Genomic DNA, 60,948 nt, shown 5'->3' with positions numbered 1-60,948 from the left:
CACCAAGCTTAAAATACTATGCATAAGCTCCAACATGATGTTAACCATAGTGGTCCCAATGACATCGAGCTTGAAATATTATGCTCCAACTCTGACATGGTATCAACCACTGACATAATGGTCCTAACGACATCAAGCTTAAAATATTTTACATTTGATATACATGTATAAAGGTGTATCATAATGAAATACCATCAAATCAAATGCAAAAGATTATCAATATATTATTTTCTCAAAATCCAAAATAAGGATCAAACAATATAATAAGAGAAACAATATAAAACTATTACTTCTAATAACCAAGAACATCAAAAGAACTCACAGTGCTCGTATTCTCTACCCGTCTTTTGAAAACAATGGACCTTAGTCCCTTGGTTAAGGGATCGGTTAACATGGAATTGTATCAACATGTTCTACCACTATAAAACCATCTTTCACAAGATATCTAATAGTTAGGTACTTCAATCCCAGGTGCTTAGATCCACTATAAGTTTATTGTTCTTTGTATACAAAATTGCAATATTGTTATCACAAAAAAAAAAAAAACAAACACAGTGGCCTATCAAAGGAGTCTACAATACAACCAACCCCTTTGAGAAGGCAATAACATGCAAAGATCAAAATCATTCCTTAACATAACAAAAAATCTCATGAATCAATACAAGTAATTCCACTTTGGTGGTAACGACTTGTACGTAACTCAAGAAAATTCTTGCCAAGAAACAATTTTTTTTCTCAAAACCATGACCCAGTCAAAAGGCATATACATCATTAAAGAACTTCTTTACTGGTCATACATCAAATTACATTCCCAAAACATATTTGACACTTAAAAAATATCTAATAACTAGACGGAACAAATATTTACTATAAACTCATAGTAATGCATAAAAAATAAATAAATAAACAAATTACAATAACTTACAAGGTATACATTCTAAACACCAAACCATATACATCATACTCATATATCAAAATAACAAGAGTTTTTCAAGTGATTACACATACCACCACTGACTTGAGATCTTGAATTCCGGTCTAAGCACCGAAAGTTTTATCACCTTACTATAATTTGATTGTCCATAACCAATCCAACTAATAATTGCAACAATGTAAATTGCAAAACTAACATATCCAATTATTGAATAAATAACAAAAAAAAACAATGACAATTGAATGAATCACAAAAGATATCAACAAGTGTAAATTAAACCCACCACAATTGAATTAAAAAAAAAATGCAATACATTGCACCCACCAAAACTAACGGCCAACAATAGCAATCGTTCAATTGAAATTAATATAAATATAATAATTAAAAATAATAGCAAATAGCGTGATTCATTGATTCCATTCACAGAGAAAGTAATAAAAATACTTTTAAAATTCATTGTGGCACAATGTAAGAATTGATATTACATGGAAAAAAAACATTTCCCTTGAGTTGAAAAATACCCAAGACATTTCCCTTCAATTGAAAAATACCCAACACGATGCCGCAAATTGATAAAAAAAACAATTTACCTGATTTAAGCACATTCAATTGAAATTATACCAAAAGTTATAATAAACCAACAAAAAAAAAAAAAGAGCACAAGAGTGGTGATTATATACCATGAAATTCAACTTTTAACATATTATCATGTTCTATCAAGAAGAAAAAATAACAAGAAATATGATAATACCTAATTAGATCCCACAACATATAAGTTGGTAATGATACCAATATAAGAAAAACTAATAGTAATTATTCTTTATATAATTTTAAAACACTAAAATATTTAGTTACTTATTGAAGACATAAATAGATGTACCTTTAAAAATTTACTATACATTGAAGACATAATTAGATGTACTTTTGAGAATTTATTATATACACGAACCTTGAAATTAAGAAATCTTCCTTTACTTGATCATATGTTATAATATTATAAGTTTTGAATAAAGTAAATTTAAAAGAGCAATTATATGTGTGATGATAAAGGGATCTAGTCCTGCTATTTAATTAACCCTAAATACCCCCTATCACGGTCCTTGAAGTTAAGCCAAAATTATTTTTTTATATAGATGAAAATTAGGTATCAAAAGTCATTATATTTAATTACATTATTAGTGAACTTAAATAATAAATCATAATATTAACTCATTTTTGATAAAAATAAAATTCATAATTAATTATAATTCATAAAAATTTATAAGAAATTTCAACATATCAAATCCTCTCAAGAGCTTTATCTCTGTGTTCCATGAAAATATTTTATAATAATAAAACACTTAATTAAGAATCCTTCTTTTTTGTGAGAGTCACAATTCTAATATTGATTCTTTATATGATTCGTTATGACATTTTATAATATGTATTTATACAATTATTATATCATTTTAATAAAATTTCTCCAATTGGTATCGGGCCTAGTATGATCCATGCTATAGTTGCTTTTTGCATTTAATCTATAAAAAATAAATTTTTTGTATTCTATGAATCGTAGAGAGAGTATGGCTTCAAATTAGGGCTTTCTTTATTCCCTCTAATAAATACTAAAAGAAAAATCATGTGATTTCATTGATAAATTTAAAAAATCAAGTTGTGTTGCTCTTTAAACTTCTTTTCATGTCTATTTGAATCTTTTGAGCACAATCTTCCTTCAGAAAGATCTTTAGAATAAGTATAATGGTAGAAATTGAAATAATATATATATATATATATATATATATATATATATATATATGAAATTATAAGTTTTAATTTCAATACAATAATTATATATATACTAAAAGAAAGACATCTTTTAGAAGTTTAATCTAACACGATTATGATACAAATATATTTTTAAGATCTAAAATGAGATTTATAATAATAACTTGTTTAAAGTAATATTTTGCATTAAAATCTCTAAATATAACAAAAATTTATATATATATATATATATATATATATATATATATATATATATATATTTCAATGAACTTGTAAGTTCCATTTTTTTTATACAAGTTAGAAAGTTTAATATTTAAAAAATATATATTTAATATATTATAATAAATTTGATATTTTACCAAAAAAAAAATTGATATGAGAGATATTTTTTTTTCTATTTAAATAGGCCAGACCATTAACTTAATGAGTTTTATAAATGACTTTAACTAAATAAATTTTAATAAAATCTTAATCTAAAGTTTTTTAATCATGGTAATGATATAATGTATTATTTTTCAAAAATAGTAATTAATTTCTATAAAAAATCGTGAATATGTAAAAGATAAATATATATTTTTTAATATAATTTATTTTATATTTAAAATAAAAAAATATTTTGATTAAGAGACGCAAACACTTACGTCAACGATGTTGATATCTTAATTGAAGTCATAGACCTCTCCAACATGGTAACTTATTTCAATCCCTGCCTTTGCGGCTTTGCCCATCTTAATATATGGAGAAGATTCATTCCAAAATGAACGAGGCATGCCTTCTATCTATCACCACTCAAGCGTATCGTGTACTAATAAAAATAAGTTTTATTATTTTTATGATATTTTTATTCGCTTAGTTGTTCTTTTAATATTTTTATAATGATGAAAGAAATCACACTATTTGTCATGGGAAACCATGAACGGTTTAAATCACTCCCTTAGTCCCTTGGATTAAATTTTTTTAATATTTAAATCAAATTTATTTTAATTAAAATTTGATATTGTACAAGTTTTGTATTTTTTACTTTTAATCTAATCCGATCTAGTCACATAAAAATAATAATTAAAATTTGATATTATACAAGTTTTGTATTTTTTACTTTTAATCTAATCCAATCTAGTCACATAAAAATAATAATAAGTTAGTACTTGAATGATTACTTATTTAAAATAATATTTTTTATCACTTGATCTTATTTAATAACGAATTTTATGTAAATTTATAATAATATAATATATTTATTTAAAATTTTATTTTATATTAATATCAATTGTTTGAGTTGATAAGAATATAGTAAATTAATAGGCTCGCTCCCAAACTCGAAGTGACAATGGTTATCGATCTCAACTCAAGGCTAGAGGTAAGAGCAAGAAGAACAAAAGTAAATTAATAAATTTGTTTTAAAATTTAGTTTATATAATTACTTGTTTATGAGTTTATGAGATATTCGTAACATGTAACTAATTGATTGAAAATTATCTATAATGGATTTTTTTTATAAAAAAATGTTTGTAATATTGTTATAATCAATTTTTTTATTATACTATTTATGGTTATTTATATGTCATTATTATGATTTAGATAATTATTAAAATTTTAATTTTTAGTTATCAAAATTAAAAGTAAATTTATATGTCATATAAAAAAAAAAGTAAAAATTAAGAAATGTTAAACCAATCTGTAAAAAATCATTTCTATACCAAAAAAAATATACAAAAAAACTATAAAAAGTCATTTTAATTTAGTTTAAATTTACTATTTATTCCACTTCAAAATTACTGCAGTACAATTTTAACATTTGAAAAATGTACAAAAATGAATGATGTTATCACTTTTCAATATTATATTAATTATTTTTTTCTTAATTTATCTTTCCATAAATTATTTGATCATCATAATTAGAAATAATTCATTTATTAAAGAAATGTGTTGTTTTAGTAAAATAGTATAACAAAAATAATAAATTTATTATTCTCCTTAATCTATATATAAAAATTGTAAACTACGAAAAAAATAATATATTTAAATTAAAAAAAATTAAGCTAGGATATAATCTTTTTATATTTAATTTGATTTTCTTTTTATCTAAAAACAAAACCAAATCTAACCACAACTAGTAACTGTATGCTTGATTTTTCATTTCAAGACTTTAAAGTGAGAGTTTCTACTTTCAAGACATAAAATGTATAAACAATAAGATAATTACTATAAAATTAAGGTTAAACCCTAAATTGTAAACGCTAAAGATAACTTTTTCTAAACACACACTAAATACCGGCATTAGATGCTTGTTTTTCCTAAAAGTCTTGTAGGAGTTTTCCATATGATATCATCGATCCATCAAAGTTCAATGGATGATAATTTTTTACTTTAAAATATATCAAAAAGACACGATGCATATAGAGAAAGTCGGATAGATGATATAGATAAGATTGGGAATAGCAACTGCAAGATACTGGAATTTTCGGACTCTTCAAGATTAATCATTTGCTTGGTTAGGAATACATCTACATCTAATCCTTGGGATTTTTGCTTGTCGCCTATTTTACAATGTATTTCAAATCTAACTAAAATAAAAAAAGGCGTAATTATAATCACCCAACTTTAAAATAGAGGAAATTATTTTATTTTTTTTAAGAGATATAAATATTATATTTCTTTTATTATTAAAAATGATAATTTTTTATCCACAAATTTTAATATATGATATTTTATTTATTTTTTCTAATTTTTATTAAAATTTTGCTAACTTCTATTAAAAGAATTATCATCATAACACGCTTTACTCTAACATCATCTCATAAATATAAACATTACACCATCCTCCATTCGGATGTTAAAATAAATATTTTTTTATTAACAAATTCAAACATATTATACTTTAATAATTTATATTTTAATTTACACATTTAACTATTATTCTAAAAGTTACTATAAATTTTGTTAAAATTAATTATATATCTTTAGTAAAATATTTTCATGATTTTTTTACAAGATATTTTTAAAGTTATATATCAAAATAAAAACAATATTTATATCTATACATCCATCCATCTATTTACCTATCTATCTATCTCTCATCTCTATATATAAGTATAATAAAATTAAACACAAATATTAAGATATTATTTAATTATTATAATTAATGTAATATTTTATCAAGATTCATATAAAATAGCATTTTCATTATATAGTATTAATTATATATATTAAAGATAATATATAAATATTAAGATAGTATTTAATTAATATTACTAATATAATATTTTAATAATATCTGAATAAGCTTATGTTATATGATAAAGTATTATTTATTGTATTTAATTAATATAATATTAAAATATGTATATTAAATATAGAATTTTTTAAATAAATATATTTATATTAAAAATAAAATATAATTATTAAAAATTAATGTTTATATATATATATATGTGTGTATGTGTGTGTGTTAATATATATTAGGTTTAAACATAATTTTTGTCCTTATAATTTATCATTTTTTTTCACTTTTAGTCCCTATAATCTTTTTTATTATTTCATTTTTAACATTTTATAACATTTTAAAAATAGTATTTATCATCAATTTTTGATAAATAAAAAAATTTGTGATAAAAAAATATATATATTATATTTATTATATTCCATTTTACTATACATTGGTAGTGACACTAGTAAAGTAATGGACACTCTTGTAGGATATGTGTTCCTGCATAATGAGGGAGTAACAAAGTGTGATGTCGAGCTCCTCCATGGTAGGATGGCGATTGGTAATGACTTGACTAAGGTGGTAATCGTTGAGGATGAAATTGATGTCATTGTTAAGATTGCAAATTATGAGAAGCTACTCCTCGTTAGGGAGATTAGAGTTTCGATTGGATCAGAGAAGGAAAGTATGAACATGAGGGTGAGAGTGGAGTTTGAGTGTGGCAAAGTGAAATGTATTTTAAAATTTTATTTAAAAAAATTAAAATTAATTTACCTACATTTAAAAATAGAAGAATTATAATATATATTTTGTTTAAAACCTTATAATGATTATTTTTTAGTAATCTTAAGTTAACATAATAGGAGAGTAATAATATAGTATATGTACCTTTAAGAGATAAAAATGTAATTTTTATTTGATATTTTACCATATGAAGGATGGGTAGTATAATATATACATCTCTCATTAAAAAAATATAATTTGTATTAACAACTATAACTTAAGTGATTTAAATTATATATTTTAATTAAAAAATTTAACAATATAATATTCTTATCGAATGATATTACAATTTACTCTTTAAAATGATTTGGATTTTAAGACGAGCAATTCAATTCATATACGTATTAATTTCAAGGAAGGATAGGCAAAGATAAGGTTTCATGGTGTTAAAAAAAAGGATTTTAGGTTTCGTTAAAAAATATTCTTTACTATATGGAGGCAAATTATTATCCAAATTCGTGATATTAACAATAAATAAAAACAAGAAGAAGGATTAAAAGAGGATATGAAAGTAAGTGCAAAGGGATCCGATGCGCTTGTTATAGCTAAAGTTTTAAATACACTATTAGTTTACTTAAAATGGTGGATTGAAATTCATTTCCTTAATCATATGAAAGCGTAGATTTAAGATATTATTTTTTAAAAGAAAAGTAATTGACACAAAAATAGCAAAGGATTATCCCTATCCTTTACTGTCCAACAATATTAAGAATTCAAGTCAACTCATTCCAAGGGGGCAAATTTTACCGTATATAAATTAATTATTAGATTCACTTAATTAATTAAATTAATAAAAATGTTTCTGAATTCTCCCGATTTTGGTTTCAAAGTGTACTTATCGTCACAGATTCACATTTCACAGTAAAGTACATAGGTTATAACTTGTAATTGAAAAACATTGTACTATAAAGAAGGGGAAGAAAAGAGAATCGTGAGATTTTGCAATCAAACTCATACCCCTCCTAACTCTCCGCTCATGTATGTATATTTTGTTCAACTTCAACCCCACAATCCACATGATCATGATGACGATGCCCATGTCTTTCTCTCTCTTCTTCTCTTACACTCTTCTCATAGTTTCCTCTTTCTTCCTTCCAATCAAATTCATCCACTTCTAATCAGACAAAAACCTCAGTGGTTATAAGTCCATTCGTTTCTTCCACTTCTACACAATTTTCGACACAACAAATTAACACCTTTTTTCTGCTCATTCTCACTGCCACAATCACTTTTCCCAACTAATCCTCAAATTCAAGAACCTGGGTCATGGTTCACGGGTATGTTTTCTTTTTTTAATGCTATTTTTTGTATTAAATTGAGCGTTTTGACTTATGGGGTTCATGTCCATGTTCATGTTCAATCAGGTGCTGTATAGTTTAATAGCCTCAGCTGTGCCCCATTCTATACGCAACTTTTTACGCTCAAACCTCAACATATATATTGTTACATACCTTCTTTTCCTCCTTCATTTTTTTTTTTTCTCTTGGAAAGTGATGGAAATGAAAGAAATTCCGGAGTTGGTAAGAATTTCTTTTCCGGTTTTTCTCTCTTACAACTGTTTCATTGAAAATCTGGGTGCTTAATCCTTGTGGGTTGTTGGGTTTGGTTTTTGTAGAATTTGGGTGGTTCTTCTTCTTCCGAGGCTTTGGAATCAGAACAGAAGAAGAACATGAGTAATCAGAGAATCTCGGTTTCGGATCATATGAACACTTATAAGTATTCGGCTGAGGAAGCTGATAGCTTTGTGATTGATATGGATTCCTTCTGTTCCGGCATCAACAGAGACAGCACCAGCGCTAATTCCAGAATTAAAGTAAGATCCTTTTTTTTTTTTTAATATTCTATTTTACCACGCGATAATTATTTTATTTTGATTTTGTTTGCCACATCTTACAAGCAAAGCAGGGGGTGCGTGGCGCTCTGTTCTTGTAATTTATAATGGATACTTAAATTAAATATTATAAATTTTTATTTAAATTTATTATAATTATTACTTGGGTGACGAGACACTGATAGAATAACCAGAATGTTAGACCTTAGCCAAAAACAGAGAATGGGAACATTAATGAAAATAAGAGGGAAAATACACGTTATCAACTGTTGTTAAACCTTTGCGGCCATTGAAATCGAATGTCTTTCTCAAGCATTATTGTTATTTTGATATTATTCCCCTCTCCACTACCTTCATCCTCAACTATAATTATAATTTAATGAAACGTTGAAAATTAGAGGAAGCTATTTAATTTAATCATTTAACTTTGTCTTTGTGTATCCCTTACACAACTCCTATCAAGTTGACTTCTTCAGTTGTTCCTTTAGCTATTAATTATCATTAATCATTTTTTTTGCCACATTATTGATTGATTGATTGATTTTAACGATGTAGTTGCAGCGGAACCTTTCCAGGAAAGGATCCCAGCGTGGGGGCGACAGGAAGGTGAATGGCAATGTCACACTTCATGATAGGGATACTACCCCAACTACATGCTCGCCAAAAGGTACTATTGCCTTTGTAACTCATTCATTGTATTATTCTAATCTAAAATATAATTTAGCCTGTTTTGTTTTGTTTAGAATTTCGATCATTTAAATCTTTTCATGTGACATAGTAATTTGCTGATAAATATATACAAAAAAAAAAAAAAAAAACCTAGTAGTTTTTGTACTTTTCTTATGATCCTAGACTGAATGACTCGCCTAATGGAATTTATTTTCATGTACCTCTTGTGTTGAAGAGAAGTTTAATATAATTACCAGCATGTATGTGTGGACACAGGTGACAAAATTAAAATGGTTTCATAAAATATTTCAACACCAACCTGTACCTATGTGAGGCCAAGGTGGGTGACTGTGTCCCATGATTCTTAGGTCTCTTTTGTATAACGATGTATGTATGTTATTAGTATAGTATAGTTGTCAGTACCATCATCTCATATCCAATGTATTTAGGTTTTGGAATGAATTGAACATGTTTGTGGTCACACTGGGATTACGTTAACTAAAAATAATGAGGGTGGTGAAATTTGTTTGGCCTAGTCCTCGGTGGTTGGAAATTAGTTGGGGTAGAAAAAGGAAACCTACTATATGAACATGTCAATTAATTATAGCTCTCTTAAATATAATTTTGGGTCAACCATGTATAATTCTACAGACATTACAGATCATGAGATAGATATTAATATTGATATTTTGTTGGTAACCCATTCTTCGGGGCCACACCCACAGGTATTGTCATTATCAGAAATTGAGACTATTGTGATATGGGTTTTATGGAACTGCAGCTGCTCTAACAGGGTCCTGCACGGCTGAAAAGTCAGCGGTGGTGGCAGTAGGGTCCACACATCATTCCACAAACACACAGGTTCATCATCAGATTACTATCACTGCCAGTAACATGTGTAGCACCACCACCACCGAAAGCAAATGTTTAACTCGAAGAAATAGTTTTAAACGACCTTCTTCATGGATCCTTGACCCTAAAAGAGTTCTTCTCTTCTTTGCCACCTTGTAAGTTTCACCTCCAAGACTTGGTTTCTGTTCTGTCCTCCACCCAATGTTATGTGCCTTAATTTCCCTGTTCTGAAACAGGTCAAGCATGGGAACAATGTTGCTCATATACTTCACTCTTGCGATCAGCAAGCAAAATGCAGATGAATATGTGGGTGACTGGCAGCAGTGACTGATAAAACGGTTTATATGGGACAAATGAGATGATCCTAGAATTGGAACAAAACTCAAACAAAAAGTTTCAAGACAAATTTGCAGAACGTGCAATAGCTAACTAAAATTTCAACCACCTTGACGTCAAAATCAGTTGCCTATTGGGGAGCTACAAAAGGCAAATACAATGACATAATGCAATATGATAGAGGGGTAAGAAATATTTATTTTATATGAATGGAAGATAACAGCAGATAAATATCACATGTAAGACAGTGCTCTATAGTTTATTTGGAGTGTCATCTAAGGGCATAGTGGAGGTGGAGGATGAGAAATTCTCTTTTTGCTCTTTCTACTCGGTCCTTATTTTTATCCCCCGTATCTTTTGTTTTGCTCTTACATGTAATGGCAAGTGAACCTTTTTTCTAGTGTATGTAACTTTATTTTTAACAGTAGGAAAAGGGGAGGGGAAAGTAAACCAATACCATGAGAGCTACTTACCTACAAGCTACAAAAGTAGGCACAAACGGCATGCGTGCTCGAACACATTTTTCTTTATGAAAGAAACTGTAATCCACGAGTGCCTTTTCCGGGGACAAAGAATGTTTATATATTGGGAAACCTTTCGGAATAAACTACGTGTATGAAAGATTAAAATTAATGCGGTAAATTTTGTATTTTATGTAATTTGGTCTAAATATCAAATAACATGTAAAAGTTAGATCCTTTTCTTAATATTAATATAGACGTTTGCCACTCGCAAAATATACAACAGACATGCGAGTTTTCAATTACGCAATTCAGGACAACCCAACTTATTTAAGAGTTATTGTTGTCCTCAATCATATTAAGAGATCAGGTCCAAATCTTTAGGTAATGAGCCAACAAATATTCTAAGGTTGCAGCAGAACTGTCAATCCACGTCCCAGTTAGGTGAACGACATATCAACAACTCAACCTACAAAATTTCTGAGCAATTGAACTTCTCAATGGGTAAGAAAAACAAAGGAACCCCGCACTATCAACCAGCCCATGCTTTTGTGCCTGTAAGCTAGTTTGGTATACCAGCAAGTTTACATAAATAAGTTAAATGACATAGAGGTTTCTTGGAATCTAAGATTTCAACATGTTTAATATGTCATGTATTTTTTCAACAAGTGTTCCCAACTAAACTAGCATAAAATATAAGATCCCACCAGATATTTTGGTAAGAAAATCGATCACGTACTTACCAATAAATATTGCCAGCAAATGATAAGTATAACTAAGATCCAACTAGATAATGAAGCCAATAGTCATGGAGGAATACTTCTCTATTTTGGCAAAAACAGAACTTCCTTTTCCTTGAAGTTAAAGTACAATATTTCTACATATTCATTATGGTCATTGAGAATTTTTACAAAAAGAGAAGTCACCAGCACTCAATTTTTTTTGAAAGCAGTTTTGCAATTGATTAGTAGGTTCACCAGAGCAAAATACCTTTTGGGCAGCTGGGCCAAGATTACTGTTCTACTTTTGTTGTTGCAGATTAAATAGCAATCCTCTTTCTTAGAATCGAATTACTTACGATACAAGTTTGGAAGTTGATAGTAGCATTTCACCATATACATATAATGATATATAACACCTAAAAAAGACATAACTGTTGGCTAAAGTATAGCCCCCACAGGTAAATGGTACGTGAAATTTATTAGTCCTCAGCAAACTACGCGTTTTAATACTATACAATTTTGATTTTGACACTTTATAATATCTGAAGTTCAACAAGAGAAAAACTTGTCATCTCTAATAGCGTTTTGAGATCCTTGGCATGGTGCACTTTTGCTTGCGGTCATGGTACAGCCTCAATACAACTGCTGCAGTCTCTTCTATGGCTTTTCCGGTCACATCTGTAATCAGATAAAAAATCAAGACATCATAAGCATTAGTTTGACGCTTAATATTTTCCAACCCCCTTTCATGAGTTAATGTAACATCAAAGATGACAGAAATAATAACTTAGGTAGAATAAATCTTTTACCAATGACAGGCCAAAGAGGGTTTTGAGCAAAGAGCCTTCTTGCAAATTCAAGTTCCTCCCTAACATAATCCATCTCGGAGTAATTACTCCTACCATCTGAACTTAATCCCATGGTTTTAGTCCTTGCTCTTCTAATATTCTGTAAGACAAGAGGATTTATAGTCAAGCCAAAAACCTTCATTGGATCCACCTCAAACAGAGTCTTTGGCATTGGCACACCCATGACGATGGGCACATTGGCCACCCTGTACCCCTTCTGAGCCAGATAAATGGACAAGGGGGTTTTGCCGGTGCGCGAAACACCGGTGAGAACAATGTCAGCCTTGGCCAGATTCTGGGGAGATGCCCCATCATCTTGCTTGATGGTAAACTCAACAGCTTCAATCCTACGAAAGTAATCATCAGAGAGGGGAAGGCCAGAAGCCCCACGAGGAAGCCCAGAGGGAGAAACGCCCAAATGAGAAGCAATGGCCTCTGTAATGGGTCCCAACACATCAGTGGAAGGCACACCCCATAATTTGCATGCCCTCTTTGCAGCTGAAGCCAATGATGGATCAGCCAAAGTATACACAAGCAAAGCACCTTCTTTAGCTGCTTGCTTTGTAATCTCCAACAACTTCTCCGCATCATCAATCTCATCATCAAGAGCAACAATTTAAACATTTAATAAGTAACTAAACAAAAATTGAAACTATATAGCATATACGTTGAGGAATATAATGTAAAGATATTCAGTGCAAAGACATCATTCAATCGTAATTATTATGCATGATATTTTTATTTTACTACAAGGTCATAGGTATCCTTTGTGAATCAAAAAAAGATCATAGGTATCCTTTGTCAGAACCAGAAGAAGCATTCCTACCGGAACTTTTCTTCTTACTTTGTCATGTACTTGATCGCTTGGTTGTAATGGTCATTTATGGTATGATTCTTCACGTGTAATAAGTTTTTTAAAAATTATATCTAACATAATTTCTAATCAGTTGGGTAATGTAAATGCAAAAACTAAACTCAAACTGAGATGATTAAAATTAGTTTATTTAATTTAATCAAATACAATAGCCCCATTTTATACCGGATAACAATATAATTCATTTATCCATTATCCCGTCCAATATACTTTCTTAACTTTTTTATCAAATAAATATAAAATCTCATTTTCAACAACGAAATAGTAACAAAAAAAGGAACAACCACCAAGTAAATTTTGTAAACGTTATAATTATAAAGTATAATTAAATTTAAGACATGTTAATTATACGGATAACCGAATAATAAAGACAAAAAGTCAGTGAAACGATAAAGAAAAAAAAAAGAGGAAAAGAGAATATTTTAAAAATAAAAATTAATTAATTTGTAAAATATACTTTAATGGATGAATCATATATCTATCTAACGAATTTGGTGAATTGGATTTTGAAATAAATTTTTAGGAATTAAAAAAAAAATGAATAGATTGTTGCAGAATGTAGATACATCTTTGTGGTGGGTCTAATATTATATGATGTTTGTATATGCTTACCCCAGAAAACAAATGGGTACTGACGGGGCAGCCACGGTCGACCAAGCAGTAATCGAACTGACCCAAAGCGGCGTTAATGCAGTGTTCGGCGGTCCAGCCAGTTCCGTCGGAGACCATATAGATCGACTTAGCCAACCTCACATCCGCCCCGTCAACACTCACGCCCTCGTCTGCCTCCACCGGGAGAGGAACTGGACGTGGAGGAGAGTTCGGTGCTGCCGGTTGACTTCGGAGATTCGACCGCTCCAATTTCTGACCCGACCGTACGGCTCGAGCTCTCGACCACCGGTTCAGTTGAGGGCTCACCTTCGGTCTTCCTGAACCGGAATTCGATCCGTTCCGGCTGCACGCTCCGATTTGACCAACGGAACTTATGTTTGGACATAACCGCGAAATTGCCATGGCTACCGGTGCTTTCGTTTTCTTCTTTTTGATAGATTTTTATGTTATACTTGTACTTATATTTGTCATTTATTATTTTACTTTCATTAATTTATCACTTTTTTTTTCTTTTATATATAATTCATGGCCACAATCTTATGTGTCTAATTTTTGACATTAACCGTCCAACTTTGATATTCGGTGCATTTTCCAGTTAGATTTGATTTGTTGTTAGAAGTTGGATGTCAAGAATACTTGGAGCTTCACGTCAGATTCGTGAGCCAGAGACGAGCACACTTGCACAGCCACAGATAGTTTTGTTTCGGGTTGATGATATATACACCTCCTTTCTTGTACAAGTACATTTCCTTTTAAAAAAAATAATTAAAATTTTAAAATATTTTTAATTTTTTATTTTAAATTTTTTAATTTTATATCCACAACATTTAATTTAGTACTCTTTTTTTACATATCTTTTCTTCTTTTTTCAATTTTTACATACATTCCCTTATTTTTTCTTCACCCCACCTATTTTGGTAGCATGTGAAAATTGAAAGAAAAAAAAAATGTGTGAATAAGAAGAAGAAAGTAACAAATTGAAAGTTGAAAGTGTAAAATTATATTTTTTTAAAAAAAATTATAATATTTTATAATTTAAAAAAAAAAAAAAAGGTGTACTTATAAAAAGAAGGAGGTGTATATATCATGAGTCTTTGTTTCGACTGCAACAAGATCTTCTTATGGGCTTGATTTGGCCCAAATGAAACTACCAGTTCTGCCCACCACTGGGTGGTTGCTTCTGTACAGCCATCTAGACTACTAGCCTATTTCAAACCCTTGTATTTTTGGGCCGAAAGCCCAAGACTCTTTGTCTTTCTTATTCTGGATCTGTACTAGGTTCATGATATATACACCTCCCTTTTTCTATAAGTACACCTCCTCCTAAAAAAAATTAAAATTTTAAAATATTTTTAATTTTTTGTTTTAAATTTTTTAATTTTACATTCATAACATTTAATTTAGTACTTTTTTTCACACTTCTTTCCTCCTTTTTTCAATTTTTACATGCATCTCCTTATTTTTCCTCCACTCCACCTATTTTAGTAACATGTGAAAATTAAAAGAGAAAAAAAAAGTGTGTAAATAAGAAGAAAAAAAGTAACAAATTGAAAGTTAAAAGTGTAAAATTAAATTTTAAAAAAAAATTATAATATTTTTTAAAAAAAAAAAAGAGGTGTACTTATAAAAAAAAAAAAAAAAAAAAAGAGGTGTATATATCATCAACCTCTGTACTATATAGTCTATATACAATATGATTGGGGAAAAGGAACACCAAAATGTGGTCCTAAATAAAAAACAAAATAAAGCTTTCTTTTTATTGTTAAATTTACTAAAAATTATTTTGATGATGATTTTAATAGTTAAATATATTTTTAGTCTAATTAAATAAGAGAGTTTTGATTTTTTTCTATAAATTTTTTTTTCTCATTCTTTTAAAATTTGTAAAGTTATTATTTTTGTTCCTAACAATCATTTTAAGGGGATCTAATATTTTTTTAAAGGGGTGACATAATGTATAACACTTGAGATGATCACTTTAATTTTTTAATAAATAAATACTTAATTAAAAATAATCACATTATAATAGATACTAAAAAATCAATTTCACATTTTAGATGAATAAAAAACAAAAAAAAAAAGATATAGAGAAACCAAAATAAAAACTCGTTTAATTTGTAACACTAAAAAAAATATTCAAGTTACTTTAAATTATTATATTTAAAACATCAGAATTAGGAAACATAACAAAAGCAAAGAGGCAGATGTTGTTTTTTCTTTTTGAATTTCACATAAATGCATAAACTAGACGTTGGAATGTTGAAGTGGTGCATCGAATGTTGTCCCTGTACGTGTGAGAAAGTTTGGTAGGCCAATTTTGTAGCCAAAGTTGTGAACATCATCTCGAACTTGTTGTCTATATTCCCCGAAACTAAATTTGTTGTACAGCGACGGCTCTGTGCAACTCTCTATGAGTGTATCATCAGAGGGGCAAAAGAAATACGCCATAGAGAACCTCTCTAATTTTGGATTGGTCACAACTCGGTGCTCAACACTCTTGTAAACTCCATTGCTCCATGCCTCCATAAAATAAACAACACATATAGCAGATTAGCAATTGTCTAAATACTGAACAACGTAAAAGAAACATCCCTTGATAATAAGAAGAATAAGGTACCTGGAACAAGTCACCGATGATGATGAAAAGAGCATCAGGGTTTGGTTTGACTGAAATCCATTTTCCATCTTTGACCATTTGCAAACCTCTAACCTGATCTTGATGTAAGATGGTGAGGAAAGCAGTATCTGTATGTGGCATCAATCCGTGAACCTGAGAAGGGAAGGGGCAGGGAGGGTATCGATTCAATCGAATATAACAGGTGCTGGCCAAACAATTCTCCTCAAAGAAACTGCACTTGTGTCCCATTTTGTGAGCCAAGATATCAGCTAGTGTTTGCGCCAGGATGGAAACTTGGCTACCAAACTCTTGGATTCTCCAGCTGCAAATTAATACATTACATTTGGCTTCATTCGCAAACAATTAGTAGAGTCCAAAAATAATTGCTAATAAATCATGAAGTAAATTATTTCTCATAAATCTTTATAATAGAAGTGAACTAACTAAACTTTCACTTTCAGCCTTACTTCTAAATGACACAGAGAGTTCAAAAACATGCTAATAATAGGTGGGAGAAAGAAAGTGCGGAAGGAACGTAGTCGGCCCACGACGTGGCAGCTTCTTGACAGTGGGTTTGCGAGTGTGAACGGACGACATTAATGGAGACAGTAAATTCGTGGCAAAAACTCTGGACGGTGGATGACACCGCAAACCTTTTTGACATTGCTACACGTTCAAGTTCAAGGTAATTAACCAAGCTAAGCTCTTAATATTAATTGTGTGTTTGGTGGGAGGAAAGAAATATGTGAAAAATAAAACAGATAAAAAAAAAAAGATAGAGTAAAAATAATATTATAAAATAAGTGAGAAATATTAATGGTATTTTGATTATTTGGTTAAAAAAATACATAATAAATAATAATATTATATATATTTGGTAAGATAAAAAAGAAGCAGATAAAAAATAATACATATATATATTTATAAGAAAAGGAGAGATAAATAAATAAATAAAATAAAAATTAGATAAATTTTTATTAATTATTTTTAATTTAATCATTTCGGCCGAATAATCCTCCAAAACATTTTTGTCCATGAATTTTTGAATGAATCGACTAAATTTTTTATTTAATTAACTTCTTGAAATGACTTGCATTTCTCAAAAGTATGTTTGAAAGAGGAATTTTCGAAATTCTTGAAAATTTGAATTACTTTAATTTTAATTTTTAATATTTTTTTAAAATATTTTATTTAAATAAATAAATTTAAAAATTTTAATTTTAAATTCTTAATTTGAATATGATAACTTAATTTTTGCTATAATAAAATTAATTTTATATGTAAAGAGATATTTTAAGATTAAATTTTATAAAAAAAGTATTAATTAATTTTTAAATATTTAATAGTTTTAAAAATTAATATTAGATGATATTTAATAATTAAAAAATATTTTCAATACTTAATAATTAGAAATCATTGATATTTTATATATAAGTGATCGAAAAGAAAGAAAAAATATATTAAAAAATATTTTTACCTTTTTTTAATTTAAAATTATATTATTTAAAATATTACATATATTTAAATTTCAAATTTTCTCTAAATTTTTCATTCAAATAAAATATTTTATCTTAACATTTGAAATTCTTATAAAAAAAATAAAAAATAAATTACTTCATTCAAATTTTTCTTCTAACCACACTATAAGAGTAATGATATTCTACACTATTATTTTGTAACTTTAATATGTCACATATATATCTAGTAACACTTTTCACTATTTTTTTCGCTTTCTCCTTAATTAGATGTCATCCACATGTTAGGTATCTATGATTTTGTCTTCCCACGGAACCACATTCATTCTCACCTAAACACTTATCCGTTTAGAGAGGGCTGTAACAGCACATAAAATTTGCAAGGATATGAAATTAATATTTAAATCACTATTTGTGAATATTTTAAATGGACTCATATCCGTAGATAAATAATGACGGATTGAGATTAAGTGTATCCCTAAATGTTTGTTATAATAAAATTATTTATATTTTTAAGGAAGAAATTTAATGACATTAATATAATTTTTATTAACTGTTGTAATATTTGATGATGCTATATTAAATGTGATTTTTTAATTTAATGATTGATTTATAAGTTTAAATATTTTTTATTAATATAAAATTTTGTATATAATATTGGAGTTAAAAAAGTTTCATCTAATATTGGTTTTAAAAAATAATTAATTATTATAAAGTTATTAAGTAGTGTAATAGTTGATAAAAGTTGCAATAAATTCATTTGATCTCTCTTCATATTTTTTTTTGCTTAAAGAGATATGTGATTATTGAAATTTTATTGATTTTCATAGTTTTATTATAATTTATATGAAATTGAAATATATATTTTAGTTAATTTACTTTTATTTGATGAACTTGATAGATTGAAATAATATAATTTTTTAAGTTTTTATTGTAAATTTATGAAAGTGAGTTATTTTAATTTATTTATTATTGTTTAAATTTATGAGTTTGAAGTTATTTAATAATCATTAAATTTAATCTCTAAATCAAATAATTTTGATTAATAAAATTGTGTTTAATATTCTTCTAACCATTGCATTTGTGTTTAGTAAAATAGAGATGATTTCAGAAGTAGTAGAGAATAAAATTCATTTGGGAATAAATCGAGAGTTATTTTACCTTTTTTATATAAAAATGTTTTTCTTAAATTACTTTAAACGTATTATTCCAAAACATATAAATTACTTTTTAACCTGAATTGTTTTAAATAAAATATTTTTTATCAAAATTTAAAATAAACACACTTTCATGGCAGGGATCGACTTTAAAAAAAGTGTGCATCTTGAATCCATGTACGTTTCCAAAGTTAAAACATTTCTTGTTTGCCAAAATTAAGTGAAACAAAATAGATGGAGAGCAATTTTTGTTTTAATTATTATAATCACTTTTTAAGTAAAATTGCCCTAAACTCTTTGTTCAATGAAAAAAGTATATATGTTCGTATTTGAATTATTATATGGAGAAGAATAACTTGTTAATAGATGTATCAAATTTTTGAAAAATTTAAAGCAAATCAAGCCAATCCATTTCATAAAAATTGATTGGTTGATCAATTAATTTTTTAAAAATATATATATCAAATTTTTTAAAATTAAATCGATGTGTTGCACATTATATAATTATATATATAAGATTTTTTAAAAAATTAAATCGGATGGAATCAATTTACTATATAAAAATGAATAAAATAATCAAAATAATTTTACAAAATAGATGGATTACAATTTTTTCTTAATATAAATCAAACCAGTTATAGATTCATTCAGATCCATTTGAATTGTTTTCAAACTGGTATATATTAACCACGATTCATCAAAACCTAATTTACAAAGCAAAAAAACATTCCAAATTTAAAAATTAAAGAGGGGAATTGTGTTACCTAAAAGTGTTGGATCCGGCGGAAGGCATTAGTATATCAGTTAAAGGAATATGAAAAGCTTCTGACCAAGATAACTGCCTTATGCATGTTGCATTGGGTGATCCCCAACGGTAGCTACCAGAGGAAAAGTTGAAGAACGTGTTCTCTTTGCTCTTCTTTTCAAAGGGTTGCTTAAATATCTTCTCCTGCTCAACCCTCAACCCTCTTAAAATACCATTTGAAATCCCATGCTTCACCACCTGAAACAAACCCCATTCTTGACAAGCCTTAAATATCTCACACTTGCACTCTTCCCTCCGCACTTCATCACTCTCTTCCAAACGGCTCACATCGATCACTGGCACCTCGCACTCCTCCACCGCCAAGAGCTCATCAAAACCATTCTCTTCGTTACTGTTTTGAGTCTTGCTCAAGAGGATCTTGTAAGCCTCGTGAAGGGGTGGGTTCCAAATCAAATCCATGTTAAAGAAATCAAAACGTGTGGAGAGAGTGTTAAAGAAAAGTGAATCAATTCTTTGTTGTACTTACTTCCAGAGACGGAGACTATACGAGATAATTAAAGACAGCCAGTACGTGTGTAGCTTTCTTTTTTCTGTTCATTTTTCGTCTCGTCTCGTGTAGAAAGGATCCAGAGAGTAAGGTAGTTGCATGTCGTTTAGTTCAAACTATTCTCTTCCTTATCTTATTATTATTTTTTCTTGGGAATTATTGTTGTATCCTAAAATTATATGAACGTGTTTGATACGAATTAAGGTATAAAACACAAAGAATAATATAAGATAAATAAATAGTAAAGTTATTGGACAACTTCTTATTCTATACATTGTTTGATAGATATTCAACAACACAAATAAAAATAATATTAAATATATTATTATATCCTCTTTAATATTAATATTTAAAATGAATTTTTATTATCTTAATTAAAATGATAGTAAGAAGAATTATACGAGGTTGATATAACATTGGTAGTGATGTTGATAATAATAATAGTTATAACGACAACAATAATAATAAGGACATAATAATAACGAGTAAAAATTAGGGTAAGAATTACAACAACAATAATAATTAACGATAATGATAATAGATAATGACGGTTATAGTAATATTACTATTGGACGATGATGATAGAGGTTAAAGGTGTTATTAGTTCATCACTATGATAATGAATGTTTTTATATTTGGATAAAAAAAGTTATCCCATAATTTATTAAATAAAAAACCCTTTTATAAATAAAGTACACAACAACTATATTTGTATCTTAGAACCATGACTTTTAGCTAATAAAACAGACCTTATGTCTTACTCTTCAAAAAGAAAAAAGGACTACATATATTTATGTGTTCAGACCAAACTTGATCATAATCCAAACTTAGTATGACTACCTTGCTAATATTGCTTACACGCACAATCTTATATGTTGGACAAGGGCAACATATTTTCCACGATTTTCTTGACTGAATCAATTAAACAAATCTGTTGTGTTTTCTATATTGGATTAGTCTTGACTTTAACTAACTATAGTTAAATCTGTTTTCATCACGTCTCTTCTATAAATCCACAAAAGCTTAACCTAAGAATGGACATCTTCACCATTTTACCCTGACCTGTTCAAGTTAAACGGTTTTTACCTTATCCACCTTCGAGGAGCTTATGTGATCATCAACGTATTTTCTTTAGCTTTATGTGAACATTAACAATTTTTTTTTCTTTTTTAATGTTTAGTCCCAACTTGGCACTAAAAAATTTAGGTTAAGAAGTTAGACGTATTTTATTGTTTATATGCACTAAAAATATGGGATTGTTTAAATCAGTTAGCTAGACAATCCTTAATAATAGTGCCTCATTTACTATAACACCAAAACTCGTATTTTAAGACAAGTTTAAGCTCACCATAAAGTAATGAAAAGTGGTAGAACCGTAGAAAATTAATTACATTTACACATGGATTATAATTTTGGATTTTAGTTTTTGAACGAAAGTAGTTAAGTACAATTCTTTATGTACTTTTTGTGGTGTTCGTTAATATTAAACTGTGCAATCTGTACAATTAAAATCAATATTTAAGGTCATTGCTGATTTTTTAGATAAATCTTTAATTTTGATATGAGAAGAACATTAATCAAGAGAGTGTCTTAAAATCTGCACCTAAATTGTGTCTTCAATCTTTTTCACCCTTGCTTTTCTTTTACATTTCTTACACTATAGTAGAATTATTTACATCTCTTTCTCTCTTTTTGTATTTTTATTATCCTGTTGTATAATTTTCAAACTATGGTTTGATTCAAGGGATTTTTTTTTCGTTTCATTGACCAAAGTTGGACATTTTCAATTGTATAATCCACGAAAATATTAATATTTATGAATGGTTTGCACTGCCATAACTGAAATTTGTGTTGTGCAAACTACTAAGCAAAAACAGAGCTGTGCATGGTAATGCTCACAGGTTCATAATATATTGGTTAGATCAAATATCTATTTTTGGATGTAATTAAACGTCACACAATTCAGAGTTATAATCTATACATATTATCATGGCAATATAAAGTGTGTAATTTTTTTTCATTTTTATTTTTTTAAATAGATTATTATACTTCTTAAATGTTAAGAATGTAAAATAAATAATTTCCCATATTCTTTTTGAATAATCACTTAAAATCACTTATTTTATTATCTCTATTTTATTTTTAATTTTTAAAAAATAAAAAATACTAAGTACGTCTTTTTTCTACCGATATACTATAAAGGAAAAATTGAGAACACAGATAGAAATTATTATCATTATTATTACTAGTGAAAAAAAACACTACATATCTTCATTAAAAGAGAGAGAGAGAAAATAAGAAAATTATCTTAATAATTTGTATGATTATTAGAAATTATGTAAAATTATAAGAGTAAAATAAAGAAGATAAAAGTAGATATCAAATCAAAAAATATATATATTATTAGTATAGATTACAAAGAAAAACATGTTAAAAAAATATAAATAGATAATTTTGAACTACTAGATTAAAATCAGCCTAACAATGATAGAGTTTAGATAATATATTTAAAATTCTAGTATCAAATTCTATTGCTGGCATTATAATTTCTATATATATAAAAAAAAAAAAGTACACAGGGAGAGAATCCAACAGGAATTAATTAATTAAACCAACAAACAGACATGTAAATAGCAGAGAAAATGTGGCACTTACACACAGAAGGAGACTATCCACACAGACACAGCCATGACCCATGAGCGATCAAATTGGCTTTCAGCCCTTCGGAAAGTGTGTGATTTAGCCAACTACATTTATGGACTGTGAGATAATTTATAGGCTACAAGCCCCTAAATTAATTTCACTACTGATAATACCAGGGACGTTGATATTGAAAAAACTAATTAATTTTTTAAAGAGTTATATTCTTAGGATATGAAATATCAAAATACAAATAAAATGAAGTCTAAAAAAAAAGGCCAAGCATTGACCACGTATATACATCATCATATGGTGGATATTTTTGGGTACACATCGGTGGAATGCAACAATTTTGTTCAATTAATCCTGGTGAGCTCAAAATTAACCAACATTAAGGGTTTGTTTGGATTTGAAGATGGAAAAGGGGGAGTGGAAAAGGAAAGATTTGAAGGGAAAGTGAGTGGAAAGTGAGGTTGTTTGGATTAAGGGAAAGTGAGTGGAAAGTGTAGAGAAAGTTTGTGAAAGTTTGTGAGTGAATTGATTGATGTGATAGATAAAAATAAATTTTTTAATTGATAATTATGTAATATTACTATTTTGCCCTTAAATTAAAAAAAAAATTATAATTAATTTAGTTAAAAGATAAATATATAAATTTTAATTAAAAAATTATAAAATATTAATTAAAAATAATTTAATTTAAATATTTACTTTAAATTTAATGAAAGATAAAAATTAAAAATTTAATAGATGAATATATAATTTATACTTTTATTCTTAGATTAAAAATGAGTATAATATTATTTATTGTAAATAATAATAGTTACAATAAAATTATCTTAATAAGTATAATTTTTAAAAAATAATAAATAATGATAAAAATAATAATAAATATTAGAAAAATAATAAGAATCATAATAAATAATAATGATACTAATTATAATAAAATAATATTAATATTAATAAAAATAAAAATATTATTATTTTAATTTTATAAATATGTATTATTTTATTTTTTATATATTTTCACTTTTTAATATTATATTTAAATAAATATTTAATTTATATCTATAAATTAAATAAATATTTAATTTATATTTATAAATTAAATAAATATTTAATTTATATATAAATTAAATATTAAATATACATTAAATATTAAATATTAAATATTTAAAAAATATATGTATAAATTAAATATTAATATTAAATAATTATATTTAATTTAAAATATTATATATTAAATATTAATATTATATATATATATATAATCGATTATGCTGTATACATATATACATCATAATCGATTATGGTATATATGTATACAGCATTATACAGCATAATCGATTATGCTGTATACATATATATAACATAATCAATTATGCGTCGTTTCTCTGTTGTATGATAAAGTTTTTGCATGTATGAGGTAAGGGTATTATGAAATTTTCTTAAATTTTACGTGGCTTTCATCTCTTTTCTTTGCAAAAATGCGAAGATGCTCAACGTCTCTTCTCCCTCTTTTCTTCGCCTTTCTTTCCTCATAAATCAGTAGAAACAAACGTAAAATTTCCTCGCCTTTCATTCGTCGTGAACAGTAAATTAGTAGAAACAAACACTACCTAACAGAAAGGCACATATGTCAGATGGATAAGTAACGTCAATCGATTCATGTCGGCTACCGAACATGGCTCCACCGAAGGTCGCATCAACGTCAAAAATATTTAACCTCAATTTTCTAATTGGCCAATGCTTAGCTATGTTTGATAAGAGAAAAGAGACTTTTCAGCCAAAATAATAATAAATATTAAAAAATTATTTAAAAAATTAATTATTGAAATAAATTGTTTATGACACGTAAACAGCTTTACAAAATAAAACATCTCTAGGGTAGGCATGATAATCGAAAACAAAAGATGAATAAAAAATATACATATTCTTAAAGTAATTTGTTTAAGTTTTTTTTTTCTTTTTCTGAGAATAGAGACCAAGAACACAAAATACCTGTGGGGTGGATTTTAATTTGATTTATCGAGCTTCGTTATTTAAAATAGAAATTCTAATATTTTTGTAACATAAATAATTTGAGTATGAACTTATCACGACATTAACTTACAACACTATCACATATCTTTCAAATAGGGGTGCGCAAAAAACTCAAATTGATCTGAACCGATTCATAACCTATTCGATCCGTATTGAAAAATTTGATCCATTTTGAAAAAAAACCTGAACCGAACTAGTGTATAAAATCGGTTCAGTTATCCGATCCATTTTTACAAAGTGGATCGGTTTAGTTCAATTTAGTTTTTTTAAAAAACCGATCCATATATGAGTAAAAAGTGGATAACTGCACTGCACCGAACCGATCCAATTTCAATAAAACCGATCCATATTTTAAAAAAACCAAATTGATCCACTTTATAAAAAATGAATCGGTTAACCAATCCACTTTTATAAAACGGTTCGGTTCGATTTGGATCGGTTTTTTGAAAAAACTGATCCATGAACACCCCTACTTTCAAATATTATATCCTTCCAATACTTAGTTAGGGATTAAGCCTCCAACCTTATAACTTACTTATTTGGTCACTTGATTCATGTATATCTTGACTTTACTCATATGTGAATTCCACATAAAATTTAAAGGAGACAACTTAAAACAACTATTCATTTCACTACAAAAAAAAATACTTATTACCGACGGATTTTTTCTCACGGATAAATATCTATCTCAAAAATAACATTACCGACAGATTTTTCCGACGAATATGTGTCAGTCTGAAAAATAATTGATTTCGACAGATATTACTCACTGATTTTTTCCATCTGAAATTTCATATGGATATTACCCACGAAATTTTTCGTGGGAAAATTATGATGTTTCAGACAAATATTTCCCACGGATTATCTGTCTAAAACATTGTTCATAAAAAATGGAAAAAAAATTCGTCGGTAACTTTAAAAAATTTAATGATAAAAGATTAACAAATTAAATTTTTAAATACTTAACTAATTTTCTCATGCTAATTAATTTACCATACCAACTATTATATATATATATAATTTATAATTAAATGATAGTATAAAATAATAATTTACTATCAATATATTTTAATATTATATAGTTAATTTTATTTAAATTGAGAAATATATAATTAGTGAAATGATATATTGATGCATGATAGTCTAAAATTAAAAGATAATTTCTTAACATTTATAATAATTTTACCAATTTTTAATTATATTGTTTTTAATAAAACAAGATTATTGTTTAATATAATTTTAAAATGATTTTTTAAAATATTATCAACAATATCCACGAAATTACCGACGGATGTGTGGGTAATTATTTTTTTATTAATAATTTATTTTAAAAATAATAAAATTAATTCATAATTAATTATAATAAATAAAAATTAAATTAGATAATTACCCATAAATTACCCACGGATGTATCCGTGGGTAATTATTGTTTATTAATAATTTATTTTAAAAAAAATAAAATTAATTTATAAGTAATTATGATAAATAAAAATTAAATTAGATAATTATCCACGAAATTATCCACGGATATATCCGTGGGTAATTATTTTTTTATTAATAATTTATTTTAAAAATAATAAAATTAATTTATAAGTAATTATGATAAATAAAAATTAAATTAGATAATTACCCACGGATGTATCCGTGAGTAGTTATTTTTTATTAATAATTTATGTTAAAATAATTAAATTAATTTATAAGTAATTATCATAAATAAAAATTAAATTAGATAATTACCACGGAATTACCCACGAATAATTATTTTTTATTAATAATTTATGTTAAAAATTATAAAATTAATTTATAAATAATAATGATAAATAAAAAATAAATTAGATAAAAAAATTTAAAAATATATAAAATTCTTATAATTAAAGAAAAGTCTCTAAAAACGCTATGGTACTATAAAGACATTTGTGCTTTATATATAAAAGATGACTTAAAAGAATTAATTTGTACTATTTATACCAATGAGATGCATATACTCTTTGGTAGCTTATTCCTTAAGAACTTCACAGTTAAACGTGCTTGACATGGGGTAATTTAGAGATGGGTGACCTTCTGAGGAGTTTTCCAGAAAAATGTGCAAGTGACGACAAGGCACGCTGAAAAGTCTTGTGTTAATTTGTGGGGTTTGTGGGGTCAATCTTTGATCCTAAACGCATACAAATATCTCAAAAACGGTTATCCATGGAGAGCTCTAATTGGAGTGGAGCTGCTAAAAGGTTAGATATGAGAGATGGTTGCACTAAATAAGAATGTTATTTAATCTAATTTCAAAATAATTTTTTTAAAATATTATCAATACCCACAGATAAAATTCGTGGGTAATTCCGTTGGAAAGTTACCCACGGATTATAATCCGTCGGTAAATATTTCAGACGAGCAATTTTCCGACGGATTATTGTTCGTCTGTAATCCGTGGGAAATGAAGTGTTACCCATGAATTTTTTAGATTACTCAGATTTTAATCGTCTGTAATTTCAAAATTTCTTATAGTGTTTAAAAGTTAGTTTACTTACTAAAAGGTTCTTAATTAGGCCCGAGAAGCACCACAACCTATATCCACACAATGAGATATATTAATTTCTAAATATAGTTTTTACATATTTTAGTAAAGACATATATGTATACCACATATCTAATAATTTAACAACTTGATTAACTATAATATCATACAACTTAATCACCAATGTTACACATGTCTCCTTGTACCTTCACACACGATATTTATTATTGAGACACTTTTTTTTTATCCTCATAAAATTGAAGACATCTACCACATCATTACAAAACAATCAATATGTTACAAAAAAAAAATTACAGGAATTTAAAAAATTAAAAAATGCAGGTATAAGAATTTTTAAAATAATATATTTTAAACCATGGAGATTAAAAAAATGGAAAAAGATAAATATAGAAAAAAAAATCTATGTTAAAATTATAAGAACTAAAAAGTAAAATAAGTGAAATTATAAGAATTAAAAAAAATATTTTTACTTTTTTTTCACTAATACATATTTAAATAAATAAATGAATATATATGTATATAACTATTTTCTATTAAAAAATAACTATTCATTTTAAATGTATTTTTTTTTCAATATAAATACATCCTTTTAAGCCACCGAAATAAAAGCCTTTGACTCATCAATGCAATCCCAAGAAATTCCCAGCAGTAGGATTAATCATTTGGGCTTGTTATGAGACTAATCATTTGATTAAAAAAAAAGTTTCTTTTCTCTTTTCTCTTTTCTTTTTACTATCTATTTAACTATACGGATAGGTTAGGTCACTCGACAAACGTTTATAAAACCTAACTTACATCATATCTTATATAATTTTAAAAAATAAACAAAGTCTATTTGGTTTTTAAAAAATTAAATTTTAGGCCACTAAAACAAAATCAAGTTAATGTACATAAAGAGTCAAATCGAACCTAACTTACATAAGTTTTTTTTTTTTTTTGATGTCATGAGAAAATTAAACAGAGAGAAAAAAAAAAGGAAAATTACATAGGGGAATAGGTGTCCTCCCCTACTACTTGTAAAACAAAATCGACTCCTCCATGTTACATTAATCGCTGAGTTTTTAGCTCCCCAACTTGCCAAAACGTGAGCTACTGAGTTAATCTCCCGAGGAATGTTGACGATCTTAACACTCCAATCCCTAGCCACCAATTCCTTAACTGCACCAATGATGTCACTATGCTTGTGAATATTATCTCTATTGAGGCTGGGTCCCTGTACTGCTTTCACCGCCCCTATGCAGTCGGATACACAGATTATATATCGAAACCCTGCATTCCAACAAAAAGGCAGTCCTTCCGCTAATGCAAGGATCTCTGCTCTAAGAGAATCACCATCCTCGAAAGAACGAGCAAATCCTCCCTTCCAACGTCCAACCGCATCTCGCACTGCACCTCCTACTCCCATGGTCCTCGATTGACCAAGCCAACTACCATCCACGTTCACTTTAACCCAAGGATATTCAGGAGGAGACCACTTTACATTTTCTTTCCATAACTCATGCTTCTCTAGATATATGTTGTTTTGTGCAATAGATAAAGCAATCATTCGTGTCACATACTGCACAGACCAATTATTTCCATGAAAGACCATGTTGTTTCGTAGTCTCCATATCCACCAAATAACTATTGCTAGTTTCTTAGCAGCTGAATTAGTTATAATTTCCTTAAACCATGTGAAGTAATCCATCAACGAGAAAATCTGGGAGGGGGTATTGCCAACCAGTAGCCATACTTCCCTAGAGTGTGGACAATCTCGAATTGCATGGAGAATGGTTTCTCGTGGACAGGAACAGCGAGGGCAACTTTCCACGGAATCTAAATGACGAGTAGAACGAAAATGATTTGTCGGTATGGATGAGTGTAAGCCTTGCCATAAAAGGAACTTAACTTTTTCTGGAATATGCAATTTCCAAACACGCTTCCATATAGGGTCCACAATTCCATGATCGGGTGAAATAAGAAACCTAAAGCCGGAAGCTGCTGTATAGCATCCGGAAGAGTCACCTGCCCAAGAAAATATGTCAGCGCCTGCCGAGGAGGAAGGGATGTGAACTTGTTGAATACGATTAGCCAACTCCATAGGGAGACGAGTAAAGAGTGAATCAAAATTCCAAGCACCCTGTTGCCAACATTATGGAACTGTTCTATCTGTATCACTGATATGTACATATGGCACCTCCCTGCAAAGAAGCCTTGAGCCTAACCAATCTTCATACCATAGAGAAGAATTACCTGCACCAAGATTTGGATAGAAGCCCTGTCGCAAAAAGGGAAGGGCTTTGACAATGTTGTTCCATACTTGAGATGCACCCTTGCTCTTCTTTGCATGCAATACGGATTCGCCATGCAAGTATTTTGCTTGCAGAATCTTGACCCAAGGTTTTTGCGGTGAATGAAGAAGGTCCCATATCAACTTACCAATAAGAGAGATGTTGACCTGTCGAGACTCCCTGATACCCAAACCTCCGAACTCTTTTGGTCGAGTAACAGTATTCCAACCTACTAAGGACCAATATCTCGATGAACTCGCCTTGGCCCATAACATGGTTCTGCTGGCTTGATTGATCTTATTGCAAACTTCTTGGGGTAACCAAAGAGATTGCATGTTGTATAGAGGAATAGATGTGACAACTGAGCTGATGAGGCATAACCTACCAGCTTTGTTAAGGAGTCGTCCCTTCCAAGATGCTAGGCGGTTATTAATTCGGTCAATTACATGGTGGAAATCCGAAATCTTAGCTTTCCCCTGAATCATTGGTATCCCTAGATATCTTTTAAACTTGGGTGTGTGTTCGATACCCAGTGTCTGTTCTAAGTGCTCTAGTCTCGAGCTAGGCACCCCTTTCGAGACCACAAATTTTGATTTCTCTATATTTATTTTGAGACCTGATACAGTGCAAAAATTCTCTAGAACAGAAGCCATTACTTGGACTTGATCATTTGTTGCTTGGCTGAAAAGTATAACGTCATCTGCGAAGAGGAGGTGGGAGATGGGTGGTCCTCCTGGAGAGAGATGGATTGGGTTCCAACAACCCTCTCTGTTCAGTTCATTGATTCTAAGGGCCAGTCTTTCCATGCATAATACAAATAAATATGGAGAGAGAGGATCTCCTTGTCTTAAGCCTCGAGTTGGTGCAAAGGAGGGTAACTTACTTCCGTTCCAAAGCACAGATAATGATGAGTTTGTAACACCCCACATGATGAGCTTGATAATCCTCTCTGGAAATCCAAATTTCCAAAGCGTGGCCTGAAGGAAATTCCAGTTGATTTGATCATATGCTTTTTCCAGGTCAATCTTCAATGCCAACGAACCCAGTTTAGACTTGTCCTTTTGGATGAAGTTGATTGCTTCCTGAGCCAGAATGCTGTTATCTGTCATCCCCCGACCAGGTATGAAGCTCCCTTGAAAAGGACCTATGATGTCGTTTAAAAAGGGGCGAATTCTAGCGACAATTACCTTTGAGATGACCTTGAATGCGACATTACACAAGCTTATGGGTCGGAACTCCTTGAGGTGCACGGGGTAGTCAACTTTTGGGATTAAAACCACAAGGGTTTCTAAGAGAGAAGAATCCGATGAACCATTTACGAAGGCCTCATTTACAGTTCGCCATAACTCATCCCCTACAATGGGCCAATACTGCTTAAAAAAGAAAGGTTGGAAGCCATATGGTCCCGGTGCCTTAAACGATTTCATACACATTACCGCTCTACGGACCTCCTCTTTTGTAATGGGTGCCAGAAGCGATGCCACTGCTTCTGCACCAAGCTGCGGTGGTGCGCCGTATTTCATATCTACGAAGTGGCCTTGTGGGTCTTCTGAGAATAAGTTGCTGTAAAATTGAATAGCTTCACGTTTAAGTACTTCCGGATCTGTGTGCCATGTTCCATCAGGGAGGAATAAACCTCTAATTTTATTACGTCTTCGGCGGGATATGGTCTGTGCATGTAAAAAGGTTGTATTCCTATCTCCAAACTGTACCCATTTCTTTCTCGATTTTTGAAACCAGAGAAATTCCTCCAGTAAACAGACTTCATTGAGTTCTTCCTGGAGTTTAGTCTCAAGTCTGGTGAGACTTTCAGATTGTCGTTTCTCTAGTTCAAGCTGGACACCCTTAAGTTTGGCCTGAATCTCTCGTTTTCTCGAGAAAATATTACCAAAAACATTCCTGTTAAACTCAATGGCCTCCTTCCTAACTATATTCAAACCATTCACAAGAGTTGGCGTGCTCCTTATCCAAGCATCCTTTACAATCTTCTCGAATCCTTTATGAGTTGCCCAGGCAGCTTGGAACCTGAAGGGTCGGTCCTTTTTTGGTTCACTCAGGCCACCACACCTAACAAGCAAAGGACAGTGATCAGAATAAACTCGACAAAGGTTCTCCACAAAGGCATTTGGAAACAGGGTTTGCCACTGTGTGTCACATAGTGCTCTGTCAAGGCGCTTAGCTAAAGCGAAACCAAGTTGATTACGATACCAAGTGAACCTAAGGCCCGTGGCTCCCAAATCCAATAGGTTGCATTCGTCAATTAATTGCACGAACTGTGATGCTCTAGACAAAGAAAATAGACCGCCTCTACACTCAGAAGGTGATACTATCTCATTGAAATCACCTATCAAAATCCAAGGAGTAGAAATCTGACTTCTCAGACTTTTTATATGAGACCAAGCTTGTACCCTAAGGTTATAACTTGGACTAGCATAGACCGTCGTACAAGACCATTCCTTGTGGCCCTGATGGACCCGAAAGGTTATGGCTTGAGGAGATACAGCTACTTCACTGGTCACTAGTTGACTATGTTGGGCAATCAGTATCCATATGCCTCCTGAGTGACCACGTGCTTCCACTTTATGGCATAATTTATAGTCAAGTTTCGTCCAAAATGACTCAGTGCTGGAGAACGAACAGTGTGTTTCCATGACAACAAAAATAGCAGGGCGGTGCAGTTGCACCAGTTCTGTGATCCGTCTTCTACCCTTCGCATTGACAGCGCCTCTAATGTTCCAGCTGATAATATTCAGTTCTTCAATCATTGCAGACATGAAAAGCGAGATCCAAAGCAAAAAGGTTAAGAGATCATTTCCTCATTGCAAGCACTCGAGATTACCTGCATATCTTCCTTTTTTTCAACTAGCATTACACCCTCATGCTCGTTCATAGATGGTCCTCCCAGTCCATGGGTGTAAGGCACTTGGTTGTTGTTAACTGCGTCTTGTATGTCATTCTCGGGTTCATCCTGATATCGAAATCTACTTCCTTCAACATGAACAATAAGAAGTGCAGACTGAAAATTGATGGTCTTCTTCAGATCACGTGTGGGTGCTTTCATAGTGACCCAAGAGGTATCTTGTTGAGGTTTAATCTCCTCAACCCGGCCTCGCTTTTTTCTTTCTGTTGCACCATATTCTCTTGTGCCTGATTGGTTGCATGGAACTGCATGGCATGTCCCATCCGTGTTACTGGTGAATCTGAAGCTACACAAGTCTCATTATTATGATGGGCCCCACTGTCCTTGGTAGTGGAATCTGTCTTATTTTGTCTGCCCATATTGTTAACAATCCCTTCAAAATTATTGGCCACGTAGTTTGGAGCCTCCCTATAGTGGGGTGCATGATTTTTCGACGAGAGTCTTTTATGGTTTTGTTTCCTATTTCTTCGTCTAACCACCAACCAGTCACCATGAGGTTCAGGTGCATTGCCTTTTGGAAATTGAGATGCAGTTAGACCATCTTTCAACACAGAGTTCGCTTCATGACCCGCCTCATCTATGATCGAAGTCTTATTACCTTCCGTCGTTGCATCAAGGGCACTAGGGGAATGTTGTTCCTGGGTAGGTATAGTTCTAGAGAAATTCCTCATGATGTGTCCATAGCACCCACATGAAGCACATAGCAGATGAAGACCTTCATATTCGACATTGTACCAAATTCCGTTCAGGTTGAATTTCCCAACAACAGGTTGATCCAACCTAATTTCAACACAGACCCGTGCGAAGCGTCCCCTCGTCATGTTCAAGGTATTAAGGTCCACTTTAATCGGTTTACCAATTGCAGAGGCAATGGTAAGTAAGACACTCTCATCATAGAACACCATCCCTAATCGCGGAAAGCGAACCCAAACTAAAGTGCTATCAACCTTAGCATCCGCCGCCACGAACTCAGGAGACCATGGTCGTACGATCAAATAGTGGTCGAAAAGCATCCATGGCCCGCCCTGCATGACTTTTTCCGTGTCTGCCGCTAGATCAAACTTTACCATAAAGTATCCTTGTGATATGTCTATCAGTTCAAAACCACCTTGTAGTTTCCATAATGTGTGAAGCCTATCCCTCATTGTGAGATACCCTATATTTTTCCCCAATATCTTTATCACAAGGCACTCCTTCCATGGTAAGCATAGCTGCTCAAAAGTGGGTTGCACAATATTAAACTTTGGCAACAAACGATCTCCACCCTCAAACTCCAGAGTCATGGCTCCCTCACTTATGAGATTACGTATGTTATTGGGTTTCGACGGACCACCCAAAACCTTCTCCTTGAAGGTACTTCCCATACCACCTAATTCCCCATCATCGCCAGGGGCCTTCGGTGGCCGTGAGCCACTTTGCGAAACCCGATGCATGTGATCACAAAAACCCTAACGAATGCCCTTTTTTCTCTGTTATGTATTTAGAACACATAACTTACATAAGTATTAAGCATGTTAAAGGATTAATTTAATAATATATTTTGTAGAGAGGAAGAAAATAGTAAGTAGAAAAAAAAGGAGAAAAAAAAATAAAAGTTGTTTTGAAGAAAAATAAACTGAAAGTTATAACTTTTTGACGTTATTTGATTTTTAAAAAATGTTATTATAAATTTTTTTACGGTTAATTACTAAATGTTTTTCGTTTATTATTTTTATTATTAAAAACATTATAGATGGACGGACAACCATAATTGATTAAGGAGATTGGGAGAGAGTATAATCAATTACAAGATTAATTGAAGAGATAAGATTGATTATTATTTTTGTTTTCCACGGGCAACATTGAAAAGATTGTAATTTCTATGCATTTCTTCGCAATTTTGAGCAAAAGTTTGAACACGTTGGTGCACAAATATTTCCTCACTTTCACTATGCTAAACAAGTAAAGTTCATATATTTCTTTATACTTCCGTATCTTTCATCTCTTTTATGTTCTATTTCATTGATAACAAACGCAACATAAGTCCTATTTGCAAAATAATCTTTTAAATAACTTTAAAAAAAAAAAATCACATTTCCCCCTATTTCTTTCTTAGCATGTTTTTGAGAAATAAACGATACTCCATCATTATATATATGACATATCTCCTTTTTATTTATTTTTTATATAAAAATACAGGAATGAAAGACATTTACCCAAATAAATAATTTTAATCACAGGAAAAGAGTAGTGCATGATCATGTTGCTTATCTTTCTAATCAAGCGAATCAACAGACAAGACTTGTATGAACGGGTATCTAGAGAAGGGATGGCAACGGGGTGGGTCGGGTACAGGTTTCATGATACCCATCCCTGTTGCGAGTCAAACTCATTCCCGTCTCCATACCCGTACCTGTCGAATATGAGATTTTCATCCCCATTCCTGTCCCCGTCGGGTATCGGGAATATCCGTACCTGTACTTGTACCTGTTAATTTTTTTATTTTTTTATTTTTATAAAAAAATATAATATTTTTAAATTATTTTTATTATATTATAATTATAATTAGATTATTTCTCTATCTCATATTATAATAAATAATCACACATAAAAAAATATTAAAATTCTTTAATATAATTAAATTGAAAGTGTATTAAATTAAAAATGAAAACGGGGACGAGTACGGGTACGAAGCGGGTAAGTATATACCCGTACCTGTACCCGGTCAAACCGGGTATTCCCCATCAAAATCAGAACAGATTTGGATATTACTCGCGGGTACAGGCAATGACGGATCCAGAAATTTTAGATAGTGGGGGCAATACTTATTTATATATTTGTAGTATTAAAAATTTTATGTATAACTTTTATAGACATAAATATATATCATAATTATTTTTTACAAGTTTTTATATCTAGGATTACAATTAAAGATGAAAATAAACCAGGTCAGATTAGATTTTATTATATATAATTTAGTAGGTTTGAACCTAACTTTCTTTAAAAATATATATCCTAAGTATGACTTATTTATCTATAAGATATTTTTTAAATGTTTGGGTACAATCCTAAATACCTACTTTATAATAATTTAATACTATTAAAAATATGCTAAATTTTATAAAAATCAAGTTTAATTTATTTATGATATAAACATGTTTTTAATATCTAATATATATTTTTAGATGATAATTTATTTTAAAATATCTATAACTATTGATAAAGAGAATATATTTTTAAATAACCACTTTCGTCTCCATTTTTTTATAGATTTTTTGTCTTTCAATTATGTAATAATTCCTTATAGATAAAAAGATAAAATGGAGAAAATATAAATATAAAAAATTGTAACCGTCCGTATAACTGTTAGAGGCACGAAGTGTCTCGGCCTCTTTAGTATTTTATAATAACAATTCTAAATGAAACATAAATCTTCTCATTTTTCTTATTTTGATTTTTTTTAATCAACATATACAATTTAACTATTTTGATTTTTTTAATCAACATATACAATAAATAGAAAACACAAAAGGTAAACATGCATACTACAAATTTTATTTTATCAAAAATTATTTTTTAATATATTACATTATATATGTGAGTATTAATATATATATATATATATATATTATAATTAAACTTTTTTTTAAAATTGATTCATTATTAAAGAGTATTCTTTATCACATAAAGGTGTGACAGACATCAAATAAATAAATATTTTCTCCAAATCAATATTTTATATATGATAATTTAAACATATATATTTATTTTATTAGAATATAATTTTTATTTTTTAAAATATATTATTTTTTTAAATAAAAAATTATATATATGTCAAATAGTAGTGGGGACAAATACCCCCACTCTTCAACAAGTAGATGCGTCCCGTACAGGTATATTTGGCATTCCTATTCTAAAGTGCAAACTCTATACATGTTTGACATGTTGATCCCATGGGCACATAAAATGGACCATATACATATAATTATTATCATCAGTTGTTGAGAATTGATTGAAATAATAGGTACAGATGAAAAATGACAAGAAAATTATTTGATTGGCGATTTGAATAGTGCATCCCCTCCTTTATCACAAACACTGGCTGAAACTGAATAAAAGCAAAAAAGGAGTTATTCGGAGACTCTACGTACACTCGTACATCTTGGCCCCGCCCATGCGCATGCGCATGCCCAATTAAATATTATTAGTTTCTGAGATTATTAAACCAACGCGCAACTAGCTCCACGGGTTGGCTTAAAAGGCCCAAAAGGGGCTGCATAATTTGGATTCAAGCTATGGGCCTACTGGGCTTCCAATCCGTTAAATATTATACAGATAGCGAAACAAAATATAATATTTAAACTTGCAGGGAAATATGGCATAAACATGTATATATAAAAAAACATAGATAAAGCATAAACGTATGCAAGAGGAGGAAAAAAATACAGTAAAGTCAAATTCTAAAAAATACAAGGTATAGCAATATATATAAGTCTTTGCTCTAGTAATAATAATATAATTATTAAAAAGCAAAGAAGACGATAAATAATTAAATATAAAATGGAAGCATAATAAAAGAATTAGCATGGAAGACCCGAACTAGATCGGATTTGCGGCAAGAGAGAGCAAGAGCATCGGCTGTCCGGAGTTTGGGTCAACAGAGAGAAAGTAGGAAAAGAACCTCACCGAAATGGAACCGCCGCCGGCAGCGATCCGGTGGCGCACCACCGCAATCCCATTTCTTGTGGCGCTCCTCTTTCTAAGCACCATCTCCCCTTCGCGCGCAATCTACTGCGACGAAGATGATTGCTACGATCTGCTTGGGTCACCTAGCGTTCCTTTTCTTCCCTCAATTCTCTTTCCTTTCTGCTTTATTTTTTAACCTTCTTTTCCTCTTCTTATTTGTAGGGTTTCTCAAAGTGCCAATGCTTCCGAAATCAAGAAAGCTTACTACAAACTCTCCTTGAAGTAGTAAGTCTTTCTCTTACTACAACTCCTTAAGTCGCTTTCTCTTACTTTTCATTTAAATAATTCTTTTCTCTTTGCTTTCTTGTTTAATTTAGTCACCCTGATAAAAACCCTGATCCAGAATCGCGAAAGCTTTTTGTTAAAATCGCCAATGCTTACGAGGTACTTTGCTTATTTTTCGTTCAATGATTCGGAAGTAGGAGTGCGTCTTGGATAAAATTGAGCGTTTTGCGATGGGATGTTAATTGAAAGTTGACCGCATTGTTTTGTTTTTGGTGAGGAAATGGTTCTGATGCTAGTGACCGAAATATAACTTCTTTACAGATTTTGAAGGACGAGGCTACGCGAGAACAATATGATTATGCAATTGCACATCCAGAGGAGGTGTTTAGACTTTTCTAGAAAGTTTGGTTTCTTTTTAAAATTGGGATCAATAACCCTGAATTGTTCGTCCCTATCCTTTTAGTTTTTGTTGAACTAGAACTGTGTTTTCATCTTTTAACTCAGGTGTTTTATAATACTGCACGCTACTATCGGGCATACTATGGTCACAAGACGGTGAGATTTGTTATAAGTTTTGGATAAAGTTGATTAGGAATGATTGATTTTAGCACATGAGTCTCATTTTGTACTACTTCTGTACTTTTACCTGCCAGGATCCTCGGGCTGTGTTGGTTGGCCTTCTTATTATTCTTTCAGGTTTCCAATATCTAAATCAATCAACAAGGTATAATCAGGTATTGTGATATATTGAATATCATATGATTTATTATAAAACTTCCCTGATGTGAAAATGTACCATGGATTTATACTAATATTCTCTAATTGGCTTCTAAAAGTTGAAGAGCTGTGCCTGTGGTGTTAGAGATTGTATGTAGATGACTTATGTAGATGAGCTCAATGCTGTTAAGGGTTTTGGATCTGTAAAAACCATGTCATATGGATTCATGGGTGTAGAACTAACTTGTTTTTTTGTGGAACAATTAACATCTCTTAGCAAGGAAAGTAGGTCTTGAAGTCAAGGGTTGCCTCTGTCCGAGTTTTGTGGTGAAAATTTTCTGTGCCATGCGTTTGTTTTGCAATGATTTACAAGCGTCATTACCAGTAACATGTTTTGCAATGATTTACAGTCTTAGATACATGCATAAGATTTGAAGTAGGTCAGGGCTGTGCAAATTTCATTTGAAGGATATATATAACAATTATTTTTGTGCAAATTGCTTAATTTGTTATTGTAGAAAATGTTTTTGAAAGATTAAGACATCCACGTTCATTGCACTGATTTTTCTGCGTTTAGGCTGTAGCCATGGTCAAGAAGACACCTGCATATAAAAATAAACTAAGGGCTTTGGAACTTGAACGCAGTGGAGGGATTACAAACAAGAAAAAGAGTCAGAAGAATATGGACAAGTATGGTATCATCCTCATTATGTATGAGTGCTTGTTTGTTTCAAGTTCTGCAAAATTATTCCCCTGAATATGAACTTGGCAATATAATATTCCCATGTTATAAGTTTTAACTTTAAGGAATGAATTATCTTCATAGTTTGTTTAGCTTTCATTTCTGTGGCGAGGAGTGGTAATATAAAATTTCCATGAGATTGTCAGAAGTTATGATATATTCCAACTAATACCTTCTACTTCCACTTTTATTTTTTTTCTTTTATATTTTAATTCTGAAAACATTCATAGAAATATTAAATCTTAACCAAACACACCGTTTAGCTTGCCCAGGAATTGTATTCCTAGGAATTTAATTATATACCTTGAAACAAATGCCTTATATTGTTCTTGTACGTAATTTCCTACGTCTAGCAGCTGTTGAGTTGCACCTCCCAAAAATAATTTCCTGTAAATGACCTGTTCGAATTGGTTCTCCTCCTTGCAAACTCTTATTTCCTTTGTTAAATCATTTTGTCCTTCATCTGTAAGATTGGGCTTTGTGGACTGGACAGCAATGTCTTTACTTTTAAACAATCACACAATGTGAGGAATTTGTACATGCAGGAAAATAGAGGAAGACCTTAGCAAAGAACTCGAGCTGCAGATAACTGGAGCTGAAAGGCCCTCTGTATGGAAACTTCTTGGTGTCCGCTTTGTTCTATTACCTTATACCTTAGGCAAGGTTAGAGTTCAAATCTTTTATCTGGAAACTGCAATTGCTTGGCATGAATCTTTCATTTCTCTTTTGTAATTCTAAGTGTACATATGTGAAGTTTTTTCCCACAAATATTGCTGATCCTTGAAAATTAATATTTTTTTGTGTGTGCAATATACTAATCAGTTCTGTTTTCCATTCAGCTGCTGTTGTGGTCTGCTTGTTGGTTTTGGAGATACAAAGTGAAAAAGTACCCCTATTCTTGGGAAGATGCTTGTTATCTGGCACAAAGATCCCTTGGTATTCCTCACGATAGATGGAGAACTTTAGGTGATTATAATTTATCCCTTGGTATTCTTGGGAAGTAGAATCATCCTGCTTTCTATGTTTGGGTTACTTGTTCTGGGTTCTACTAGCATAGAATAACCTACAAGAATATCTGTTAATGTCTCTGAACTTGTTGAATTTTACTGATTTGGTGCCTGTTATTAATAGATGAAGCAACAAAGGAAGATCTTGTGCTCAGACGTTTGTGGGAGAAATCGAATCTGGAGAGCTATGTAGCAGAGATGCGAAAAGAATCAAAGCGCAGAAGATAGCTGCATTAGTCTCCTCATCTGCTGCTTTTAAGTACTAAATTTTGTTTTACTTCTGGAGTTGAACTGAACCACGACATGTCAATTAAAATTGGAAAGCAGCAATTGATTTTTTGGGGGGAAGCAGAATTATTCATGACAACCACGAAATCGTGGATTAATATACAAAATTTACTATGTTTACACATGCTGTTGTTGCTCTCTGATAGCTTGTAAACAGTGAACACCAAATAACGCTGCTTTAGATATTGCTTTATTCTTTCAATGAATCAGGTACCTAGTCTCATTCTCGCTACAATCGCATGTTTGGTAGAGTTCAATAATTTTAATGAGATTATATGAAATCAGTAGATTTATGACGTGAATATAGATGTACCTGAAGTATTCCTCCTTCCACTCTTCCTGCAGTGTCACTGCTTGCGGCTTTGCGATACTTTAAACGATACTTTAAACGGGGTCATGGGTCTGCCGAAACAGTAGGTGGCTGGCGGATGACTTCATGTTAGATTCATGAGAGGGGAGTTGAGGCACTATGTATTTTGTTTAAAAATAGTAAAAATAACTTATAAAAATAATAAAGGTTTCAAAATGTAAATTTAGTATATAATATATAATTTTTAAAAAGTAAAATAATTTTAAACAAAATTAGAAATCAAGTTGGTTATAAAATAAGAGGATAATTATTATTGATAGAATAGATGATTAATTATTTTTATACATGTCTTTCTTTTATTTGACTCTTAAGGGATATGGAAAAAAATAATATACAATAAAGGAGTATGAATGTCTAAAAACCTAAAAGAGGTATACTCTTTATATAATATATAGAGTGAGTAATTATTAAAAAAAATTATTGATTTTTAAAAAATAGTAATAATAGATGAGTATAATGATTTATCAAATATAAAAATAAAAGGTGATTATTAAAAGGGTATTTTTTTTTATATATTAGAATAAATTTTAATTTTTTTAATAATAGAAGAATATAATTATCTACTAAATATGAAAACTAAAAGTGATTACTCAAAAAAAGTATTTCCATTATATATTAATAATATATAAATATTACTAGTTCATGTTAAATATTTATTATATATAATTAAAATTTATAATAAATTATATATAAATAATATTATATTTGAATATATAAATTATATTTAAAATTTGTATAAATAAATACTTTTAATCACAAATTATATTTTAGATTCATGATAAATAATTTATCTTATAGCAAAATATTTTATTTATTTGTTTATAATTTATTTTAAAATATTAAAATAATTTAATTTATTAATAATTATGATAAATAAAATCTAAATTAGATAATAAATTTTTAAAAAAAATTATAAAAATTCTTTATGAAGAAAAACTCCTGAAAACACTATTGTACAAAATAAATAGTTGTATTTAACATATAAGAGTTAATTTTTCTATATTAAAAATATTTTTCTAAACATGCCACTTATAATATTTTAATATAATATAATAGATAGCTATAAAGAAAGTGTTGGAATTGGTTCAATTGTGTCCCCGCAGAGTTGAATGAAAAAGAGCCATCCGAGGACCTTACTTGAGGCGGATGATGTCTACAACTACAAGGGATCAATATCCCAATCCTCCACCGTTCAGCGGATGGAGCTAATATTCGGGGCCACTCATCAAACCACACGCTAATTGATCTTCCATTTCCCACCTTCCAACCAGCTTCGCTTTCCAAATTAATTTATTCATTCATAATTTCAGTTAATTGTTGAAAAATAATAAGAGTAGATAGTTTATATACTAACAATGCAAATGGGTTTTAATTGTTATTTTTATCTAAAAAAACACACTTGACATGCATGGTAAATTTGTTAATTTTTAAAATAACTACTTTACCCACCACACTTTTTTTTTATTGGACAAGAGTGTCAAATTTTCACTATATGTAGAAATTATATTAAAAAAGTAATAAATCGAAGTATCAAACATCGATTAAATTAAATGCTTTAATTACTTTATTGAAATTTAAAAAAAAAACTGATTAACTTATTTGAAATTTTGGTAAATAGAAAAATTTATAAATTAAGCTTAAATATGTTTTTATTTTCTGTAAAATGAACAAGTTTTGATTTTAGTCTTTTTGAAAAAAGATTTATTTTTATCCCTCTAAAATTTAGAATTATTATTTTAAGTTTTTATTATTATGTAATCATTTTAAGTATTTTATATTTATTAAAATATTAAGTGATCATCTTAAGTGTTACTCATACTTGTTAGTATGTAATGTCGCGTTAATATATGATACTTCAAGAAATTTTTACAAGTCCTTAAGATATAACATTATTTATATATCATAAAATCATTGTTTGAGGTAAAAAAAAATAGTAATTTTAGATTTTAAAAGAGTGAAAATCAAAGAAAACAAATATTCTATAAAGAACGAAATCAAAATTTACTCATTTTATAAAGACAAAATATTTTACAAACACTTGTCAAGAGTTTACCCTGAAAAATCCTTATAAAATGAGTAAAATTTGATTTTAATTACTGTTTAATATCTTTTTATTTTATTGTATGAGTACAAATTTTAGAAGAATTAAAAATAAAGAATTTTTTTATAAGAATTAAAATTAATTTTAAAAGAATTGATCCTTCATTATATGAATTCAAATTAATGTATAATATAATTTTTTGAATATATATATTAGTTTGAATTTGTATAACAAAGTATTAAATAGATTCTAAAATTTGCAACAAAAAAAATTAGGATTAATCTATGTTTATATAAAATAAAATTACCAATTAATACAAGAGAAAATATGTAATACAGTGATAATGTAAATTTTACACTCTCATTACATTAATACTTGATTAGTTGATAATGTAAAACTATATTTTTTTAAAAGCATACCCATATTTTTTTTATAGATAAGATGAAAATAATACTTTTATTTGCTTTTCTATATAAAAATGCATTATATAGTTATTAAAAAATATATTTAATTACTAATAATTTGACTAGAATTTAGTCACAATTAAACTAATTAAAGTGAGGTAATATCTTCATCAGTTTAAACAATGAGGTATTAAAATCATCATTTAGTATGAAAAATTTTATAAAAAAAATTGCACGAATCCTTCTTTGTTGATTCCTTTTTATGGGATAATCATGTAATTAAACTAAGCGATAAATAAGTTTATATATATATATATATATATATATATATATTAGTTCAGTTTGGAATTGATTGAATGAATTTTTCAAATCAAATTCAAAATCAGTCCAATTCAGTAAAAGAAAAAAATTGTTTTTTCAGTTTGTTCGGTTTCTGAATTTCTTTAAGTCAAATTTTTGTGGATTAAAGAAATAAATTTGATTTCTTAAAGCTCCAAGAAAGCATATGATTTGTAGAATAGTGAGGGGTGAAAATGGACGTGACTTTCGAGTTGAAGAACCAGCAAACATTCTGCATTGAGGTTGGTTTCTTTGACTCATTCCAAGAAATCAAAGAGAAGATAAACAAGTACAAGGGCATTCCTGTTTCTACCCAAACCCTTCTCTTCGATGGCCAACTTCTTTCAAACGATACCGTCATCTTTGATACCGACATATGCGTAAATTCTCGCATTCAACTCGTTGTTGCCTCAGAGTTAACACCGTCTTTGCCGCCGCCGTCTCCACCACTGCCGTCTCCACCACCGTCGCCACCGCCACCTTCTCCACCACCTTCGCCACCGCCGCCATCGCCACCGCCAATGCGGGTGCCACAACGAATGCCGCTGCGACAAGCAATGCCACTGCGACGGCAGAGAGTGGAGTTCACGGTGAAAATAGTTGATTCCAGGGCGAGGCCTTTCTCCATAGAGATGAATTTGGACGACACCATTTTGCAGCTGAAGGACAAGATTTCCATGATGAAGACACGTCAGAAACTAAAACTGCAGGAGATGTCGGTGAGGTTGAAATCGGGTGAGGAATTGCATGACCATTGTTCGCTGCGAGATTGTGGGATGTTAAATATTTCACATGTTTACGTGCACAAAACATTGCCACAACAACCGAGATTAAGTTCTGCAGCTTTCGGACCAAAGATGTTGAAGTTGATGGTGGTTCTCAAGGGTGGGACTCACAAGATACCTATTGAAGTCAATTCTCTTAACAGAGTGGAAGAATTGAAGTTTGAGTTGGAAAAGTTTCACAAACATCTTCTTCCCGAAAACGGTCGTTATTTCTTCACTTACCAGAAGAAGGGTTATGTCATGTCTGATACACATGCTTTTAGTTGGTATATGATTGAAGATGGTGACACCATTCAAATCACTCCTCAACAAGAATAGACATCTCATCTTCTTTTCCACACCTACATGCAAACAAAATACTTCATAGTTAGTTACTTTCGTATAGTGTCTATTAGTTAGTCAAAGAGTAGTATCAGGAGGGAAATTTAGTTAGTTATTACAACAGAGTTGTAAACAAAATCAAGAAAATAAAAACATTTTAATTTGAAAACATCTCATGCTTATTTTTCTAGAAAGAGTTTAATAGACGTAAATAGTATGCTTAATTAGTTAATTCTTTTAAAAAAACTTTTGTATGTCAAATTGATTGAAGTCATGCTTTTATAATGTGACAATTTAGTCTCTTTAATTATTAAAATTAAGAAATAATTTATAATTAATATGTCATTTTAAATCAAATAGAAAATAATGACGAGTGTTTGTTAGATGCTGCTCATAGTTAATTAGTCACGTAAAAGATAATAATATTAAAAACTAAAATTTTGTTGATTACATTTACATGCATGAACAGGACGGATGTATATAGAAGAGTGTGGGAGTACATGTCCCCTACTATTTTACACACATTTTTTTTATTTAATAAAATAATATATTTTTAAAAATAAAAATTATATTCTAATAAAATAAAAAAATATATTTAAATTATCATATGTATAAAATATAAATTTAAAAAAGTTATTTATTTATTTGATACTTATCAAATTTTCAAATAAGATTAATTATCATGTGATAAAAAATATTTCTTAATAACGAATTAATTTTTTAAAAAATTTAATTTTTGATAAAATAAAATTTACAGCATATATATATATATATTTACCTTTTGTGCTTTTTATTTATGTATACATTGATTAAAAAAATTAAAATAGTAAAGATTGTAAGATTGTATACGTTAATTAAAAGAATAAAAATGAAAAAATTGGAAGATTTATATTCTATTTAAAAAATTTATTATAAAATATGTTTTGAAACAAATTATCATCTAAAATATTATATTAGATATTAAAAAACATGTTTATATTATAAATAAATTAAACTTGATTTTTATACAATTTAACATATTTATTTTTATATTTTTATTAGTATTAAATTACTATAAAGTATATTTTTAGGATTGTAATTCTAATTAAACTTTAAAAAATATCTATGATAGATAAATAAATTATATTTAAAACATATATTTTAAAAAAAATTATATCTAAACTTATTAAATTATAATATAACATAATCTAACTTAATTTATTTTCATCATTAATCATAAACATAAATATAAAAACTTGTAAAAAATAATTATAAAATATATTTATACTTTTAAAAGTTATATGTAAAATTTTTAATATTATAAATATATAAATAATTACTGCTTCTATTATCTAAAAATTTTGTATTCGTGCATAAATGTGCTATGTAGCGCGCTGTGAAGTAAAGGTGGATTTAAAGTGTTGAATTTGGGCCACTCGGAGGCCCAAAAGACCAGAAGAACTTTCCACAATTCAGAAAGTATATAAAGGCAGGATGGACAGTGATTTCCGTCGCTACAGTGATGAACATGGATGTCACAACACCGTTCTGCAGCTGAAGAGGATTCTTGCGCGCCAAACCACGCTAGTCGTAACGAGTAACAAACTAGCTCTTAGTTGGTTGCTTTGGTTGTTGTGCAACTACCATAGCTTAACCACTCTCCAAATGAATATTATTCTTGAGGTCGAGGGCGGTAACGAGTTGTGTATTTCAGTTGGTCCATTTGACACAGTGCGCCATGTCAAAGAAACTGTGCAAACGTTACACCACATTCCCATTTCCCTCCAAAACTTTTTCTTCAACGGCCAACTTGTTCAAGACGATCTCCACATTTTCACATCTCAACTCTTTCACGGCGCCCGCATTCAGCTCCTACTTGCGCCGCACCAACCACCAACCATCACGCCCTCGCCACCGCCAACCCTTCCCGATTACGATAACGATCCGTTTCGGATGTTGGTGCCAGAGATTCCGACGTCCTTCGATTTCGATCAGTTTGTCATGCCGGACTTTTCATCCTCAACGCCGATACCGCAGGTGCCGTCAAATAGAACGGAGTTCCAAAAACTGCCGTCACCGCCTCCGCCTCCGCTTCCACCGCCGAGGGTGACGCTGAAGGTGAAAGTGCCTAAGTCGAAAGATCGCATTCCTATAGAAGCGGAGTTGAACGACACCGTTCTGAAGGTGAAAGAAAAGATCGGTGCGCTCGAAGAGATGCGAGGCGTGGCGGTGGACAGGATCGTGCTGCAGTCCGGTTCAGCGCGTGCGGAATTGCTGGACCATCATGTCCTGAAGTATTGCGAGGTTTTGGAAAATGGTGATATGGACGTGTTCATTAAACCTTGTCTGGCGGTGGGGGGTGGTAATAAGAAGGTGAAGGTGAAGGTGGCGCCGATGCGTACGAAAGAGAAGATAGAGATAGAGGTGAATGTTTTGGATAGAGTGGCGGTGCTGAGAGAGGAGTTGAACAAGTTGCAGCGGAGGCTTGGGTTTCCTCTTCCCCAACAAGGATGCTACTTTTTCATTCACAGGCAGCAAGTGATGTATGAAGAGAATTCGTTTCAGTGGCACGATGTTAGGCAGGGTGACACCATTGAAACCTTTGATGGATACATTTCTGATAATTCTTCATCATCATCATCAAAACCCTCTTCCAGACCACCACGCTAGCTTCTATAACTCCGCCTCGCTACGCTACTTGTAAATACTATATAGAACTTTCAAAATACATGTCATTCATTCATTTTTCATGTACACTGCCAAATGTATAATCATAATCATTCATCATGCAAATAAATAAAGCCTTCACATTCTTTCCTTTTATCACTATACATATCCACAGTAAATATTCTTATAATGATATAATATTTTTTCACTGTAATTTATTTTTATTAATAATTATATTCTCATAATTTTTAAAATATGTAAATATAGATTATAATAATATATAATATATATTTTTGAATCTTTTTCAAAATTAACATTAAAATTATATGTGGATATATTTAAAATAAATTTATATTTATATATATTACATCTATAATGAAACATTTTATATGTGACTAACATTTTTTGTAATGAATAATATATTTATCTTAAATCAAAATAAATATTACTTGTATAAAAATATTAATATTTCTTTCTCATTTTCATTAAATACTAAAATTAGATATATTAGTCTTTTTTATAATCTTTTTCAATAAAAATACTTTTCAACAATAAAATGTTCAAGTTAAATAATATTATATATCAGACCTAATTAAATAGTTAATAAAATTTATTATTAAATACAATATAATGTTTATTTTTTAACCTGTATATTTGATATATAACATGAAAAAAAAATTATTTATTTTGGTCAAACTAGGTTGAAATAAAATCGGTAATATTTAATTTTGTAAACAGGAATCTGAATACTATAATATAATTTTTTAAGATTAAAACATGATGTGAAATATGTATACTCATTACTTCCTTCATTTCATAATTAATGATGCTTCAACATTCAAAAAATATTTCATGTTAGTTACGTTTTAAGTTTTCAATAAAATATTTAAAAAAAATATTTTAATTTTACCCAAATAAATAATTAACACGATGACTAGCTTTTTTGGTACTATTTGAACCAAATTTTTAATATCCAATAAAGATAGTTTAATAAATTTGTTTCACTCATGAAGCTATTTATTAATTTTCTTATTCCTTGTGAAATTACCTTAAATATCACTTATTTGAAGTGAAGTGTAAAATAATCAATAATTATGACTTTTATTAGTTCTCTTAATTATAAAATTTATACTTTCGAACTAAAGTAGACATATTATTAAATAAGCCTATATTTTTAAATGCTCTTATAATTAGAATAATCTTAACCAGTATAGCCACGTTAAGAGTTAGAGAGCTTTGGGCCTGTTGTTCTCAGTATCAATGACCCAAAAAACGAAAAATAATATGATTTTTTAAATATTAGAGTTTGGTTAAGTTGTGTTAGTTTTCTTGACGAATTTTTAAAATCTTAAAACTAACTTTAAAAATTTGTAATATATTTATTTGAACTTTTAAAAAAAAATATTATGAGTACCCGAGGCAGAAGTTTACAGAAAGAAAAGCGCGAGAAGGTTGGTCCAGAAATGAAATTAAAATTTAAGGGAAATGAAATGAAGAATTTGGTTTTGGGTAACATTAGTTAGATACCGTTACAAATTACTTAACCGTCTAAGTTTCAGTTATAGGAAGTGAATTTTCTGAAAATTTAGGGCAGTCATGGATGCGTTTCCGGCGCCGCCGAGGAAGAGGTGGAGATCTCGATGGGAAGAGGAGAAGAATACAGTGGTGGTGCAAGTGAAGGTGCCAGCGCGCAGAGAGCGTGTCCCTATAAAAATGGACGCGAACGACAACGTTCTGAAGCTGAAGGAGAAGATTCTTGAACAAGAAAGGATGCACGAAGTGCCGGTGGATAGGGTTGTGTTGCAATCGCGTACAACGCGTTTCGAATTGCTCGACCACAAGTTGCTGAAGGATTGCGTAGTCTATGATTACCCTGACAATAGAATCGACATGTACTTAAAGCCGCCGCCGCCGCCACCGCCGCCGTGGGCAGCCGACGCTGGGAATTTGACGGTGACGGTGTTGCCAAGGAACTCGGGGGAGAGGATAGAGATAGAGGTGAACGCGGAGGAGAAAGTGACAGTGTTGCGGGAGAGGCTTGAGGAGATTCACGAGAGGGTTAGGTTTCGTCTTCCCCATCGGGGTCATTATATTTTCCTTTACAAAGAGAATGCGATGGTAGAAACGAGGTCGTTTCTATGGCACAAAGTTCAGCACGGTGACATCATTTGCACCTTTGATGAAGAATACATGAAGGAATATGATCACGTCCCTGAAGATGAAGACTAGCTCTCTCGTAAGTTGTATCAAACTTTGGCTGTTGTAGTTTTTGTATAACAAATAAGAATTTTGTATGAAGCCTAGCTGTGTGTGCTTGGAAAACAAAACCACATCAACCTTTCATGCCATTCAATCAACAAAAATACAAGTATCAAACTATGTTTTTTTTTTAAATACAAATTAAAATGTTTTCGGTGAAATCTTTTCTTTTTTTTTTTTTTCATTTATAAAACTCAAACCAAAGACTTATTTTTTATTGAAATTATACCATTACATCTAAGTTTCATTCATTAAATGACTGTTACAATAATTTATCATAAATAATATAATGAGCTTAGTTTAAATACTGCATTTTATATTTCTTTAATAGTATTTAGTCTGTATACATTAGCTTTAAAACTGGCCAATGGAATGGGGTACCCAATTCTTAAAAAAAAATTAGTTTTGACCTTACTTAAGTACTACGAAAACACAACCCTGTGAGTTTCAATTCTTGTACTTTAATTTATATTCGAGTGTACATTTACAAAAATTCTAAAAGTACCGCATGTTGTCAATAAAAACGAAGGTGGTGACTTTCTCAATAACTATTATCTCTGTTCGGAAATTAGATTTTGGACTTGGCCTGACATAACCTTCAAAATTAATACATATGGTTGTCCCATATTTATATACATTATTTTAACTAAATCAATTATCAATATAGGATTTCCGACAAAATTCCTCAACAAATTTAAAGATGTTGGTCCAAATAAATTTTCTTACAAACGAATATAATTTTATGCATAAAGAAGGTAGCAATGCATTTGCAAATGTAGAAAAAGAGACGAGACAAAATTATTGTTTAAAAGTCTTGATTGACTATTATAATTTTTATGATATTTTTTAAAATATTTTAAAATCCTATTCAATACAGAACCTAAGTTAGATAGTTTAAATAAGAGAATTCATAAATAATGAATAAATAAGGAAGAAAGAATAATTCAATTAAACATTATTATAAGATTATAATATATGTAATATAAAATGTAATAATATGATATATTAAAATAACATGATATGTTATAAGAAAAAAAAACTTTATTTTTTATTAGATTTTTTTTTACAATAAGAAACTTATTATATCATTTTCATTTGTAATAATTATAAAGTTAAAACAAGTAGGAATTTGTTTCAATAAAGGGATAGCAGTCAAATACAAATTTTAAGAGAACCTAATTATTGTCCAAATTCAGAATATTCGATAAATGTAACCTAACTTTTGTAAAACCCATTTTTCTTTATATATATACTAGTAGAAAAAAGGCACTTTGTGCCTGCATTGTATTTAAAAATAAATAAATAAGAAAAAAAATGAGAAGTTACTTATAAAAAAATGTAGTTATTGAAAAATAAACAAATCATAAAATGCTTCACGTAAAAATAAAAATCAAAAGTAGTATCTTCTTTATATATTAGTGTATATATATATATATATGGATGTCATATTAAGGATACAAATTTTTTCTTCTCATCCCAATCCCTTAAAATACACATCGAGTTTATTTCCCACAATAAGTCTATAAATCATATTTATAAGGGTAATCAAATTTGTGCAAGAATCATCATGACCTTGATTAGTTTTAGGGAACCAACTCGATAATGAGTAACTTTTTATTCAACTTACTCGGTTGGATCAAGAGTTGGAGGCTATGTGACCCTCCATGTTTGATCGTTACAAGTGAAAAAAACCTATAATCAATCAATTCAATCAATTGAGAATCTGAAAGGTACAAAATCAAATAATAAAAAAAACATGAAACGTGGGATGCAAATGAAATACTATATTTAAAGTATGACTAATTTGGTTTGCTTATCTCTTAAAAAAAAAATTGATCACACAATTAAGAGTTGAACTAGAAATTTGATTTGAGAGGTGTCAAGATTGTTTTTTAACACTTATATGTAACCAGTCTAGCATCATAAATACTTCATTATTATTTATACTTTTTTCTGTCCCTCTTCCTATCATATTATAAATCAATTCTTCATCTATTTTTCTCATTTTTCTTTAATGTTATCTAACACGATAATTTTCATCTATCAACTTATAATATTTTTTTTATTAAATTTTTAAAATAATTTTAATACATTTTAAAAAAAATTGGAGGACCATGCCCCTACATATCCCCTCCCTCTACCCTGCACACAGTTTTGATAAAGAAAAATAATATTAAATCCGGTTCAACCGTCAAATATTTGGACTGACTTCAATTATTGTGCGGTGATGATGTTTTTGTGAAATATACCTAAAAAGGCTTGAGGCAAGTTTCAAATCACGGTTCCATGAGTTGAGGATATTTAAACAAATATAACATATATACTTAAATTAAATTATATCTTATTTTCATTAACATATTTTATTATAGTACATTTGACTTAAATAATTTATATAATATTTTTCAATTTAAAATTATATATTAATTTATTTGATTCAAAATTAGTCTATAATTAAGTTATTATACGAGTATTATATTGATTATAATATTTTTAAAAACTTTTTAAAATATGGTATGAAATTTATTAAATTTTGTAGATATTACAAATATTTTTATAGAAAAAATTAATAGAAGTCAGATTATACGATTTAATCAGTTACCTACTAATATGATTTCTAACTCAGTGATCAAGTACCTAACTAATTTAATGAGTGGTACAATTTTTAAAACGTTAATTCCAAAAAAGCTTTTGGCCTTTGCTTCCTGAACTAGTGGAAGTCCGTAATGCAGAATAGCCTTTGTTGTCACAAAATATGCCATTTATATCACAAATACAAATACTTGTACCAAAGGCAAAGCTGAAATGATTTGGGAAAAGGGAACCGTCCAGGATATGTGTCCTTTCTGCAAACTTCTAAAATTAACTCTAAGGAAGCATATTATAATTTGAAATTTGTTGGCAATATTAATTGGGTAAAATACTAAGAAATTTAAAATTATTTTTATTAAAATTAATTCAATTTAATTTTAAAATAAATGGAGCTTAATTTTGGCCACCGATTTTGTATTGGAGCCTATGTACCGGTGATTTTCTTTTGTTTCTTTCTAGCGCAATTGCAAAGAAGAATTGAGTTGGTTTCTCCATCTTTTTAGCCAAAATACTCTGGTTCTCTGTTTTCAGAAGAGACATCTTCCTAATCAACGAGAGTAGTGAAGCTGTCTCTGGTTTCAATGGAACGCTTGAGAGAGATACCATCTGTTGCATTTCAAGTACCTGTTGCTGTACCTCTAAATAAAATTCCTCTTTGTTTTAGTAATATCAAAATCTTTTTTTTTTGGAAGTCCTAAATAAATGACCTCAACTAAATTCAAGTCTCGAACTCTTGTTGACAAATCGCACCCTCCTTTAAAAAAATCCATTAGAGAAGGACTGCAATTTGGATTCTGGCCCAATTAATAAGTCATACTCTGGCCCAAATTTTTTAAATTACTACAATTTGAATTTGGCAGATGATAAACACACCTCCACTCTCATATAAACACACCCCCTTTTTAAAAAAAAAAATATAAAATATCTAAATTACCCTTAAAAAAAATTCCTAAATTTACACTCCCTTCCCCGCACCCCCTTTCCCGCACCCTCCTTCCCCTCACCCCACACCCCCCTTCCCCGCACCCTCACACCCCACACCAGCTCATGATTCTAGTTACACGCCACAGGCAAGGGGAATGGTGGAGGTGAGCGTTGGAGGAGACGAACTTCCTGAGAATGAAAAGGGCGTCGTGGGCGGAGAGGCTCTGGAGGGACTTGCGGGGGGGCTCCCAGGCGGAGAGGGCGTCGCCGGAGATTCTGAAGGCAAGGGGAATGGTGGAGGACTCTCGGTCCTTCGCCAGGCACTTAGCGATGTAGTCATCGGAGTCTCCGAGGTGCCAGGTACGGGAGTCGATCTTCACGTCCATGACGGAGGGTTTGGCGTAGCCGCGGAGGAGGTCCTCCAGGACCAGGTGGGGGTGGGGGCTGGAGCCGTCGGAGGCCTCCACCACTTTGGTGCCGTGGAAGGCGGGGGAGAAGGGCAGGGGGATGCTTGGGTGGGAGGAGAGAGAGGAGTAAAACGACAGCTCCCTGGAGCCGCGGTCGTTGTTTTGGAGAGGCTTGTAGAATCTTCCCGTGTCATCCACCAGAGGGCCCAGGACTCCGTCCTTGGCCTTGTGCCCCGCCACCTGGTGCTCCGATACCTTTAGCATTTTTGCCCAACCTACAATAAGAGGATTTCAAATCTATGACAAAAACAAAAACCTAAAAGGAAAATCACGAGCTGAGAGAGGAGATCCACGTTGTCAAAAGACAGTGACATGAGAGTTGAGAGTTGAGACTCAGAGCGTGCACATAAAGCTATGCACCTTTACGTTATGCCTAAACTTGCACTCTTAACACTCGCTTACGTTATCGATATCGTTCAATGCCTAATGCATGTATTACGTGAAATTTTGCTCTGTTAACGTGTGCATTCTTTTTTGTTACAGCTAATAATGATAGGATGAGATATTCATCAGGAGTGGATGCAGAAATGACAGAAATGATAACTTCAGAGGCCGTGGCAACTTTGGTGGTGGCCGTGGTGGCAAGTATGGAAGTAGGAATGATTTTGAGAAACGGGGTGAGTTCTCGGGACGACCTCGAGGAGGCAATAATGGTGGACGTAGCAATGGAGACGCTAGGCCAAGAAATTATCAGAATTATCTTGAAAGTTACTTGATGACATTGAGCGAAAAGAGGTTTTTAGGAAGAAGGGGGGTGTGGGGTGTGGGGGTGCGGGAAAGGGGGGTGTGGGATGCGGGGAAGGGGATACGGCGAACGGGGGTGCGGAGAAGAGGGGTGTAAATTTAGGAATTTTATTTTTTTAAAGGGTAATTTAGACATTTTATATATCTTTTTTAAAAAGGAGGTGTGTTTATAAGAGAGTGGAGGTGTGTTTATCATCTGCCTTTGAATTTAGCTCTTATGGTTCAAACAGTGTGCAATCTATCTATTAATTTGAATTTGTATGTATTTATTTTCATTATGTAAGTTAGGGGAAGAAAAACTTCATATATTTTAATATAAGATAAATGTCACGTAAACTTTACAAGATACTATTAATATTATACTTGTTATCGATATCGATTGAGGGTGTTACAATATTAGTTAATCACATATAATATAATCATTAATCTCACTCACAACGTCTTTTATAAGGAAGATAGTGATTTTCTCTCTTTTAAATATTTTCTTTGTCAAATTTTGCTGTTGAAAATTTAGATATATACCGTAAACAATTTATTATAGTAAAATATCCACGGAGTTAGGTAAATATTGACTCAGTATGTTTATGTGGTAATTCCCTTTGTGTTCATAAGTCCATCCTTTAACATATGTAATTTTAGTTTTTCTAATTTCTTTTATTCATCGTAATCAAATTTGATATAAATAAATTTATAACAATATTAGATTTTATTAATAGTTTTCTAATTTTATCAACCTATATTTAGTTTTGTGATTAATTAATTAAGTAAGTAAGAAAAATCGCTTCTTAAAAACCTATTCTATAATTAATAAAATTATAGTAAAAGTGCAATGTGTCACTGATATGTATAAATTATTAAAATAAAGAATATATAAAATGAAAATGTGTAAAAGATAACAAAGTTCATTTTTCATTCTGATGAAAATATTTTATATATTTTATATTAATATGTAAAAATAAAATTCTTCTATATTTTATTATATTTCTATTAATAATTAAATAAAAATATAAAGTGAGAAATTTAATTTAAACAATTAAGAATTTATAAATATTAAATATAAAATAATATTAAAATATTGTAATTCAATTATATTTACATTTATAAATTACAGATGAATTTTCATTTTTAGTAAAAAATACTAAATTACTTAAATTAATGACTTAAATATATTTATTAGTTTAACACTTTCAATCGACTCCGTATATATCATACTCAAATGAAAATTAGATTATGGTACTTATCACTCTTGCATTTTCTTTAACATCATTATTATTTACATTTTAAGTCACTGCAAGATAAATTATTCTTTAATTATTAATTTTGAAATATTATGTAATCATATCTATTAAAAAAATATTATTTATGTTTTTAGTTTTATTTTATTGGTGATTCCATCACTTACAAGTCGAATCTTTTATTTATTATAAGCTTTTTTTAATAATTTAACTTTTTATATTACAATTTTATTTATTTGAATATATCGTTAATAATATAATATTTATATTATTTTTTATTATAATATTTAAATAAATAGATTGACTTATTAAATTTAATTATTTTTTTTATAAATTCAAGTGTAGTCTGGTTAAATAAATAAGTTTTAAAAAAATTTAATTTAATATATTTATTAAATAAGTTAAGTCAAAGTTTAAATAAATTAAATCATAAATTCTTATTTAAAGCTTGTTATATTCTCGTATCTATTTATAAAATAAGATAAAAAAAGAGTAAAACAAATTAGTAAAATAATTATGATATTAATTGAAACCTGAAAAGGCAATTATAAAACTTTTTTGTTACATAGCATGAAAGCTTTTCAATTATTAATTTTGGGCCCAAAAAAAAATCTCTTTTTCAAAAAAATAATTAAAATATTAAAATATTCTTAAATTTTTGCTTTTTTTTTTAATTTTACATTCACAACATTTAATTTTGGGCCGAAAAAAAAATCTTTCAAGATAGGTTTTGAATAGAATTTAGGTTTCATTTTTTTATAAATACACCCCCTTTTTAAAAAGAAAATTATTAAATTCTTAAATTACCTTAATATTATTTGAAATAAATAAAAAATATTCTGGAAAAGTGCTTTTCAAAGGTTGATGATATATACACCTCTTTTTTTTTTCTATAAGTACACCTCTTTTTCAAAAAAATAATTAAAATTTTAAAATATTCTTAAATTTTTTCTTTTTTTTTTTTTAATTTTACATTCACAACATTTAGTTTAGTATTTTTTTTTAAAGATCTTTCTTTTTTTTTCTTTTTTTAATTTTTACATGCACCCCGTTATCTTTCCTTCACCCTACCTATTTTGGTAACATGTAAAAATTGAAAGAGAAAAAAAAAGTGTGTAAAAAAAAGAAAAAAGTAGAATATCATGAGCCTTCCGAAAAGAAGGTGTACTTATAAAAAAAGTATAATATTTTATAGTTTTTTTAAAAAAATAAAGAAGGTGTACTTATAAAAAAAAACAGGAGGTATATATATCATGAGCCTTCCGAAAAGAACTTTCCGTCAGAATAATTATAGAAAGTACTTTCCAAAATACTAAAATTACTATTCCGGAAATAACTTTCCTTCAAAATAATTATGAAAAATACTTTTCGTAACACTAGAATTACTATTGCGAAAAATTCTTTCCGGAATATTAACCGTGTGTGTATTTGTTGCCATAATTCTGGAAAGAACTTTCTGCAATAGTAATTTAGTGTTACGGAAAGTACTTTCCAGAATTATTCCGACGGAAAGTTATTTTCGGAATAGTAATTTTAGTATTCCGGAAAGAACTTTCTATAATTATGTACAAATACACCTCCGAAAAAAACTTTCCAGAATAATTTTTTTTTATTTTAAATAATATTAAGGATAATTTAGAAATTTAATATTTTTTTTTTAAAAAAAGGGTGTATGTATAAAAAAATGGAGGTGTATATATCATCGGCCTAGAATTTAATAATGTAAAATAACATTCGAGCGTTTACATTATTGACAATGGGCCCGTATAAAGCTGAGGCGCTCCACTTGCAATAGTGAGGACCCAAATTGTGACGTGGGGCCCAATATAATAACGCCGTCGTAGCAGATAAAGCCAACGTCAAGAATACGAAATTGCCAACTACTCCGCAAATTGCAATTCTCAATTTCCTAGAAAGACTCCCTCGAAAGGCATCCGATACCAACCATCATCACACGCGTCGCAATATGACTGGACAAGGGTTCCACCGCTCTTGCTATAAAATGCCACAACCTCTCCTCATTTCTTCGCAATTCATTTTCAATCAAATTAGGTCAATCCCTTGCGCAGTTCCCTATCTCTCTTCAAGGTTCGTTCTATTTCTTCTCTTTTCTTCCGTCTTTCGTTTGGTGGATTATTTGTTCTTGTCTAATAAGCGTCTTATTATTAAAAGTTAAAGATTTGCATGATGTTCTTCTCGTAGTTTTTAAATTGTTTTATCGTTCCTAAATTCATCGTCAGATCTAGTTTCATCGTTCCTTAATTCATCGTCCTTAATTGTTGATTTTATAATTGTAGATTAGATTTAATTGGAGTGTATCCATAAAATTCTGGAAATCTGTTAACAACAGTATCACATATTTGTTGATTCTGTAATAGTAGGCTAGTGCTGTTTCATGAAATTCTGTAATAAGGACCACCTTATATTTTGATTTTATAGAACTTTTTCAAGAAATTGTTCTGTTCTGTTCACAACCGCCTTATTTTTTGTATATTAGGATTTTTTTTCCATGAAATTCTGTAGATCGGTTCTTGAATTTTACTTGATTCAATCAGAAACTGTTCAATTAGGTCACGGCTTTTAATTGTGACTTATCTATGTTGACTCTGCAGATGCAAATCTTCGTTAAGACCCTCACCGGCAAGACCATCACCCTCGAGGTGGAAAGCTCTGACACCATTGACAACGTCAAGGCTAAGATCCAGGACAAGGAAGGAATTCCCCCGGACCAGCAACGTCTCATCTTCGCCGGAAAGCAGCTCGAGGACGGACGCACCCTCGCTGACTACAACATCCAGAAGGAATCAACCCTTCACCTCGTCCTCCGTCTCCGTGGTGGCATGCAGATCTTCGTTAAGACCCTCACTGGCAAGACAATCACCCTCGAGGTCGAAAGCTCCGACACCATCGACAACGTGAAAACTAAGATCCAGGACAAGGAAGGAATCCCCCCAGACCAGCAGAGGTTGATCTTCGCCGGCAAGCAGCTCGAGGACGGCCGCACCCTCGCTGACTATAACATCCAGAAGGAGTCAACTCTTCACTTGGTGTTGCGTCTTCGTGGTGGTATGCAGATCTTCGTGAAGACCCTTACAGGAAAGACCATCACCCTCGAGGTCGAAAGCTCGGACACCATTGATAACGTGAAGGCTAAGATCCAGGACAAGGAGGGAATCCCCCCAGACCAGCAGAGGTTGATCTTCGCCGGTAAGCAGCTCGAGGATGGAAGGACCCTTGCGGACTATAACATCCAGAAGGAGTCAACCCTTCACCTTGTCCTCCGTCTGAGGGGAGGTATGCAGATCTTCGTGAAGACCCTCACGGGTAAGACTATTACCCTTGAGGTGGAGAGTTCGGACACTATTGATAATGTGAAGGCCAAGATCCAGGATAAGGAGGGTATTCCCCCGGACCAGCAGAGGTTGATCTTCGCTGGGAAGCAGCTTGAGGATGGAAGGACCCTTGCTGACTATAACATTCAGAAGGAGTCCACCCTCCACCTTGTCCTCCGTCTCAGGGGAGGAATGCAGATTTTCGTTAAAACTCTCACGGGTAAGACCATTACCTTGGAGGTGGAGAGCTCGGACACCATTGACAATGTGAAGGCGAAAATCCAGGACAAGGAAGGCATCCCACCGGACCAGCAGAGGTTGATCTTTGCAGGGAAGCAGCTGGAGGATGGGAGGACCCTTGCCGACTACAATATTCAGAAGGAGTCCACCCTTCACCTTGTCCTGCGTCTTCGTGGGGGTTTTTAAGCTTGTGGGTGATTTCTGTGTGATGATGGATGGTTCCAAACATTTCAACAACTCATGTGTACTGGGTCTCTATTGACCCGTAAAAATAAGTTTGGTTTATATTGGACTCTTGTTATCTCGTTAATGCTATCGTACTTTTCTTATCTACCATTGCAATGAGTGAATTTGTGATATATTATTATTATTATTATTCTGTTGCGATTAAGACTTGTTTGAAGAGTGAATTTTGTTCGAATCCATTGAATTGTCGAATACAATGGAACTGGTTGCCTGGGGTAGTTTTTCTTCGGATTGTTTTGAAGAAGCCACCAGGCTGGGGATTGTGACCCATCTTTTTCTAGATCTAGAGATGGCTGTATCTGTTAAAGCCGTTTCTCACGCTGGAAGAAACGCGAGATGGGAGATTCCTTTCTTTTTCTAGGATAGGTGTCTTTGATATACATGTTTCGATGGTCCATAAAATGTAAGTTTTTTGATTCACTTGATGCATGTCATATTTGTGACCTTGTCTTACAGAACTCGGCAATGTGTGGTCTTGATTTTAGCTGGAGAGGTTGGATATATCCGTATTGGATAATAGCTGTTGGATTTTAATTTCGGATGAAACATGTTCACATAAAAGAATCTCATCTATAACAACATATGTAAGGCCCTGCTATCACCATTTTTATGCAATATTTTGTATAACGGACCCACAAAGAAGTATTATTAAAACGACCACGATAATCCCATTAGCTAAATGATAATTTTTACAATCATAACGCATATTTAGATAAACAAACAATTTTCATTAGCTATATGATATTTTTCTGCACAATGATATAAAATTGATTTTAAATTATGAAGGGGAAATTTGGCGTAGTTACACTTGATATCTTCTTATACTTGATATTTTAAAATTTTTATTTCAAAATCATTTTTTTTTATCAGAATTACCTATAGGATTCGCAATATATGTCGGCATGTGGTGATTGGTGATTAACCATAGAAGTAGTCAAAGTCCTCTTAAGCCAAATTTTCCTTGCACTTTGATGATACTCCCAAACTAAAAGGCCTCCTCCATGCCTAGGTTGTTGGCGCATGTGGTAATACTGTAGCTCTCCCCTTCATGAACCCACATCGAAGTTGACCAAGTAGTTTTAGACTCATAAGTGGACCTTGATCATTTCAAAGACATGCCTAGCCCCTTTTCTATTAAGTGTATATTTGGTTGAACATTCATAAAATCATGTTTAGTTAAAATTGAAGTATATTTTTATTTTAAAAGCTCTTTAGTAGTTAAAGTATAGAAAAATTAATCTAATTTAAGGACCAGAAAAGTTGTTATAATTTAAATAAACTGTTAACGATTGTTGGTATTTAAATATGATTTTAAATCATTAGAGTCGGTTGAATGATAGAGTTAAAATAATATAAATTATTAGAGTCAATTTAATAGTAATATGAATCATTAAAATTAAATTAACTTCATAAAAATATGAATCATTAAAATTAAATTAACTTCAT

The 60,948-nt window shown here is 30.3% G+C and overlaps 9 protein-coding genes across 10 annotated transcripts; 5 read left to right on the top strand and 4 right to left on the bottom strand.

Moving 5' to 3' along the window:
* Window positions 1-7,578: 7,578 nt before the first annotated feature.
* Window positions 7,579-10,774, top strand: LOC109794484 (uncharacterized). 2 transcript variants are annotated; one of them, XM_083060160.1, is made up of 6 exons: window positions 7,579-7,963; window positions 8,051-8,206; window positions 8,302-8,499; window positions 9,079-9,184; window positions 9,968-10,193; window positions 10,275-10,774. In XM_083060160.1, exons 2-6 carry the CDS (start codon window positions 8,180-8,182, stop codon window positions 10,363-10,365), a joined length of 648 nt encoding a protein of 215 aa, XP_082916286.1. In that variant the 5' UTR covers window positions 7,579-7,963; window positions 8,051-8,179; the 3' UTR covers window positions 10,366-10,774. The 2 variants fall into 2 exon arrangements, with proteins under 2 accessions (XP_082916286.1, XP_082916285.1); XM_083060159.1 differs by having other exon boundaries at window positions 7,582-7,963; window positions 9,073-9,184.
* A 1,085-nt stretch (window positions 10,775-11,859) lies between these two features.
* Window positions 11,860-14,380, bottom strand: LOC109794396 (PPDK regulatory protein). Its single transcript, XM_020353845.3, has 3 exons — window positions 13,892-14,380; window positions 12,367-13,000; window positions 11,860-12,235 (listed from the first exon to the last, which is right to left on the bottom strand). The coding sequence occupies exons 1-3, from the start codon at window positions 14,291-14,293 to the stop codon at window positions 12,132-12,134; spliced, it is 1,140 nt and encodes a 379-aa protein (XP_020209434.1). The 5' UTR covers window positions 14,294-14,380; the 3' UTR covers window positions 11,860-12,131.
* Window positions 14,381-15,990: 1,610 nt separating this feature from the next.
* On the bottom strand, window positions 15,991-20,527 carry LOC109793895 (gibberellin 2-beta-dioxygenase 8). Its single transcript, XM_020353362.3, has 3 exons — window positions 19,905-20,527; window positions 16,509-16,830; window positions 15,991-16,411 (listed from the first exon to the last, which is right to left on the bottom strand). Exons 1-3 carry the CDS (start codon window positions 20,363-20,365, stop codon window positions 16,136-16,138), a joined length of 1,059 nt encoding a protein of 352 aa, XP_020208951.1. The 5' UTR covers window positions 20,366-20,527; the 3' UTR covers window positions 15,991-16,135.
* A 12,466-nt stretch (window positions 20,528-32,993) lies between these two features.
* On the bottom strand, window positions 32,994-34,289 carry LOC109812876 (uncharacterized). Its single transcript, XM_020376943.1, has one exon. The coding sequence runs from the start codon at window positions 34,287-34,289 to the stop codon at window positions 32,994-32,996; it is 1,296 nt and encodes a 431-aa protein (XP_020232532.1).
* A 3,120-nt stretch (window positions 34,290-37,409) lies between these two features.
* Window positions 37,410-40,795, top strand: LOC109816488 (Chaperone DnaJ-domain superfamily protein). The gene is made up of 10 exons (XM_020381537.3): window positions 37,410-37,659; window positions 37,744-37,806; window positions 37,899-37,965; window positions 38,128-38,187; window positions 38,311-38,361; window positions 38,460-38,540; window positions 39,101-39,213; window positions 39,811-39,928; window positions 40,105-40,231; window positions 40,397-40,795. The coding sequence occupies exons 1-10, from the start codon at window positions 37,526-37,528 to the stop codon at window positions 40,498-40,500; spliced, it is 918 nt and encodes a 305-aa protein (XP_020237126.1). The 5' UTR covers window positions 37,410-37,525; the 3' UTR covers window positions 40,501-40,795.
* Window positions 40,796-43,725: 2,930 nt separating this feature from the next.
* LOC109812963 (uncharacterized) lies at window positions 43,726-47,625 on the top strand. Its single transcript, XM_020377053.2, has 2 exons — window positions 43,726-44,813; window positions 46,242-47,625. Exons 1-2 carry the CDS (start codon window positions 43,909-43,911, stop codon window positions 47,467-47,469), a joined length of 2,133 nt encoding a protein of 710 aa, XP_020232642.2. The 5' UTR covers window positions 43,726-43,908; the 3' UTR covers window positions 47,470-47,625.
* A 1,437-nt stretch (window positions 47,626-49,062) lies between these two features.
* LOC109812954 (uncharacterized) lies at window positions 49,063-49,695 on the top strand. Its single transcript, XM_020377040.1, has one exon. It carries the CDS (start codon window positions 49,063-49,065, stop codon window positions 49,693-49,695), a length of 633 nt encoding a protein of 210 aa, XP_020232629.1.
* Window positions 49,696-53,299: 3,604 nt separating this feature from the next.
* On the bottom strand, window positions 53,300-53,983 carry LOC109812951 (inositol polyphosphate multikinase beta). The gene has a single exon (XM_020377026.2). The coding sequence runs from the start codon at window positions 53,907-53,909 to the stop codon at window positions 53,343-53,345; it is 567 nt and encodes a 188-aa protein (XP_020232615.2). The 5' UTR covers window positions 53,910-53,983; the 3' UTR covers window positions 53,300-53,342.
* A 3,633-nt stretch (window positions 53,984-57,616) lies between these two features.
* On the top strand, window positions 57,617-59,592 carry LOC109816354 (polyubiquitin). Its single transcript, XM_020381337.3, has 2 exons — window positions 57,617-57,772; window positions 58,297-59,592. The coding sequence occupies exon 2, from the start codon at window positions 58,297-58,299 to the stop codon at window positions 59,440-59,442; it is 1,146 nt and encodes a 381-aa protein (XP_020236926.1). The 5' UTR covers window positions 57,617-57,772; the 3' UTR covers window positions 59,443-59,592.
* Window positions 59,593-60,948: the final 1,356 nt, after the last annotated feature.

This window comes from Cajanus cajan, chromosome 7 (assembly GCF_000230855.2).
Source record: "Cajanus cajan strain Asha chromosome 7, NIPB_CcT2T_4, whole genome shotgun sequence".
Classification (NCBI taxonomy): domain Eukaryota; kingdom Viridiplantae; phylum Streptophyta; class Magnoliopsida; order Fabales; family Fabaceae; genus Cajanus; species Cajanus cajan.
Note: the sequence above shows the minus strand (reverse complement) of the source record. Positions and strands in the feature narration are given on the sequence as shown.

Coding starts and splice junctions, on each gene's coding strand:
- LOC109812954 (XM_020377040.1), top strand. CDS start 49,063: ATGGATGCGTTTCCGGCGCCGCCGAGGAAGAGGTGGAGATCTCGATGG.
- LOC109816488 (XM_020381537.3), top strand. CDS start 37,526: ATGGAACCGCCGCCGGCAGCGATCCGGTGGCGCACCACCGCAATCCCA. Junction 38,541..39,100: donor AATCAACAAGGTATAATCAG/GTATTGTGATAT, acceptor TTCTGCGTTTAG/GCTGTAGCCATGGTCAAGAA. Junction 40,232..40,396: donor CGATAGATGGAGAACTTTAG/GTGATTATAATT, acceptor TGTTATTAATAG/ATGAAGCAACAAAGGAAGAT.
- LOC109794484 (XM_083060159.1), top strand. CDS start 8,180: ATGGAAATGAAAGAAATTCCGGAGTTG. Junction 8,207..8,301: donor TGAAAGAAATTCCGGAGTTG/GTAAGAATTTCT, acceptor TGGTTTTTGTAG/AATTTGGGTGGTTCTTCTTC. Junction 10,194..10,274: donor CTTCTCTTCTTTGCCACCTT/GTAAGTTTCACC, acceptor GTTCTGAAACAG/GTCAAGCATGGGAACAATGT.
- LOC109812876 (XM_020376943.1), bottom strand. CDS start 34,289: ATGCATCGGGTTTCGCAAAGTGGCTCACGGCCACCGAAGGCCCCTGGC.
- LOC109812951 (XM_020377026.2), bottom strand. CDS start 53,909: ATGCTAAAGGTATCGGAGCACCAGGTGGCGGGGCACAAGGCCAAGGAC.
- LOC109812963 (XM_020377053.2), top strand. CDS start 43,909: ATGGACGTGACTTTCGAGTTGAAGAACCAGCAAACATTCTGCATTGAG. Junction 44,814..46,241: donor CAAATCACTCCTCAACAAGA/ATAGACATCTCA, acceptor GGCCACTCGGAG/GCCCAAAAGACCAGAAGAAC.
- LOC109794396 (XM_020353845.3), bottom strand. CDS start 14,293: ATGGCAATTTCGCGGTTATGTCCAAACATAAGTTCCGTTGGTCAAATC. Junction 13,001..13,891: donor GTACCCATTTGTTTTCTGGG/GTAAGCATATAC, acceptor CTTGATGATGAG/ATTGATGATGCGGAGAAGTT. Junction 12,236..12,366: donor CCCTCTTTGGCCTGTCATTG/GTAAAAGATTTA, acceptor ATCTGATTACAG/ATGTGACCGGAAAAGCCATA.
- LOC109793895 (XM_020353362.3), bottom strand. CDS start 20,365: ATGGATTTGATTTGGAACCCACCCCTTCACGAGGCTTACAAGATCCTC. Junction 16,831..19,904: donor GCCGGATCCAACACTTTTAG/GTAACACAATTC, acceptor ATTAATTTGCAG/CTGGAGAATCCAAGAGTTTG. Junction 16,412..16,508: donor TCATCGGTGACTTGTTCCAG/GTACCTTATTCT, acceptor TATTTTATGGAG/GCATGGAGCAATGGAGTTTA.
- LOC109816354 (XM_020381337.3), top strand. CDS start 58,297: ATGCAAATCTTCGTTAAGACCCTCACCGGCAAGACCATCACCCTCGAG.